The sequence below is a fragment of the Cajanus cajan genome, chromosome 1, assembly GCF_000230855.2.
Source record: "Cajanus cajan strain Asha chromosome 1, NIPB_CcT2T_4, whole genome shotgun sequence".
Classification (NCBI taxonomy): Eukaryota; Viridiplantae; Streptophyta; class Magnoliopsida; order Fabales; family Fabaceae; genus Cajanus; species Cajanus cajan.
In genome coordinates, this window is record NC_138517.1 from 45,936,968 (window position 1) to 46,008,563 (window position 71,596).

A 71,596-nucleotide genomic window follows, 5' to 3' on the forward strand; every position below is an offset into this window, starting at 1 on the left:
AGAACTCTCTGTGTGTTATTTTCTTTGATAGTTGTTGAAAGGAGAAGTAGGCTGTAATAATGTTTTTGGGTTAGTAGGCAATGCAAGGATAAGAATTGATTTTGTTAAGATGTTTTGAGGCATTTTAATGTGGATTGAGAGGTTGTTTAAGATTGTATGATGCTATGTGGTAAGGGTTGTTCATGTACATGCTTATGGATGGTATATTTGAAGGTTTAAAGTAGGTATTCTAATATGATTTAATATGCATGTATGTTGATATGTGGATAGATGATCTTAGGGATCAATTGGTGAATGTCGTGTGGTTAGTGAGATTGATCTTAGGGTGTGATATGATCATATTGTAGTTGAGGGTGGAGATATATTCAAGACGGTTGTATGTTAAGTTATCTAAGTATTACTATTTTATTTTATCTTATTTTATTTTATTTTATTATTTTTTTTATTGTATGAGATAAGTTTTCTAGTTCCTGTAAATTCCAGTTGAGGTAAACATGGATCTGTCTTAGGTAGAAGTTGTGTTTAAGTGGGGAGATATCTAAGCCAGTTAGTGAGATAAGAGTTTTATGAGGTTAGCTTATTATTATTGGAGATTTATTGAAGAAATTTCTAAGATAGCATTGCCCTTAACTGCATTCACTAGGAGAGGAGTATTGTCTTTATGTGGGATAGTAAGTATGAGAGTAATTCCAACTCTTAAGACAATATTGACTAATGTTAATATTATTGGATTTTAGTAAGCCTTTTGTGGTATATAGTAGTACTTATAAGATGAATTTGGATGCATTGTTGATGCAAAAAGGAAAGGTAGTAGCTTATGTTTCTAGGCAATCAAAAATTCATGAGAGGAATTACCTTATCTATGAGTTAGTGATTATGATATTACATTAAGATTTGGAGACACTACCTATATGATTCTAAGCTTGAGGTATTTAGTGATTGTTAGAGTCTTAAATATCTTTTGACCAAAAGAGATAGTTGGAATTTCTTAAGGACTAGGATTTTAATCTCAGTTGCTATCTAGGTAAAGGTAATGTGGTGACAGATGTCTTGAGTAGGATCATCTTTCATCTATCATTTTGATGATTTAAAGGTTAAATTTGATTGAAGAGTTTAGAGATTTAAGCTTGATTTGTGAGCTTACCCTTAGAAGCATTGAATTGAGTATGTCAAAGGTGACTAGTGAATTAATGGATGAGATTAGAGGAGCCTAAGAGTTAGATCCTTTCTTAGTGAACCAAGTGGAGAGGATTGGTAAGGGTATAGATAGCCCTTTTCGAGTGGAAGTTGATGGTGTTTTGTGGTTTCAGGATAGAATCTATGTGTCTAATAATCCCGAATTAAGGAAGATGATCTTAGAAAAAGGCAATAAGAGTACTCTTAGTATTCACTTAGGAGCTATTAGGATGAATTAAGACCTTAGGAGGATGTATGAGAGTGGCGTAGCAGAAGCGTGGTGGTCTAAGGTGAAAAGAGGAGTAGAGGAAGTTGTGGACTCGTGTAGTATTCCAGAAGTCTAAGTTGGAACATTAGAAAGTCAAATGCAGGAGACATATCCATTTTTATTTGCTTCAAGTAATTTCGGGGACGAAATTTTTAAAAGGAGGGGAGAATTGTAACATCCCGAATTTTTCTACTAATACTACGAATAATTATTATTTATTTTTGTATTTATGAAGATTATTTCCTTATAATTATTGTGATTAATTAAATGGGTTTGATTGAAGTTTTAAAGGTTTTTAATAATAATCATTTATGAAAATTATTTTGTATAATATTATTAATTATGATATTTTGTTATAATTATTATTTGAAGAAAATCATCTTTTAAATTGTTTTGATATTTTATTTTAATTTGATATATATATATATATATATATATATATATATATATATATGTTATTTATTTATTCATTAACTAATAATCCTGGATTTTCATAGCTCTGGAACGGGCCGTTCCACTTTAGGAACGGGCCGTTCCAAATCAGGAATGCATGGGTAAAATTTTAACCCAGAATGGGCCGTTCCAATTTGGGAACGGGACGTTTCGGATGTGATTTTAAAAGAACAAAGTTTGACTCAGAACGGGTCGTTCCACAATGAAACGGGTCGTTCCGGAAATCCCAGAACGGGTCGTTCTGGTTTTGGAACGGGCCGTTCTGGGAGAGGCTTTTGTACCTATTCCATCTGCCCAGAACGGGTCGTTCCGGATTCGGAACGGGCCATTCTGGTCGCGGCCTGATGCCTATAAATAAAGCGTTTTGCACTCTTTAAAATTCATTTTCTTCATTTTCTAATTTTTTTCCTCCTTCCTCTCTGAAGACGAAGGTCAACCTAGAGGGGATGACCAGCAAGATTCGGCTCCTGCTTATCGAGGTAAGGGGGAGTGAGAAACCTCGCTCTGGGTGTGGGATTGTATGCTGGGTAGTGGGATTGGCCCTCAATCCTGTATTTGTTGTATGCTTCTTTATGAGGAGTTTCTCCCAATTATATTTGTTTCTTCTATTTGCTCTTTTTATATGTAAATAAATATATGATTTGAGATCTCTGTGGGTTCCTATGGGAAACCCTAAGGGAATGAATTAGTGATTTTAAGAGGAGATTGTTTAAAGAGTAATTATATAAGTAAATTATATTATTTTAAATGTTTATTGTATGAATTAGAGTGCTCTGTGGGTTCTTGTGGGAACCCTATGAGAAACAGGCAAATTTTAAATGTATTCTGTTTTACCTTTTGAATTTTTTGTTGTGTTCTTTAATGTTTATAGAGTGTAAATAAGTGTCTAATTTTGAAAATAAATAAGTTTTGATATGAATTAGTTTGCTCTGTGGGTTCTTGTGGGAACCCTATGAGAAATAGGCATATTTATAATATTTTCTGGTTTACCTTCTGATTGTTCTGTTGTATTCTTTGTTGTACGAGATGTATGAATATATGTTTACCTTTGCAAATATATGAGTTCTGATATGAATAAAAGTGCTCAGTGAAAATTGTGAATATGATGTGATAATGCCAATGTGATGATGAAATGTAATGAGGAGATGTGATGATGAGATGTGTTGAGACATGATAATGTGATATGAGAATGAGACATGATAATGTGATATGAGAACGAGACATGATAATGTGATATGAGAATGTATAGAGTCTTGATTGACATGCATCATTTGCATAAGTGTTTTAAGGGTACGATATGGAATACACCGCCAGAGAAGGCCCCCTAGTGTAAAAACTTTGGGGATTAGTCCTTGGGGATAGCTCGGTTTGGAAGTCCCAATCTCGCCCATTGTGTGCATGGGATGTATCTTGCGCGGCTTAGCTATCCCGACGAGACTCTGGTAGTATATCCTTCTAGTGAGAGTGCGCAGAGGGTGTGACCCGGCATGTACTCCTAGACTACTCTTCGTATATTGCTAACGGCAATATGCCATGTGATGTTTTACTGGCGCCACATGCATGATAATATGTAGTCCGTGTCCATACATGTGCATTTTCAATGTTATATAATTAATTGATATTTTTATGTCTTGGACGAGTGTGATGTTATTATTAATTTATTTATGTTATACTTGTTTTGTTTGTGTTTGGCTATCCGGCGTATATTTCTACACCGTGAGCCAGAGTGAGATGTTTCTCACTCCCTTTTCTCGTGTTGTTTAGTTTTGACTGTTATACAGGTGATCGTCAGCGTGAGGCTAAGATGTTGGTGATGAAGCTTAGGCTTCTTTGTTGGATTTTGCTCTGATAGGACATGTGACATCGGGACATAGATAAGATTAGTTTAAGATGTTCTTATTAAATCATTTTGGAAAATTCAGTTTTATTTCTTTGTAGTTTTACCGACATGTTATTTGGATTAAGTTTATGAATGTGAACTCTTCACCCTTACGTGGTTGGGAATTTGAATTTTATTGATGAAAATTTTTATTTGTTTATAATTATTGTATATGTATGTTGGGGTAGAGGGTGTCACAGCCACCTCCTCCTCTTGAGGCTCGGGGACCTCAATCTCGGTGACGTTGTAGCGCGATTTCAACTCGCACCACTTGTTTTTGCCCATTATACCTACAAGTACAACAATCAGATACGTCAGTAAAAGCAAAAATTCCCAAGCCCTTAACAGCCAAAAAGACAAGATACTCACTCTCTAGGCCCCTTTCCTTGTACACTGAGTTAGCAAGCGACAAAACGAGCTTGCAGTCCAAGGGACGAGGGAGCGCCTCTAGGTCGGCAATGGTAGCAGCCTCCGAGGCTGTCAACTAAAGGTTGCCCGACCCGTGAAACCTGGCTGGAGCTTGCCGCCAATAAAGAGGGAACCTCGGCAGCCCGCCGAAGTAAAATACCCCATCTTCCAGCGAGTTCACTTCCACGAGCCGAACCCGAAAAAACTCTTGCTTGAAATTTTTGTAAGACTGGGAGTAGAGAGAAAATAATCCCCAGCCTTACTGTCGTTCAAAGAAGCCCAACCATAAGGGGGTACACCCAGCTTCAGTTGGTAAAAATGAAGAAAGACAAGGAGAGATACCTTTATCCCTAGGGTCGAGCATAGAACTTGAAAGGCCCTCAAAAAATCCCAACTATTGGGGTGCAAATGGCAAGGAGCCGAGTTGATAAAATTTAAAAAATCACATTCAAGTTGGGTAAAGGGAAGGCATACGCCTAAATCCCTGAAAAAGTATTGGTACATATAGAAGAAAGGAGGGTTAGAGGGACCCCCCATATAGACGCGCTCACCAGGCTGGCACGGTTCCATCCGGATAAGCTTGGAAAGAGAGGATTCATAGATCCTATGCGATTTCCACATTGCATTGATCTCCATAAACGACCTGAAGATGCTCTGAAATTCCCCCACGTCACTCCTAACCCAGTCGTAGCCAAGAATGTCGGGGAGAGGTTCCTTAGGCTGGCTCTCCCCTCCCTTCTTTTCGGCGGCGACCGTCCCGGCAGCCACCGCGTTGTCGCGCGCCTTACCCTTGCCTTTGGCAGGCGCAGAGGGGGCGACATCCTTGTTACCAGCCATCAAGAAAATCAAAAGATTTGAAAAGAAGGAGAAAAGATTTCAGAAGAGGGAGAAGTTTGAAAGAGAGAAGTACCTGGTACTCCTCTGACAAATGAAAAGACAGAAATGAGAGGAGGGAAACTCGGTTGCTGGAGAAGGCGACGGAGGAAAATGGAGATGGCAGAAGCAGGAAGGCAAAGAAAATCGGCATGCTCAAGAAGCCAGAGAGGAAAAAGAACACAAAGAGTAAAGTGGAAGGAGAAGAGGCGCGAGAGCGAGAAAAGGGGTTCTCCAAAATTGAAACGGCCACAATACGTGTCAGCCAAGGGACAAAACTGGCGACACATTTAATGAGCCCCATTATGACGAGCACAAGTCATCATTGCGTAACCGTCACTTCCCACTAATGCGCCGCCCACGCGTTATGGGAACGAGGTGACAGTTTCGACACATGGCAGTATGGCAAGGAAGAGTACGCGAAGAGTCACGGCTCCCCTCCAAGCTTGGCATTAACTCCTCGACCCACGGTCTTCAGAGCTCGGGGGGCTAGTATACTATCCGTACCGCGAAGCCGAGCTCCAAGCTCGGCATCACAGCACAGAATGACCTCGGACACGCGCTGGGAGACCTCGACTAAGACGAGGTCCGTTACCTAAATAGGTCATAACTAATCTCAGGCCCAAGGCCCAACGAAACCATAATTCACACTAAGGTACGTGCATTACTTATACGAGACTCATACACCCACAAACACTAACTTTAGCATCGGAGTCTCTTTTGCAGGTACCACCCCCATCTTGGAACATCAAATGTACCAGTGAAGGAGGCTCGCCGATCTTACCCAGCAGATCGTCCCCTACGACCGATCTCCGGTAAGAATAATATACATTTCAAAATATATTAAAATATGAGCACTTTGATTTCCTTCAAGTTGTTGTTCAATTTTAACAAAATTTGATATAAACATATAAAGTGATATGAACTTTCAATCTAACGGTTGAATTTACAAAATTCACATTTAATATAAAGTTATTGAATAGTGTAATACTTAGTAAAAGTTATACCAGTATTATTATAACCCTTCTCATTTTAAAATATAAAAATTATTATTTAAAATATTAAATTTATAATAGATAATTTAAATTGTATCATAATATTAATTTTAAATAGAAATAAGTAGATTGTTAATTATAAAAATAAGTATATATATAAATAAAGATTAATTAAATATAATATAATTATTATTATTAGTAATATAATTATTATATATATTATTATATATTATAACGGTCTAGACACATTGAAATGAGAAAGATCCAAAGATAGTATAAGTTGAGATTGTATAGTTGAGGATGACTTAAATGAATTAATTTGTGTTACTTATACTAACAACATGCATCTACTTTTCGGTAGCTTATCTCATAAGAACTCCATTGTTTAGCGTGCTTGACTTGGAGTAATATAGGGATGGGTGACTTTCTGGGAAGTTTCCAAAAAATTGTGTAATTAAGGAAAAAACATGCTGAAAAGTGAAGTATTGTGAAATAGAATCCTTGAGAGGCCAAATATGAGTGTTTCGCAGCGACCGAATTTGCGACGTCTATAAAATTTAATAAAATAAAAAATAAATCTTTAGCAACTGATTTATTCGGTCACTAATTTGGTCCCCATACACATCAACGACCAAAATCATTGCAACCATTTTGAGACCAAAATTTTCGGTCGCTAAACAGCGACCAAAATTTTCGGTCGCTAAACCAAAATTTTAAAAAAAATTTGGTCGCTATATAGCTTTGCGACTAGGGTTTTTGCGACTACTTAAATTTGGTTGCTAATTCGGTCTCTAAGATAAATAACGACCGATTTTAACAATTTAGCGACTGATTTTGGTGGTTGCTAAATGCAATTTTTTTTGTAATGAATTAGGATTGACGATAATAATAAAAAGTGACTTCATTAGGATTAAAATCCATAATGTTCACTACAAGCTTCACATTATTTAAACTATTAAGTCATCTATCATTTTGAGCTATAACATGAACATAGTATTTTATATATATAACATTATTACATGATTTAAATTTTTTTTTAAAATTTCTTATTTAATGTTAATTCTAGTTTAAAATTAATAAATAATAATTTTTAATAAAATAATAAAAATTTAGTAAATAACATATATAATTTATCATTTAATATATATACTTTTATATATGCAATAAATATAAACATACAATTCCTTTTATTTCTCATTTCTTTTTTAACTTAATTTTTCTCATTTTTTTAATACATCACTTAAGTTATATTATTTATTTAATAATAAAAAATTATATTATTTATTGTATAAAATATATTAAATAATAAATATACTAATATTGCATTATTTATACTACCCACAATGATTTTACCTGACTCATAATATTATTTCATATGGAAGATACATGTGATCTTTAAGAAAAATCTATTATTTACTTTATCATAATAACTCTTTATCCCTCCTTCTTGCTCACCACTCGTCACAATTATTTCCATTATTATCATTGTCACTAGAATCAATCGATTGTTTGTCATCATTACTACTATTTTGATAATGTCATCGACATCAATTTCACCATCACCATTATTATTATTTGTCATTACAACCTTTATCACAACCTCCTCAATACTTTTGTTGTCATCGTCACCACTCTTATCATCATCATGATTATTAACACTAATACCATCATTATTTTTATTGTCATTGTCACTATCATTGTCATCACACTTATCACAATGGTGATAACTAATAATATGATTATCATCATCATTGTTACAACTATATATATCTTCATATTGTAGCCATTGTTGCTAACATATCATTGTCATCACCTAAACATTATCATCATTGTCACTAACACCTCATTATTGTTACTATTATTATTGTTACGGTCAACATGATTATTACCACTACCATCAAACATTATTTGATCTAAATCAAATAAATAACAAAATAAGACAATAACATTATTTGTTATGCAATAAATATCGGATAAAATTGATATTTATTTTTCTCTTATCCTGATACATTTTTAACTTGCTCTATATGGATAAAAAAAATAATTTTCATCATACCTTTTCATATTTTGACCGTTAAATGAATATTTAATGTACGAAGAATTTTAAAGAGTAAATAATTATTGGTCATGCAAAACATTTAAAAAGCAAGCGCGCAATTACGCGTTTTAGAAATATTTATTTGCTAATTGAAATTCTTATCGTCAACTCTTTACTCCCCTTTCTTTAAGATAACATTTGTTGATTATACATTGGAAGTTTTCCGATCTTCGCGGAGTCAGAATAATCTCTCGTAGAATTCAAAGATATATGTGGAGTAAGAATGACATTTGTTTTTCAAAATGTATTTTTTTTTTAATTAAGAGGAATAAATCATTTCTATCGGTCTACACCCATAAAAATAAAATTATTCTAAATTCTATAAAAAGACTTTCATTCATAATTTTATTTCTAAATCAAGATTAAACCACGATTTCTGATACAAGTAATTCTAACAACTTTTTTTAGTTTTTAATTTTTTTAATGAAAGTCATAATGTTCCAAAACTCACCATCAATAATTAATGTGCGCTCACATGGTATGACTTGTTGGTTAAACATTATTTAAAAAAATATATTTAATATGTAATTCCAAATTATTAAATCAAAATTTAATACAATATTTTGGATAATATATTAAAATTTGAATTATAATAATCACTAATCACTTTATATACAAAAGAAATTATATTTTGATTTCCTATATATATATATATAAGGAGAGATCCTTTTACTTCAGGAGTAAGTCTACCTAGACTTACTTCGTTCAATAACTTATATTCTACATCAAATTTTAACGATCCAATCGTTCAATTTAAAGTTCTTAATGCATAGATCAAATCTACAAGTTTTTAGAAAATTTGAAAATCATTTAATACTTCATTTCATTAATTCAAATTGACGGATAATCATAAAATCATTTTATATATACATTGATTTGAATTAATGAAACTCAGTATCAAATGATTTTCAAATTTTTTAAAAATTTACAAATTTGATCTATGTATTAAAAACTTTAAATTAAACTGTTGGATCGTTAAAATTTGATGTAGAATATGAGTTATTGAACGGAGTAAGTCTAGGTAGACTTATTCCTGGAATAAAAGGATCCCCCCCCTCTCTCTCTCTCTCTCTCTCTCTATATATATATATATATATATATATATATATATATATATATATAATTTAATCAATATATATATTTGCTTTAAAAAGTGTTAATTAAATTCACGTGTTTCATGGATATTCCTTTAGTACTAACTAGCAGCACTAGATTAATTCAACCGAAGTTTATGTTGCTGTCATAAATTCAAGTCAAATTGAGTATACTTATTATTAAAAAGATTATAAAAAATGACGCCTTTTTTTAATTTTATGTTTTTCCACTTAGAAGATTCAAATTGACACCCTTCTTAAAATACTAAAACAAAATTCCCTGTACCACATATAATATATAAACCAACGTACACATGCCTTTAAGCCTTTACACAATTTTCCACATTCACATAAAAATGTGGTAGAACTCAAAACAAGAGAAACATTCCGAATATGAACTCTATTAATTTTTTCTTCTAAATTCGGTCAACTGTGTTCTGTGGTCTGCTTTTTACATCTAGAAATTTCGAACTAAGTGGGATGCTTTCTCTTTTAACGGAGAACCTAAGTGGGTTGTTACTATTCAAATATTTTTAGTCAACTTTGTTTCCTATTTGTCATAATTAGTGGTCAGACTTTGAATGTCAACTCGTATTTGAGGCACTAGAAATTTTGACGGTTTCATGCATGACGATAAAACATTTAAGTCCATAGACGACGGTGTTGCTCTCTTAACGGGTCATACAAGTTATTGGGTCAACTCACGTTGTTACGATGTATAAACTATGCCTCCATCTAGGTCATCTAAATCATATATATACATTTACCTCTTCCAATTTCAAACCCATCAGCAATATCAATTGATGCTTTGCACTTCTTCATCTATATTTATCATACTTATACAACTCAATTTATATAATAGCTAGAGCTATATTCTTACTTATGCAACTGAATTTATCCTAAGGTGAAGCTTTTGGAAGTCTTTGTTTATATTGTGATTACATCAGCTACAAGTAAAATCACAATCGTGATTGCAATACAAAATCTTAATGTTATATATTTTTTCTTTCACGGGTATTTTTTGACCTATTGGATCTTAAATTATCTGTTCACGATATTGTGATTATCGTTGATTAGAAGAGTTTTCGATCGAGGCATTAAAGAAGGTGTGTTACCACTTGAAAGTTATCTTGATCGCACTTGTAGCTGCATTTGTCTATTGTTTCTTGCAATATTAAGGATCATAGCGAAAATCACCTTGACCTCAACCTCAACCTCAAATTGAAACCTTGCTTTTGATTACATGATGGACAAGATGAGTCAATATGTACGTGTGTTCAATCACTTTGATGAGAATGGAGACGGCAAGATATCACCATCGGAGTTGCGGCAATGTGTGGAGGCGGTCGGCGGCGAGTTGTCGTTGGAGGAGGCGGAGGCGGTGGTGGAGCTTCTAGACTCGGACAAGGACGGGTTAGTGGGGTTGGACGATTTTGTGAGGTTTGCGGAGGAAGGGGAGGAGGAAGAGAAAGTGAAAGACCTAAGAGAGGCTTTTAAGATGTATGAAATGGAGGGGTGTGGTTGCATCACGCCAAAGAGTCTCAAGAGGATGCTTGGGAGATTGGGAGAGTGCAAGAGCATAGATGAGTGTAAAGTTATGATCGCTAGATTTGACCTAGATGGGGATGGGGGTACTTAGTTTTGATGAATTTAGGGTCATGATGTTGTAACATTACCTTAATAGTTCATTGCTTCTTTACTAGTTTGCTTTGGCTTTTGGCCATGTGTTAGGATTTAGGAACAACATACGCCATCATGTGTGTGTACCTATATATATAGGGTACCCTTTTGTTGGCAGATTTTATTGGAATTAATTGATACTTGAGGAAGTTGAAAAATTAATGTTTGATCGTCTCTGCATTTTTATTGCCTCCATTTTCCATTTTTTTTCTTCTTATGTGTTATTCATTCTTTAGATCGATGACGCATTTCAAACTTAATCTAGGTTTTATATCCACGATGAATCATTCAATTGTAGGTTTCAGCACTAAAATTCTTGTTCGAAGCTTCAGGTTTGTTGTATAATTGAGTTTTGAAAACGCAACGTCTTGTTAAACGAAGGGGTATTCCAAACTGAGTAAACCTCCACCTTCATTCCCATATATGCCTAACCATGGTTTTAAATTGCGGTTGCAGTCGCAGTTATAGTTACTGCAGTTACGGGTATTGCAAGAATTACAATACGGATTGCAATTGTTGTGGTGTAAAATTATTAATTATTTACACTAAATATAAAAAATTGTAATTATCGATATATATTTTATTTTTAAAGATTTATACATTTTTTTCCTTTTTTTTAAACATTATATTATTTTAATAAATAATTTAATTTATTTTAAAATTAATTTAAAAGCAAGAGAAACACAATAGTGATTAGATTAATTCCCACTTAATATTTGTGTTAGATTTATGAGATTTTTCTTTATTTAAATTTTGAATTTTGAATAAATTTTAGATAAGATATATGTTATTGTTACAGTTTTATGTATTATATTTTATTTTCAGTTATTCAATATAATCTCAACAAGTAAAGTTGTTAGTAGATGAGATTTGTTAGGAATTTTAAATTGATTGTAAGCCTATACATAGGCATCCTCTTCTATGAATTTTAATGGTAATTTAATGATAGTTTTCCATCTTCAATTTTAATTTTAATTTGTCTGCAAGATCCAATTTTTCTATATTTTTTCACAAAATATTTTCAACAAGTGGTACCAAGAGCTTGCTTCTTACGGGCTATGAGGAAAAAGTTTATTGAGCGCTAAACACATTGAGGTTGAGTGCGAACACTAAATTGGGTGATTTATTGTTCAAACAATTTTTGGTGCAAGGATGTCTACTTCCACCAATTCACCAGTAATTCCAATGTTTAATGGTGAAAATTATCATATTTGGGCCGTCAAGATGAAATTTGTTTTAAGATCTTAAGGTTTATGGAATGTTGTAATTTCTGAAGCTGATCCACCACCATTGAGAGAAAATCCAACCATTGCACAAATCGAAGCTTATGAGGAGGAGAAGCTTATGTGGGACAAGATTCAAGATGAATTTGAAGGCAGTAGTAGAGTCAAATCTATTAGGCTTCTCACATTGAAGAGATAATTTGAATTGATGAAGATGAAGCATAATGAATCTGTTAAAGATTATTCTGGCAGATTAACGGATGTTGTGAACCAAATGCGACTTCTTGGTGAAACATCATTTATAGATCAAAAGGTTGTCAAAAAAATCATGGTTTCGGTGCCCGAAAGATTTGAAGCCAAGATTTCTGCAATTGAAGAGTCTTGTGATTTGCAAACTCTCACAATTACTGAATTGACCAGCAAGCTTCACGCACAAGAGCAAAGAGTCTCCATTAGAAGTGATGAAGTTGTTGAAGGTGCCTTTCGAGCAAAGCACAATGGAAGGAATTTTGGAAAGTCACGAACTTTCAATAAGAACAAAGGAAAAGATGAAGGTTCTTCAAAAAAAGGAAATTTTTTGCCCTGCTTTCATTGCCAAAGAACCAACCATTCTAAAGAAGCTTGTTGGTTTAAAGATAAACCACTTTTTCACTATAATTTTTGCAATAAAAATGGTCATAGTAAAATGTATTGCAGATTAAAGAAGAATCAGCTTGAACAACAATTAGAAAAATAAGCAAATGTGATTGAAGAAAAAAATGATGATGAAGATGAGTATTTATTTATGGCATCTCAAGAAATCAATTCACATGAATTGAATACTTGGCTCATTGACAGTGGTTGCACTAGTCACATGACTAAATATTTATCATTTTTTACCTCCATTGACAAATCAATTAAGCCAAAAGTCAAGATGTGGGAAATGGTGAAATTGTACAAGAAAATGGAAAAGGTACAATTTCTATTGCAACCAAGAAAGGTATGATAATTGTTAAAGATGTTCTCTACATTCCAAAATTGGATCAAAATGTTCTTAGTGTTCCACAAATGCTAAGGAATGGTTATGGAGTCTCTTTTAAAGAGAATTATTGTTTTATCATGGATGAACATGGTTTAGAGATTGCAAAAATTGAGATGACCAAAAACAATTTTTATTTGAAATTTGATTTGGTTGAAAATCATGATTTTATTGAAGATCATGATTTTATTGCTAAAATTGATGAGAGTAATGTTTGACATGCAAGATTTGGTCACACTTTTATGCATGATGTATTTGATATGACAAATTCCAACAAATGGTATTCAAAGACAGGAGGAGGAGTTAGATTGAATGACTATGAAGACAATGATTTGGGTCAACAAATTGATGTGCAACAACTTGATGACATGGAATTTCAAAACTCAATTTTTGGAGTTCATGAAACTAAAATTTGTGATGTTCATGGCAAATCTCAAGGAGGAGTGTTAGATTTATGAGATTTTCTATTATTTAAATTTTGAATAAATTTTAGATAAGATATTTGTTATTGTTACAGTTTTATTTATTATATTTTATTTTCAGTTATTCAATATAATCTCAACAAGTAAAGTTGTTAGTAGATGAGATTTGTTAGGAATTTTAAATTGATTGTAAGCCTATACATAGGAATCCTCTTCTATGAATTTTAATGGTAATTTAATGATAGTTTTCCAACTTCAATTTTAATTTTAATTTGTCTGCAAGATCCAATTTTTCTATATTTTTTCACAAAATATTTTCAACAAGTGGTACCAAGAGCTTTCTTCTTACGGGCTATGAGGAAAAAGTTTATTGAGCGCTAAACACATTGAGGTTGAGTGCAAACACTAAATTGGGTGATTTATTGTTCAAACAATTTTTGGTGCAAGGATGTCTACTTCCACCAATTCACCAGTAATTCCAATGTTTAATGGTGAAAATTATCATATTTGGGCCGTCAAGATGAAATTTGTTTTAAGATCTCAAGGTTTATGGAATGTTGTAATTTCTGAAGCTGATCCACCACCATTGAGAGAAAATCCAACTATTGCACAAATCAAAGCTTATGAGGAGGAGAAGCTGAAAAAAGATAAATCTATCACTTGCCTACATGCAGGACTTGCAGATCATATTTTTACTAAAATCATGGACTTAGAAACACCTAAACAGGTGTGGGACAAGATTCAAGATGAATTTGAAGGCAGTAGCAGAGTCAAATCTATTAGGCTTCTCACATTGAAGAGAGAATTTGAATTGATGAAGATGAAGGATAATGAATATGTTAAAGATTATTCTGGCAGATTAATGGATGTTGTGAACCAAATGCGACTTCTTGGTGAAACATCATTTATAGATCAAAAGGTTGTCGAAAAAATCATGGTTTCGGTGCCCGAAAGATTTGAAGCCAAGATTTCTGCAATTGAAGAGTCTTGTGATTTGCAAACTCTCACAATTACTGAATTGACCAGCAAGCTTCACGCACAAGAGCAAAGAGTCTCCATTAGAAGTGATGAAGTTGTTGAAGGTGCCTTTCGAGCAAAGCACAATGGAAGGAATTTTGGAAAGTCACGAACTTTCAATAAGATCAAAGGAAAAGATGAAGGTTCTTCAAAAAAAAGAAATTGTTTGCCCTGCTTTCATTGCCAAAGAACCAACCATTCTAAAGAAGCTTGTTGGTTTAAAGATAAACCACTTTTTCACTATAATTTTTGCAATAAAAATGGTCACAGTGAAAAGTATTGCAGATTAAAGAAGAATCAGCTTGAACAACAATTAGAAAAACAAGCAAATGTGATTGGAGAAAAAAAATGATGATGAAGATGAGTATTTATTTATGGCATCTCAAGAATTCAATTCACATGAATTGAATACTTGGCTCATTGACAGTGGTTGCAGTAGTCACATGACTAAATATTTATCCTTTTTTACCTCCATTGACAAATCAATTAAGCCAAAAGTCAAGATGTGGGAAATGGTAAAATTGTACAAGCCAATGGAAAAGGTACAATTTCTATTGCAACCAAGAAAGGTATGATAATTGTTAAAGATGTTCTGTACATTCCAAAATTGGATCAAAATGTTCTTAGTGTTCCACAAATGCTAAGGAATGGTTATGGAGTCTCTTTTAAAGTGAATTATTGTTTTATCATGGATGAACATGGTTTAGAGATTGCAAAAATTGAGATGACCAAAAACAGTTTTTATTTGAAATTTGATTTGGTTGAAAATCATGATTTTATTGAAGATCATGATTTTATTGCTAAAATTGATGAAAGTAATGTTTGACATGGAAGATTTGGTCACACTTTTATGCATGATGTATTTGATATGACAAATTCCAACAAATGGTATTCAAAGACAGGAGGAGGAGTTAGATTGAATGACTATGAAGACAATGATTTGGGTCAACAAATTGATGTGCAACAACTTGATGACATGACATTTCAAAACTCAATTTTTGGAGTTCATGAAACTAAAATTTGTGATGTTCATGGCAAATCTCAAGGAGGAGTGTTAGATTTATGAGATTTTCCTTTATTTAAATTTTGAATAAATTTTAGATAAGATATTTGTTATTGTTAAAGTTTTATTTATTATATTTTATTTTCAGTTATTCAATATAATCTCAACAAGTAAAGTTGTTAGTAGATGAGATTTGTTAGGAATTTTAAATTGATTGTAAGCCTATACATAGGAATCCTCTTCTATGAATTTTAATGGTAATTTAATGATAGATTTCCATCTTCAATTTTAATTTTAATTTGTCTGCAAGATCCAATTTTTCTATATTTTTTCACAAAATATTTCCAACAAGTGGTATCAAGAGCTTCCTTCTTACGGGCTGTGAGGAAAAAGTTTATTGAGCGCTAAACACATTGAGGTTGAGTGCAAACACTAAATTGGGTGATTTATTGTTCAAACAATTTTTGGTGCAAGGATGTCTACTTCCACCAATTCACCAATAATTCCAATATTTAATGGTGAAAATTATCATATTTGGGCCGTCAAGATGAAATTTGTTTTAAGATCTCAAGGTTTATGGAATGTTGTAATTTCTGAAGCTGATCCACCACCATTGATAGAAAATCCAACCATTGCACAAATCGAAGCTTATGAGGAGGAGAAGCTGAAAAAAGATAATGCTATCACTTGCCTACATGCAGGACTTGCAGATCATATTTTTACTAAAATCATGGACTTAGAAACACCTAAACAGGTGTGGGACAAGATTCAAGATGAATTTGAAGGCAGTAGCAGAGTCAAATCTATTAGGCTTCTCACATTGAAGACAGAATTTGAATTGATGAAGATGAAGGATAATGAATATGTTAAAGATTATTCTGGCAGATTAATGGATGTTGCGAACCAAATGCAACTTCTTGGTGAAACATCATTTGTAGATCAAAAGGTTGTCGAAAAAATCATGGTTTCGGTGCCCGAAAGATTTGAAGCCAAGATTTCTGCAATTGAAGAGTCTTGTGATTTGCAAACTCTCACAATTACTGAATTGACCAGCAAGCTTCACGCACAAGAGCAAAGAGTCTCCATTAGAAGTGATGAAGTTGTTGAAGGTGCCTTTCGAGCAAAGCACAATGGAAGGAATTTTGGAAAGTCACGAACTTTCAATAAGATCAAAGGAAAAGATGAAGGTTCTTCAAAAAAAAGAAATTTTTTGCCCTGCTTTCATTGCCAAAGAACCAACCATTCTAAAGAAGCTTGTTGGTTTAAAGATAAACCACTTTTTCACTATAATTTTTGCAATAAAAATGGTCACAGTGAAAAGTATTGCAGATTAAAGAAGAATCAGCTTGAACAACAATTAGAAAAACAAGCAAATGTGATTGGAGAAAAAAAATGATGATGAAGATGAGTATTTATTTATGGCATCTCAAGAATTCAATTCACATGAATTGAATACTTGGCTCATTGACAGTGGTTGCAGTAGTCACATGACTAAATATTTATCCTTTTTTACCTCCATTGACAAATCAATTAAGCCAAAAGTCAAGATGTGGGAAATGGTAAAATTGTACAAGCCAATGGAAAAGGTACAATTTCTATTGCAACCAAGAAAGGTATGATAATTGTTAAAGATGTTCTGTACAAATCGAAGCTTATGAGGAGGAGAAGCTGAAAAAAGATAATGCTATCACTTGCCTACATGCAGGACTTGCAGATCATATTTTTACTAAAATCATGGACTTAGAAACACCTAAACAGGTGTGGGACAAGATTCAAGATGAATTTGAAGGCAGTAGCAGAGTCAAATCTATTAGGCTTCTCACATTGAAGAGAGAATTTGAATTGATGAAGATGAAGGATAATGAATATGTTAAAGATTATTCTGGCAGATTAATGGATGTTGTGAACCAAATGCAACTTCTTGGTGAAACATCATTTGTAGATCAAAAGGTTGTCGAAAAAATCATGGTTTCGGTGCCCGAAAGATTTGAAGCCAAGATTTTTGCAATTGAAGAGTCTTGTGATTTGCAAACTCTCACAATTACTGAATTGACTAGCAAGCTTCACGCACAAGAGCAAAGAGTCTCCATTAGAAGTGATGAAGTTGTTGAAGGTGCCTTTCGAGCAAAGCACAATGGAAGGAATTTTGGAAAGTCGCGAACTTTCAATAAGAACAAAGGAAAAGATGAAGGTTCTTCAAAAAAAGGAAATTTTTTGCCCTGCTTTCATTGCCAAAGAACCAACAATTCAAAAGAAGCTTGTTGGTTTAAAGATAAACCACTTTTTCACTATAATTTTTGCAATAAAAATGGTCACAGTGAAAAGTATTGCAGATTAAAGAAGAATCAGCTTGAACAACAATTAGAAAAACAAGCAAATGTGATTGAAGAAAAAAAATGATGATGAAGATGAGTATTTATTTATGGCATCTCAAGAATTCAATTCACATGAATTGAATACTTGGCTCATTGACAGTGGTTGCACTAGTCACATGACTAAATATTTATCCTTTTTTACCTCCATTGACAAATCAATTAAGCCAAAAGTCAAGATGTGGGAAATGGTAAAATTTTACAAGCCAATGGAAAAGGTACAATTTCTATTGCAACCAAGAAAGGTATGATAATTGTTAAAGATGTTCTCTACATTCCAAAATTGGATCAAAATGTTCTTAGTGTTCCACAAATGCTAAGGAATGGTTATGGAGTCTCTTTTAAAGAGAATTATTGTTTTATCATGGATGAACGTGGTTTAGAGATTGCATAAATTGAGATGACAAAAAACAGTTTTTATTTGAAATTTGATTTGGTTGAAAATCATGATTTTATTGACGATCATGATTTTATTGCTAAATTTGATGAGAGTAATGTTTGACATGGAAGATTTGGTCACACTTTTATGCATGATGTATTTGATATGACAAATTTCAACAAATGGTATTCAAAGACAGGAGGAGGAGTTAGATTGAATGACTATGAAGACAATGATTTGGGTCAACAAATTGATGTGCAACAACTTGATGACATGACATTTCAAAACTCAATTTTTGGAGTTCATGAAACTAAAATTTGTGATGTTCATGGCAAATCTCAAGGAGGAGTGTTAGATTTATGAGATTTTCCTTTATTTAAATTTTGAATAAATTTTAGATAAGATATTTGTTATTGTTACAGTTTTATTTATTATAATTTATTTTCAGTTATTCAATATAATCTCAACAAGTAAATTTGTTAGTAGATGACATTTGTTAGGAATTTTAAATTGATTGTAAGCCTATACATAGGAATCCTCTTCTATGAATTTTAATGGTAATTTAATGATAGTTTTCCATCTTCAATTTTAATTTTAATTTGTCTGCAAGATCCAATTTTTCTATATTTTTTCACAAAATATTTCCAACAAGTGGTATCAAGGGCTTCCTTCTTACGGGCTGTGAGGAAAAAGTTTATTGAGCGCTAAACACATTGAGGTTGAGTGCAAACACTAAATTGGGTGATTTATTGTTCAAACAATTTTTGGTGCAAGGATGTCTACTTCCACCAATTCACCAGTAATTCCAATGTTTAATGGTGAAAATTATCATATTTGGGCCGTCAAGATGAAATTTGTTTTAAGATCTCAAGGTTTATGGAATGTTGTAATTTCTGAAGCTGATCGACCACCATTGAGAGAAAATCCAACCATTGCACAAATCGAAGCTTATGAGGAGGAGAAGCTAAAAAAAGATAAAGCTATCACTTGCCTACATGCAGGACTTGCAGATCATATTTTTTCTAAAATCGTGGACTTAGAAACACCTAAACAGGTGTGGGACAAGATTCAAGATGAATTTGAAGGCAGTAGCAGAGTCAAATCTATTAGGCTTCTCACATTGAAGAGAGAATTTGAATTGATGAAGATGAAGGATAATGAATATGTTAAAGATTATTCTGGCAGATTAATGGATGTTGTGAACCAAATGCGACTTCTTGGTGAAACATCATTTATAGATCAAAAGGTTGTCGAAAAAATCATGGTTTCGGTGCCCGAAAGATTTGAAGCCAAGATTTCTGCAATTGAAGAGTCTTGTGATTTGCAAACTCTCACAATTACTGAATTGACCAGCAAGCTTCACGCACAAGAGCAAAGAGTCTCCATTAGAAGTGATGAAGTTGTTGAAGGTGCCTTTCGAGCAAAGCACAATGGAAGGAATTTTGGAAAGTCACGAACTTTCAATAAGAACAAAGGAAAACATGAAGGTTCTTCAAAAAAAGGAAATTTTTTGCCCTGCTTTCATTGCCAAAGAACCAACCATTCTAAAGAAGCTTGTTGGTTTAAAGATAAACCACTTTTTCACTATAATTTTTGCAATAAAAATGGTCACAGTGAAAAGTATTGCAGATTAAAGAAGAATCAGCTTGAACAACAATTAGAAAAACAAGCAAATGTGATTGAAGAAAAAAAATGATGATGAAGATGAGTATTTATTTATGGCATCTCAAGAATTCAATTCACATGAATTGAATACTTGGCTCATTGACAGTGGTTGCACTAGTCACATGACTAAATATTTATCCTTTTTTACCTCCATTGACAAATCAATTAAGCCAAAAGTCAAGATGTGGGAAATGGTAAAATTTTACAAGCCAATGGAAAAGGTACAATTTCTATTGCAACCAAGAAAGGTATGATAATTGTTAAAGATGTTCTCTACATTCCAAAATTGGATCAAAATGTTCTTAGTGTTCCACAAATGCTAAGGAATGGTTATGGAGTCTCTTTTAAAGAGAATTATTGTTTTATCATGGATGAACATGGTTTAGAGATTGCATAAATTGAGATGACAAAAAACAGTTTTTATTTGAAATTTGATTTGGTTGAAAATCATGATTTTATTGAAGATCATGATTTTATTGCTAAATTTGATGAGAGTAATGTTTGACATGGAAGATTTGGTCACACTTTTATGCATGATGTATTTGATATGACAAATTTCAACAAATGGTATTCAAAGACAGGAGGAGGAGTTAGATTGAATGACTATGAAGACAATGATTTGGGTCAACAAATTGATGTGCAACAACTTGATGACATGACATTTCAAAACTCAATTTTTGGAGTTCATGAAACTAAAATTTGTGATGTTCATGGCAAATCTCAAGGAGGAGTGTTAGATTTATGAGATTTTCCTTTATTTAAATTTTGAATAAATTTTAGATAAGATATTTGTTATTGTTACAGTTTTATTTATTATAATTTATTTTCAGTTATTCAATATAATCTCAACAAGTAAATTTGTTAGTAGATGACATTTGTTAGGAATTTTAAATTGATTGTAAGCCTATACATAGGAATCCTCTTCTATGAATTTTAATGGTAATTTAATGATAGTTTTCCATCTTCAATTTTAATTTTAATTTGTCTGCAAGATCCAATTTTTCTATATTTTTTCACAAAATATTTCCAACAAGTGGTATCAAGAGCTTCCTTCTTACGGGCTGTGAGGAAAAAGTTTATTGAGCGCTAAACACATTGAGGTTGAGTGCAAACACTAAATTGGGTGATTTATTGTTCAAACAATTTTTGGTGCAAGGATGTCTACTTCCACCAATTCACCAGTAATTCCAATGTTTAATGGTGAAAATTATCATATTTGGGCCGTCAAGATGAAATTTGTTTTAAGATCTCAAGGTTTATGGAATGTTGTAATTTCTGAAGCTGATCGACCACCATTGAGAGAAAATCCAACCATTGCACAAATTGAAGCTTATGAGGAGGAGAAGCTGAAAAAAGATAAAGCTATCACTTGCCTACATGCAGGACTTGCAGATCATATTTTTTCTAAAATCGTGGACTTAGAAACACCTAAACAGGTGTGGGACAAGATTCAAGATGAATTTGAAGGCAGTAGCAGAGTCAAATCTATTAGGCTTCTCACATTGAAGAGAGAATTTGAATTGATGAAGATGAAGGATAATGAATATGTTAAAGATTATTCTGGCAGATTAATGGATGTTGTGAACCAAATGCAACTTCTTGGTGAAACATCATTTATAGATCAAAAGGTTGTCGAAAAAATCATGGTTTCGGTGCCCGAAAGATTTGAAGCCAAGATTTCTGCAATTGAAGAGTCTTGTGATTTGCAAACTCTCACAATTACTGAATTGACTAGCAAGCTTCACGCACAAGAGCAAAGAGTCTCCATTAGAAGTGATGAAGTTGTTGAAGGTGCCTTTCGAGCAAAGCACAATGGAAGGAATTTTGGAAAGTCGCGAACTTTCAATAAGAACAAAGGAAAAGATGAAGGTTCTTCAAAAAAAGGAAATTTTTTGCCTTGCTTTCATTGCCAAAGAACCAACAATTCAAAAGAAGCTTGTTGGTTTAAAGATAAACCACTTTTTCACTATAATTTTTGCAATAAAAATGGTCACAGTGAAAAGTATTGCAGATTAAAGAAGAATCAGCTTGAACAACAATTAGAAAAACAAGCAAATGTGATTGAAGAAAAAAAATGATGATGAAGATGAGTATTTATTTATGGCATCTCAAGAATTCAATTCACATGAATTGAATACTTGGCTCATTGACAGTGGTTGCACTAGTCACATGACTAAATATTTATCCTTTTTTACCTCCATTGACAAATCAATTAAGCCAAAAGTCAAGATGTGGGAAATGGTAAAATTTTACAAGCCAATGGAAAAGGTACAATTTCTATTGCAACCAAGAAAGGTATGATAATTGTTAAAGATGTTCTCTACATTCCAAAATTGGATCAAAATGTTCTTAGTGGTCCACAAATGCTAAGGAATGGTTATGGAGTCTCTTTTAAAGAGAATTATTGTTTTATCATGGATGAACATGGTTTAGAGATTGCATAAATTGAGATGACAAAAAACAGTTTTTATTTGAAATTTGATTTGGTTGAAAATCATGATTTTATTGAAGATCATGATTTTATTGCTAAATTTGATGAGAGTAATGTTTGACATGGAAGATTTGGTCACACTTTTATGCATGATGTATTTGATATGACAAATTTCAACAAATGGTATTCAAAGACAGGAGGAGGAGTTAGATTGAATGACTATGAAGACAATGATTTGGGTCAACAAATTGATGTGCAACAACTTGATGACATGACATTTCAAAACTCAATTTTTGGAGTTCATGAAACTAAAATTTGTGATGTTCATGGCAAATCTCAAGGAGGAGTGTTAGATTTATGAGATTTTCCTTTATTTAAATTTTGAATAAATTTTAGATAAGATATTTGTTATTGTTACAGTTTTATTTATTATAATTTATTTTCAGTTATTCAATATAATCTCAACAAGTAAATTTGTTAATAGATGACATTTGTTAGGAATTTTAAATTGATTGTAAGCCTATACATAGGAATCCTCTTCTATGAATTTTAATGGTAATTTAATGATAGTTTTCCATCTTCAATTTTAATTTTAATTTGTCTGCAAGATCCAATTTTTCTATATTTTTTCACAAAATATTTCCAACAAGTGGTATCAAGAGCTTCCTTCTTACGGGCTGTGAGGAAAAAGTTTATTGAGCGCTAAACACATTGAGGTTGAGTGCAAACACTAAATTGGGTGATTTATTGTTCAAACAATTTTTGGTGCAAGGATGTCTACTTCCACCAATTCACCAGTAATTCCAATGTTTAATGGTGAAAATTATCATATTTGGGCCGTCAAGATGAAATTTGTTTTAAGATCTCAAGGTTTATGGAATGTTGTAATTTCTGAAGCTGATCGACCACCATTGAGAGAAAATCCAACCATTGCACAAATCGAAGCTTATGAGGAGGAGAAGCTGAAAAAAGATAAAGCTATCACTTGCCTACATGCAGGACTTGCAGATCATATTTTTTCTAAAATCGTGGACTTAGAAACACCTAAACAGGTGTGGGACAAGATTCAAGATGAATTTGAAGGCAGTAGCAGAGTCAAATCTATTAGGCTTCTCACATTGAAGAGAGAATTTGAATTGATGAAGATGAAGGATAATGAATATGTTAAAGATTATTCTGGCAGATTAATGGATGTTGTGAACCAAATGCGACTTCTTGGTGAAACATCATTTATAGATCAAAAGGTTGTCGAAAAAATCATGGTTTCGGTGCCCGAAAGATTTGAAGCCAAGATTTCTGCAATTGAAGAGTCTTGTGATTTGCAAACTCTCACAATTACTGAATTGACCAGCAAGCTTCACGCACAAGAGCAAAGAGTCTCCATTAGAAGTGATGAAGTTGTTGAAGGTGCCTTTCGAGCAAAGCACAATGGAAGGAATTTTGGAAAGTCACGAACTTTCAATAAGAACTAAGGAAAAGATGAAGGTTCTTCAAAAAAAGGAAATTTTTTGCCCTGCTTTCATTGCCAAAGAACTAACCATTCTAAAGAAGCTTGTTGGTTTAAAGATAAACCACTTTTTCACTATAATTTTTGCAATAAAAATGGTCACAGTGAAAAGTATTGCAGATTAAAGAAGAATCAGCTTGAACAACAATTAGAAAAACAAGCAAATGTGATTGAAGAAAAAAAATGATGATGAAGATGAGTATTTATTTATGGCATCTCAAGAATTCAATTCACATGAATTGAATACTTGGCTCATTGACAGTGGTTGCACTAGTCACATGACTAAATATTTATCCTTTTTTACCTCCATTGACAAATCAATTAAGCCAAAAGTCAAGATGTGGGAAATGGTAAAATTTTACAAGCCAATGGAAAAGGTACAATTTCTATTGCAACCAAGAAAGGTATGATAATTGTTAAAGATGTTCTCTACATTCCAAAATTGGATCAAAATGTTCTTAGTGTTCCACAAATGCTAAGGAATGGTTATGGAGTCTCTTTTAAAGAGAATTATTGTTTTATCATGGATGAACATGGTTTAGAGATTGCAAAAATTGAGATGACCAAAAACAGTTTTTTTTGAAATTTGATTTGGTTGAAAATCATGATTTTATTGAAGATCATGATTTTATTGCTAAAATTGATGAGAGTAATGTTTGACATGGAAGATTTGGTCACACTTTTATGCATGATGTATTTGATATGACAAATTCCAACAAATGGTATTCAAAGACAGGAGGAGGAGTTAGATTGAATGACTATGAAGACAATGATTTGGGTCAACAAATTGATGTGCAACAACTTGATGACATGGAATTTCAAAACTCAATTTTTGGAGTTCATGAAACTAAAATTTGTGATGTTCATGGCAAATCTCAAGGAGGAGTGTTAGATTTATGAGATTTTCTTTTATTTAAATTTTGAATAAATTTTAGATAAGATATTTGTTATTGTTACAGTTTTATTTATTATATTTTATTTTCAGTTATTCAATATAATCTCAACAAGTAAAGTTGTTAGTAAATGAGATTTGTTAGGAATTTTAAATTCATTGTAAGCCTATACATAGGCATCCTCTTCTATGAATTTTAATGGTAATTTAATGATAGTTTTCCATCTTCAATTTTAATTTTAATTTGTCTGCAAGATCCAATTTTTCTATATTTTTTCACAAAATATTTTCAACAAGTGGTACCATAAGCTTGCTTCTTACGGGCTACGAGGAAAAAGTTTATTGAGCGCTAAACACATTGAGGTTGAGTGCAAACACTAAATTGGGTGATTTATTGTTCAAACAATTTTTGGTGCAAGGATGTCTACTTCCACCAATTCACCAGTAATTCAATTGTTTAACGGTGAAAATTATCATATTTGGGCCGTCAAGATGAAATTTGTTTTAAGATCTCAAGGTTTATGGAATGTTGTAATTTCTGAAGCTGATCCACCACCATTGAGAGAAAATCCAACTATTGCACAAATCAAAGCTTATGAGGAGGAGAAGCTGAAAAAAGATAAATCTATCACTTGCCTACATGCAGGACTTGCAGATCATATTTTTACTAAAATCATGCACTTAGAAACACCTAAACAGGTGTGGAACAAGATTCAAGATGAATTTGAAAGCAGTAGCAGAGTCAAATCTATTAGGCTTCTCACATTGAAGAGAGAATTTGAATTGATGAAGATGAAGGATAATGAATATGTTAAAGATTATTCTGGCAGATTAATGGATGTTGTGAACCAAATGCGACTTCTTGGTGAAACATCATTTATAGATCAAAAGGTTGTCAAAAAAATCATGGTTTCGGTGCCCGAAAGATTTGAAGCCAAGATTTCTGCAATTGAAGAGTCTTGTGATGTGCAAACTCTCACAATTACTGAATTGACCAGCAAGCTTCACGCACAAGAGCAAAGAGTCTCCATTAGAAGTGATGAAGTTGTTGAAGGTGCCTTTCGAGCAAAGCACAATGGAAGGAATTTTGGAAAGTCACGAACTTTCAATAAGAACAAAGGAAAAGATGAAGGTTCTTCAAAAAAAGGAAATTTTTTGCCCTGCTTTCATTGCCAAAGAACCAACCATTCTAAAGAAGCTTGTTGGTTTAAAGATAAACCACTTTTTCACTATAATTTTTGCAATAAAAATGGTCACAGTGAAAAGTATTGCAGATTAAAGAAGAATCAGCTTGAACAACAATTAGAAAAACAAGCAAATGTGATTGAAGAAAAAAAATGATGATGAAGATGAGTATTTATTTATGGCATCTCAAGAATTCAATTCACATGAATTGAATACTTGGCTCATTGACAGTGGTTGCACTAGTCACATGACTAAATATTTATCCTTTTTTACCTCCATTGACAAATCAATTAAGCCAAAAGTCAAGATGTGGGAAATGGTAAAATTTTACAAGCCAATGGAAAAGGTACAATTTCTATTGCAACCAAGAAAGGTATGATAATTGTTAAAGATGTTCTCTACATTCCAAAATTGGATCAAAATGTTCTTAGTGCTCCACAAATGATAAGGAATGGTTATGGAGTCTCTTTTAAAGAGAATTATTGTTTTATCATGGATGAACATGGTTTAGAGATTGCAAAAATTGAGATGACCAAAAACAGTTTTTATTTGAAATTTGATTTGGTTGAAAATCATGATTTTATTGAAGATCATGATTTTATTGCTAAAATTGATGAGAGTAATGTTTGACATGGAAGATTTGGTCACACTTTTATGCATGATGTATTTGATATGACAAATTCCAACAAATGGTATTCAAAGACAGGAGGAGGAGTTAGATTGAATGACTATGAAGACAATGATTTGGGTCAACAAATTGATGTGCAACAACTTGATGACATGACATTTCAAAACTCAATTTTTGGAGTTCATGAAACTAAAATTTGTGATGTTCATGGCAAATCTCAAGGAGCAGTGATAGATTTATGAGATTTTCCTTTATTTAAATTTTGAATAAATTTTAGATAAGATATTTGTTATTGTTACAGTTTTATTTATTATATTTTATTTTCAGTTATTCAATATAATCTCAACAAGTAAATTTGTTAGTAGATGACATTTGTTAGGAATTTTAAATTGATTGTAAGCCTATTCATAGGAATCCTCTTCTATGAATTTTAATGGTAATTTAATGATAGTTTTCCATCTTCAATTTTAATTTTAATTTGTCTGCAAGATCCAATTTTTCTATATTTTTTCACAAAATATTTCCAACAAGTGGTATCAAGAGCTTCCTTCTTACGGGCTGTGAGGAAAAAGTTTATTGAGCGCTAAACACATTGAGGTTGAGTGCAAACACTAAATTGGGTGATTTATTGTTCAAACAATTTTTGGTGCAAGGATGTCTACTTCCACCAATTCACCAGTAATTCCAATGTTTAATGGTGAAAATTATCATATTGGGGCCTTCAAGATGAAATTTGTTTTAAGATCTCAAGGTTTATGGAATGTTGTAATTTCTGAAGCTGATCGACCACCATTGAGAGAAAATCCAACCATTGCACAAATTGAAGCTTATGAGGAGGAGAAGCTGAAAAAAGATAAAGCTATCACTTGCCTACATGCAGGAATTGCAGATCATATTTTTGCTAAAATCATGGACTTAGAAACACCTAAACAGGTGTGGGACAAGATTCAAGATGAATTTGAAGGCAGTAGCAGAGTCAAATCTATTAGGCTTCTCACATTGAAGAGAGAATTTGAATTGATGAAGATGAAGGATAATGAATATGTTAAAGATTATTCTGGCAGATTAATGGATGTTGTGAACCAAATGCGACTTCTTGGTGAAACATCATTTATAGATCAAAAGGTTGTCGAAAAAATCATGGTTTCGGTGCCCGAAAGATTTGAAGCCAAGATTTCTGCAATTGAAGAGTCTTGTGATTTGCAAACTCTCACAATTACTGAATTGACCAGCAAGCTTCATGCACAAGAGCAAAGAGTCTCCATTAGAAGGGATGAAGTTGTTGAAGGTGCCTTTCGAGCAAAGCACAATGGAAGGAATTTTGGAAAGTCACAAACTTTCAATAAGAACAAAGGAAAAGATGAAGGTTCTTCAAAAAAAGGAAATTTTTTGCCCTGCTTTCATTGCCAAAGAACCAACCATTCTAAAGAAGCTTGTTGGTTTAAAGATAAACCACTTTTTCACTATAATTTTTGCAATAAAAATGGTCACAGTGAAAAGTATTGCAGATTAAAGAAGAATCAGCTTGAACAACAATTAGAAAAACAAGCAAATGTGATTGAAGAAAAAAAATGATGATGAAGATGAGTATTTATTTATGGCATCTCAAGAATTCAATTCACATGAATTGAATACTTGGATCAATGACAGTGGTTGTACTAGTCACATGACTAAATATTTATCCTTTTTTACCTCCATTGACAAATCAATTAAGCCAAAAGTCAAGATATGGGAAATGGTAAAATTTTACAAGCCAATGGAAAAGGTACAATTTCTATTGCAACCAAGAAAGGTATGATAATTGTTAAAGATGTTCTCTACATTCCAAAATTGGATCAAAATGTTCTTAGTGTTCCACAAATGCTAAGGAATGGTTATGGAGTCTCTTTTAAAGAGAATTATTGTTTTATCATGGATGAACATGGTTTAGAGATTGCAAAAATTGAGATGACCAAAAACAGTTTTTATTTGAAATTTGATTTGGTTGAAAATCATGATTTTATTGAAGATCATGATTTTATTGCTAAAATTGATGAGAGTAATGTTTGACATGGAAGATTTGGTCACACTTTTATGCATGATGTATTTGATATGACAAATTCCAACAAATGGTATTCAAAGACAGGAGGAGGAGTTAGATTGAATGACTATGAAGACAATGATTTGGGTCAACAAATTGATGTGCAACAACTTGATGACATGACATTTCAAAACTCAATTTTTGGAGTTCATGAAACTAAAATTTGTGATGTTCATGGCAAATCTCAAGGAGGAGTGTTAGATTTATGAGATTTTCCTTTATTTAAATTTTGAATAAATTTTAGATAAGATATTTGTTATTGTTACAGTTTTATTTATTATATTTTATTTTCAGTTATTCAATATAATCTCAACAAGTAAATTTGTTAGTAGATGACATTTGTTAGGAATTTTAAGTTGATTGTAAGCCTATACATAGGAATCCTCTTCTATGAATTTTAATGGTAATTTAATGATAGTTTTCCATCTTCAATTTTAATTTTAATTTGTCTGCAAGATCCAATTTTTCTATATTTTTTCACAAAATATTTCCAACAAGTGGTGTAAAGAGCTTCCTTCTTACAGGCTGTGAGGAAAAAGTTTATTGAGCACTAAACACATTGAGGTTGAGTGCAAACACTAAATTGGGTGATTTATTGTTCAAACAATTTTTGGTGCAAGGATGTCTACTTCCACCAATTCACCAGTAATTCCAATGTTTAATGGTGAAAATTATCATATTTGGGCCGTCAAGATGAAATTTGTTTTAAGATCTCAAGGTTTATGGAATGTTGTAATTTCTGAAGCTGATCGACCACCATTGAGAGAAAATCCAACCATTGCACAAATCGAAGCTTATGAGGAGGAGAAGCTGAAAACAGATAAAGCTATCACTTGCCTACATGCAGGACTTGCAGATCATATTTTTACTAAAATCATGGACTTAGAAACACCTAAACAGGTGTGGGACAAGATTCAAGATGAATTTGAAGGCAGTAGCAGAGTCAAATCTATTAGGCTTCTCACATTGAAGAGAGAATTTGAATTGATGAAGATGAAGGATAATGAATATGTTAAAGATTATTCTGGCAGATTAATGGATGTTGTGAACCAAATGCGACTTCTTGGTGAAACATCATTTATAGATCAAAAGGTTGTCGAAAAAATCATGGTTTCGGTGCCCGAAAGATTTGAAGCCAAGATTTCTGCAATTAAAGAGTCTTGTGATTTGCAAACTCTTACAATTACTGAATTGACCAGCAAGCTTCACGCACAAGAGCAAAGAGTCTCCATTAGAAGTGATGAAGTTGTTGAAGGTGCCTTTCGAGCAAAGCACAATGGAAGGAATTTTGGAAAGTCACGAACTTTCAATAAGAACAAAGGAAAAGATGAAGGTTCTTCAAAAAAAGGAAATTTTTTGCCCTGCTTTCATTGCCAAAGAACCAACCATTCTAAAGAAGCTTGTTGGTTTAAAGATAAACCACTTTTTCACTATAATTTTTGCAATAAAAATGGTCACAGTGAAAAGTATTGCAGATTAAAGAAGAATCAGCTTGAACAACAATTAGAAAAACAAGCAAATGTGATTGAAGAAAAAAAATGATGATGAAGATGAGTATTTATTTATGGCATCTCAAGAATTCAATTCACATGAATTGAATACTTGGCTCATTGACAGTGGTTGCACTAGTCACATGACTAAATATTTATCCTTTTTTACCTCCATTGACAAATCAATTAAGCCAAAAGTCAAGATGTGGGAAATGGTAAAATTTTACAAGCCAATGGAAAAGGTACAATTTCTATTGCAACCAAGAAAGGTATGATAATTGTTAAAGATGTTCTCTACATTCCAAAATTGGATCAAAATGTTCTTAGTGTTCCACAAATGATAAGGAATGGTTATGGAGTCTCTTTTAAAGAGAATTATTGTTTTATCATGGATGAACATGGTTTAGAGATTGCAAAAATTGAGATGACCAAAAACAGTTTTTATTTGAAATTTGATTTGGTTGAAAATCATGATTTTATTGAAGATCATGATTTTATTGCTAAAATTGATGAGAGTAATGTTTGACATGGAAGATTTGGTCACACTTTTATGCATGATGTATTTGATATGACAAATTCCAACAAATGGTATTCAAAGACAGGAGGAGGAGTTAGATTGAATGACTATGAAGACAATGATTTGGGTCAACAAATTGATGTGCAACAACTTGATGACATGACATTTCAAAACTCAATTTTTGGAGTTCATGAAACTAAAATTTGTGATGTTCATGGCAAATCTCAAGGAGGAGTGTTAGATTTATGAGATTTTCCTTTATTTAAATTTTGAATAAATTTTAGATAAGATATTTGTTATTGTTACAGTTTTATTTATTATATTTTATTTTCAGTTATTCAATATAATCTCAACAAGTAAATTTGTTAGTAGATGACATTTGTTAGGAATTTTAAATTGATTGTAAGCCTATACATAGGAATCCTCTTCTATGAATTTTAATGGTAATTTAATGATAGTTTTCCATCTTCAATTTTAATTTTAATTTGTCTGCAAGATCCAATTTTTCTATATTTTTTCACAAAATATTTCCAACAAGTGGTGTCAAGAGCTTCCTTCTTACGGGCTGTGAGGAAAAAGTTTATTGAGCGCTAAACACATTGAGGTTGAGTGCAAACACTAAATTGGGTGATTTATTGTTCAAACAATTTTTGGTGCAAGGATGTCTACTTCCACCAATTCACCAGTAATTCCAATGTTTAATGGTGAAAATTATCATATTTGGGCCGTCAAGATGAAATTTGTTTTAAGATCTCAAGGTTTATGGAATGTTGTAATTTCTGAAGCTGATCGACCACCATTGAGAGAAAATCCAACCATTGCACAAATCGAAGCTTATGAGGAGGAGAAGCTGAAAAAAGATATAGCTATCACTTGCCTACATGCAGGACTTGCAGATCATATTTTTACTAAAATCATGGACTTAGAAACACCTAAACAGGTGTGGGACAAGATTCAAGATGAATTTGAAGGCAGTAGCAGAGTCAAATCTATTAGGCTTCTCACATTGAAGAGAGAATTTGAATTGATGAAGATGAAGGATAATGAATATGTTAAAGATTATTCTGGCAGATTAATGGATGTTGTGAACCAAATGCGACTTCTTGGTGAAACATCATTTATAGATCAAAAGGTTGTCGAAAAAATCATGGTTTCGGTGCCCGAAAGATTTGAAGCCAAGATTTCTACAATTGAAGAGTCTTGTGATTTGCAAACTCTCACAATTACTGAATTGACCAGCAAGCTTCACGCACAAGAGCAAAGAGTCTCCATTAGAAGTGATGAAGTTGTTGAAGGTGCCTTTCGAGCAAAGCACAATGGAAGGAATTTTGGAAAGTCACGAACTTTCAATAAGAACAAAGGAAAAGATGAAGGTTCTTCAAAAAAAGGAAATTTTTTGCCCTGCTTTCATTGCCAAAGACCCAACCATTCTAAAGAAGCTTGTTGGTTTAAAGATAAACCACTTTTTCACTATAATTTTTGCAATAAAAATGGTCACAGTGAAAAGTATTGCAGATTAAAGAAGAATCAGCTTGAACAACAATTAGAAAAACAAGCAAATGTGATTGAAGAAAAAAATTGATGATGAAGATGAGTATTTATTTATGGCATCTGAAGAATTCAATTCACATGAATTGAATACTTGGCTCATTGACAGTGGTTGCACTAGTCACATGATTAAATATTCATCCTTTTTTACCTCCATTGACAAATCAATTAAGCCAAAAGTCAAGATGTGGGAAATGGTAAAATTTTACAAGCCAATGGAAAAGGTACAATTTCTATTGCAACCAAGAAAGGTATGATAATTGTTAAAGATGTTCTCTACATTCCAAAATTGGATCAAAATGTTCTTAGTGTTCCACAAATGCTAAGGAATGGTTATGGAGTCTCTTTTAAAGAGAATTATTGTTTTATCATGGATGAACATGGTTTAGAGATTGCAAAAATTGAGATGACCAAAAACAGTTTTTATTTGAAATTTGATTTGGTTGAAAATCATGATTTTATTGAAGATCATGATTTTATTGCTAAAATTGATGAGAGTAATGTTTGACATGGAAGATTTGGTCACACTTTTATGCATGATGTATTTGATATGACAAATTCCAACAAATGGTATTCAAAGACAGGAGGAGAAGTTAGATTGAATGACTATGAAGACAATGATTTGGGTCAACAAATTGATGTGCAACAACTTGATGACATGACATTTCAAAACTCAATTTTTGGAGTTCATGAAACTAAAATTTGTGATGTTCATGGCAAATCTCAAGGAGGAGTGTTAGATTTATGAGATTTTCCTTTATTTAAATTTTGAATAAATTTTAGATAAGATATTTGTTATTGTTACAGTTTTATTTATTATATTTTATTTTCAGTTATTCAATATAATCTCAACAAGTAAATTTGTTAGTAGATGACATTTGTTAGGAATTTTAAATTGATTGTAAGCCTATACATAGGAATCCTCTTCTATGAATTTTAATGGTAATTTAATGATAGTTTTCCATCTTCAATTTTAATTTTAATTTGTCTGCAAGATCCAATTTTTCTATATTTTTTCACAAAATATTTCCAACAAGTGGTGTCAAGAGCTTCCTTCTTACGGGCTGTGAGGAAAAAGTTTATTGAGCGCTAAACACATTGAGGTTGAGTGCAAACACTAAATTGGGTGATTTATTGTTCAAACAATTTTTGGTGCAAGGATGTCTACTTCCACCAATTCACCAGTAATTCCAATGTTTAATGGTGAAAATTATCATATTTGGGCCGTCAAGATGAAATTTGTTTTAAGATCTCAAGGTTTATGGAATGTTGTAATTTCTGAAGCTGATCGACCACCATTGAGAGAAAATCCAACCATTGCACAAATCGAAGCTTATGAGGAGGAGAAGCTGAAAAAAGATATAGCTATCACTTGCCTACATGCAGGACTTGCAGATCATATTTTTACTAAAATCATGGACTTAGAAACACCTAAACAGGTGTGGGACAAGATTCAAGATGAATTTGAAGGCAGTAGCAGAGTCAAATCTATTAGGCTTCTCACATTGAAGAGAGAATTTGAATTGATGAAGATGAAGGATAATGAATATGTTAAAGATTATTCTGGCAGATTAATGGATGTTGTGAACCAAATGCGACTTCTTGGTGAAACATCATTTATAGATCAAAAGGTTGTCGAAAAAATCATGGTTTCGGTGCCCGAAAGATTTGAAGCCAAGATTTCTACAATTGAAGAGTCTTGTGATTTGCAAACTCTCACAATTACTGAATTGACCAGCAAGCTTCACGCACAAGAGCAAAGAGTCTCCATTAGAAGTGATGAAGTTGTTGAAGGTGCCTTTCGAGCAAAGCACAATGGAAGGAATTTTGGAAAGTCACGAACTTTCAATAAGAACAAAGGAAAAGATGAAGGTTCTTCAAAAAAAGGAAATTTTTTGCCCTGCTTTCATTGCCAAAGACCCAACCATTCTAAAGAAGCTTGTTGGTTTAAAGATAAACCACTTTTTCACTATAATTTTTGCAATAAAAATGGTCACAGTGAAAAGTATTGCAGATTAAAGAAGAATCAGCTTGAACAACAATTAGAAAAACAAGCAAATGTGATTGAAGAAAAAAATTGATGATGAAGATGAGTATTTATTTATGGCATCTGAAGAATTCAATTCACATGAATTGAATACTTGGCTCATTGACAGTGGTTGCACTAGTCACATGATTAAATATTCATCCTTTTTTACCTCCATTGACAAATCAATTAAGCCAAAAGTCAAGATGTGGGAAATGGTAAAATTTTACAAGCCAATGGAAAAGGTACAATTTCTATTGCAACCAAGAAAGGTATGATAATTGTTAAAGATGTTCTCTACATTCCAAAATTGGATCAAAATGTTCTTAGTGTTCCACAAATGCTAAGGAATGGTTATGGAGTCTCTTTTAAAGAGAATTATTGTTTTATCATGGATGAACATGGTTTAGAGATTGCAAAAATTGAGATGACCAAAAACAGTTTTTATTTGAAATTTGATTTGGTTGAAAATCATGATTTTATTGAAGATCATGATTTTATTGCTAAAATTGATGAGAGTAATGTTTGACATGGAAGATTTGGTCACACTTTTATGCATGATGTATTTGATATGACAAATTCCAACAAATGGTATTCAAAGACAGGAGGAGAAGTTAGATTGAATGACTATGAAGACAATGATTTGGGTCAACAAATTGATGTGCAACAACTTGATGACATGACATTTCAAAACTCAATTTTTGGAGTTCATGAAACTAAAATTTGTGATGTTCATGGCAAATCTCAAGGAGGAGTGTTAGATTTATGAGATTTTCCTTTATTTAAATTTTGAATAAATTTTAGATAAGATATTTGTTATTGTTACAGTTTTATTTATTATATTTTATTTTCAGTTATTCAATATAATCTCAACAAGTAAATTTGTTAGTAGATGACATTTGTTAGGAATTTTAAATTGATTGTAAGCCTATACATAGGAATCCTCTTCTATGAATTTTAATGGTAATTTAATGATAGTTTTCCATCTTCAATTTTAATTTTAATTTGTCTGCAAGATCCAATTTTTCTATATTTTTTCACAAAATATTTCCAACAAGTGGTATCAAGAGCTTCCTTCTTACGGGCTGTGAGGAAAAAGTTTATTGAGCGCTAAACACATTGAGGTTGAGTGCAAACACTAAATTGGGTGATTTATTGTTCAAACAATTTTTGGTGCAAGGATGTCTACTTCCACCAATTCACCAGTAATTCCAATGTTTAATGGTGAAAATTATCATATTTGGGCCGTCAAGATGAAATTTGTTTTAAGATCTCAAGGTTTATGGAATGTTGTAATTTCTGAAGCTGATCGACCACCATTGAGAGAAAATCCAACCATTGCACAAATCGAAGCTTATGAGGAGGAGAAGCTGAAAAAAGATAAAGCTATCACTTGCCTACATGCAAGACTTGCAGATCATATTTTTACTAAAATCATGGACTTAGAAACACCTAAACAGGTGTGGGACAAGATTCAAGATGAATTTGAAGGCAGTAGCAGAGTCAAATCTATTAGGCTTCTCACATTGAAGAGAGAATTTGAATTGATGAAGATGAAGGATAATGAATATGTTAAAGATTATTCTGGCAGATTAATGGATGTTGTGAACCAAATGCGACTTCTTGGTGAAACATCATTTATAGATCAAAAGGTTGTCGAAAAAATCATGGTTTCGGTGCCCGAAAGATTTGAAGCCAAGATTTCTGCAATTGAAGAGTCTTGTGATTTGCAAACTCTCACAATTACTGAATTGACCAGCAAGCTTCACGCACAAGAGGAAAGAGTCTCCATTAGAAGTGATGAAGTTGTTGAAGGTGCCTTTCGAGCAAAGCACAATGGAAGGAATTTTGGAAAGTCACGAACTTTCAATAAGAACAAAGGAAAAGATGAAGGTTCTTCAAAAAAAGGAAATTTTTTGCCCTGCTTTCATTGCCAAAGAACCAACCATTCTAAAGAAGCTTTTTGGTTTAAAGATAAACCACTTTTTCACTATAATTTTTGCAATAAAAATGGTCACAGTGAAAAGTATTGCAGATTAAAAAAGAATCAGCTTGAACAACAATTAGAAAAACAAGCAAATGTGATTGAAGAAAAAAATGATGATGAACATGAGTATTTATTTATGGCATCTGAAGAATTCAATTCACATAAATTGAATAATTGGCTCATTGACAATGGTTGCACTAGTCACATGACTAAATATTTATCATTTTTTACCTCCATTGACAAATCAATTAAGCCAAAAGTCAAGATGCATGGGAAATGTTGAAATTGTACAAGCCAATGGAAAAGGTACAATTTCTATTGCAACCAAGAAAGGTATGATAATTGTTAAAGATGTTCTCTACATTCCAAAATTGGATCAAAATGTTCTTAGTGTTCCACAAATTCTAAAGAATGGTTATGGAGTCTCTTTTAAGGAGAAATATTGTTTTATCATGGATGAACATGGTTTAAAAATTGCAAAAATTGAGATGACCAAAAACAGTTTTTATTTGAAATTTGATTTGGTTGAAAATCATGATTTTATTGAAGATCATGATTTTATTGCTAAAATTGATGAGAGTAATGTTTGACATGGAAGATTTGGTCACACTTTTATGCATGATGTATTTGATATGACAAATTCCAACAAATGGTATTCAAAGACATGAGGAGGAGTTAGATTGAATGACTATGAAGACAATGATTTGGGTCAACAAATTGATGTGCAACAACTTGATGACATGGCATTTCAAAACTCAATTTTTGGAGTTCATGAAACTAAAATTTGTGATGTTCATGGCAAATCTCAAGGAGGAGTGTTAGATTTATGAGATTTTCCTTTATTTAAATTTTGAATAAATTTTAGATAAGATATTTGTTATTGTTACAGTTTTATTTATTATATTTTATTTTCAGTTATTCAGTATAATCTCAACAAGTAAAGTTGTTAGTAGATGAGATTTGTTAGGAATTTTAAATTGATTGTAATCCTATACATAAGCATCCTCTTCTATGAATTTTAATGGTAATTTAATGATAGTTTTCCATCTTCAATTTTAATTTTAATTTGTCTGCAAGATCCAATTTTTCTATATTTTTTCACAAAATATTTCCAACAATTTGTCATAATTTTTCAAAAGTAGGTTGTCTCATTGACACAAATAAAAAACTTAAAAGTACACATATTTAGACAAATTTCAAATAGACAAACACTACAAGAAAATGACGATTTTGCAACGGTTATATGGCCTACATTGCGACGGTTAGAACTGCCGCAAAGACAACATTGCGACGATTTGGGAATCGTCGCAGAATTGTCCGTCACAAGAGAATTTTGCGACGGTTATCAGAACCGTTGCACAAACCGTCTTAAACTTGGAATTGCGACCCTTTCATCAACTGTCGCACCAACTGCCTCTAAATTAATATTACGACTCTTTTTTTACCTGTCAAAAATTATAATTTTTTTTAATTTTAATAAATTTATTAATGTAACAATCCTCATATTTGGCCTCTCAAGGGTTCTATTTCACAATATTTCACTATTTAGCGTGTTTTATCCTTACTTGTGCAATTTCTGGGATACTTCCCAGAAGGTCACCCATCCCTGTACTACTCCAGATCAAGCACGCTTAACTGTGAAGTTCTGATGAATAGGCTACCGAAATGTATATGTATGTTGGCAGTATAACTTATACAAATTAATTCATTTAAGTTATCCTCAAATATACAATCTCATATTTGTACTATAATAATAATATATAATAATTTTATATTATGAATGATAATAATAATAGTAATAATAATAATAATAATAATAATATATTTAGTTATTCTTTATTTATATGTACTTACTTTTATAATTAACATCTACTTATTTCTATTTAAAATTATAACTTAAATTATTTAATTTTATAATTTATAATGATAATATAATTTATAAAATTATAAATATGTATTTATTACATACTTATAAATAAAATTTTAATATTTTAAATAATTATTAATTAATTTAATATATTTATTTACCTTAAATCAGACATATAAAATTCAAAAAAAATGTATTTATCCTTGTTTTATTTTCTAAATATCAACTATTAATAAAATACTAACTTAAAATCTTATCTAATTATATATAATATTTTCATATCAAATTTAAAAGCAGATATTAGTTATACAAAAATATTAAGATCATATAGTAAATTGTCAATAAGATTTTAGTTAAATAATTTAAAATAATTAATGTTTCAATTATATTGTTAATTAGCAAATAATTTATTCCAAAACTAATTAAATTTTTTATATTAATTATTAGTAAAATTTAATAACTTTTAAATTAACAATTAATTGGATCGATGAAATTCAACACACACCATGAGTTATTGAGCGGAATAAAATACTAACTTAAAATCTTATCTAATTAAACATATAATATTCAAAAAATATATTTATCCTTGTTTTATTTTTTAATTATCAACCATTAATAAAATACTAACTTAAAATCTTATCTAATTATATCATAATATTTTCATATCAAATTTAAAACCAGTTCTTACATTTTCGACAAATATAAACTTTTCTGAAATATTCCATCAATAATATAGCTTTTCCTACAAAAATTTTCTCATCGGAAATATAAATTTTCCGACAGATTGAATTTAATTTTATAAGAAATCATCTTCGATTAATATAACATTTTGTATATATGATTTAAGAGTAAAAGATTTTCAATTTAACGGTTGAATTTACAAAATTCACATTTAATATAAAGTTATTGAGCGGTGTAACACTTAGGGGGATGTATTGGATTAGGATTTTAAAGGACTTTTTTAGTATAAAAAAATCCTGCGGATTTTAAAAGACTTTGCAGGATTTTCATGACTTTTAAGATTTTGCAGGATTCTACAAGATTTAAAATCAGGATTTTAATGGATTCTATAAGACTTTTAAATCAAGATTTTAATGGATTTTGTAGGATTTTATAGAGTTTTGACATTTGATAAGATTTAAAAAAAAATTCATACATTCAAATTTAAAAAGAGTCAAAGATAAAAATAATTAAAAAAACAATAATGTCTCGATAAATAATAATAATAATTCTCCATAATATTCTATCATCTTTTTATAGCATTCACTATCAATTGTAACAATTCATTGAAATCCTCCTTGGTCCAAGCTTCATAGTTTTCTTTCTCTTTTCCTTTTTCTTTATCATTTCCATGTGAATCTCCCATTTGAATTACTAAAACAATATATGTTGAAAACTAGTTATATAAATAATTATGGATAAGAGACAAAATCAATAAAATTATATTATTATTTTTAGAAGCACACCAATTATACAATATCGAATATATCTTGGCTATCTAAATGGATCAAATATCTCAATCATTATAAAAAAAATGTAAAAACGAAAATATAGAAACAAAAGATAATTTTTTATATAAAAAAAATCAATATATTCGATACTGAGAAAATATTTAGATATATAATCTTTTTATATAAACGGAAGTATTTAGATATAGAGAATATATATATATATATATATATATATATATATATATTTTAATTTTAGTTATATATTATATGATAATTTTTAACGATATTTATAAATGTAAATTATTCTAACAAATATTTTAACAATATTTCATTTTTTTAAAAATAAGCTAATGAAGGCATAAATCCTAAACCCTAAAAAATTAGATACTGCAATGTCTTATGTTAATTTTCTTTTTTTTAAAATATAAAAAAAATCTTAATTTCACAATATAAAAATAAAAAGAAAAATTCATAGTAAAAAAAATAAAATAATTGTTGAGTCATAAAAGGAGGGATAAGAGTAACAAATTCAAGGGAATGAGAGAGTTCGCAGTTTTTATGCTGAGAGGGTTCTTCCTCCAACTAAGATCCATTTTCATCTTTCACCTTTTTCTTTTCTTGACGTGTTTTATAAAAAAATTACCACTTTTTTTTTTTTGAAGGGAACAAAACTAATTCATTTCTTTCATAATAAGAGAAGTAATACATGGTGGAATAAAATCAAAAGTGTGGGGACTAGCGTATGATCTTGCTGCCCTTGTTAGGGAATGAGCAACATGATTTGCTTGTCTCCTAATAAACCTAACCGAGAGGTTTTTATGAGAGGCTAAGATAGATCGTCCTTTTTGGATCAGAAGACCATATTCAGATAAGAGTTGATTAGATCCATGTAGGTCATCAACCACTGTTTTACAGTCAAGTTCAATTAGGACGTTCTCATAAGAAGAGTTTGTGAGCCAAGACATAGCCTCAATACAAGCTATAGCTTCTGCTTCATGTCGAGGTGAGAGTCCATGATACCATCCCGTGGTTGATGCTTTGAACCTTCCATGGTTATCTCGAAGGCAAAAAGCGAAGCTATAACTGTTTGTGTCTTTGAAAATTGCAGCATCAGTGTTGCACTTCATGAAACCTGGTTGTGGCTTGACCCAGTAGTTAGGTTCAGTAACCCGTGGTGATGGGGCTAGGTTAGTTGTTCTTGCGGCTAACCATTCTTCCAGACGTTGTCTTGCGAGGAAAATGGATACTCCTATAGGGCTGGAAACATCATTCCAGAGCTTATCATTTCTTCTACGCCAGATGCACCATAGTAGTGCTAATAGTACTGTTGCTTCCTTTGTATCCAAATGATTTAGGAGCTGAAAAACGGTGTCTGTGGTGCCTTCACCCTGCTCTACAATATTTTTTATCTCATCCCACATACCCGAAGATGTCCATATGTCTTTTGCAGCTGCACATGTGAAAAATACGTGCCACTCATTCTCTAGTTCTGAGTTGCACGAGACACAAAAAAAAAATTACCACTTAAAACTTGAAATTTCAAACATTTTTTTTGTTATATAAAGAAACAAATTCAACTACATAGAATAAAATAAAGCAAGACAATTAAAAAGAACGAACAGAAAAATAGAGCAAGTCAATGACACTATCATTTACATATCAGAGTTTCACAAAATAGGAGAATGGGATGAGAACAGTACTACAATATTATGTATGAGCAATGAACAATAGAAAAATCACTTCAAACAATCCTTCAAAATCCGTTGGGTTTGGATGGGATTGTTTTATGAATCTGGTATTTATAGATAACACTAGAAAGTCCTTCAAAATCCCTCTCACACAACAATCCTTTAAAATCCTTATATTTTTGAATACCAATAGATTGTTTTTAAGTTGTAAAAAATCTCAAATGAATACCAGTGGATTTTAATGGACTCTTTAAAAAATCTTGAAAATCCATATTGAATACCACTGGATTGTTTTTAAGTGACATAAAATCCTGATTGAATACCAATAGACTTTTTTACTCAAGAAAAGTCTTTTAAAATCCTACGAAATCCTAAACCAATACACCCCCCTTAGTAAAATTTACACCGATGTAATTATAACCCCCTCATATATATATATATATATATATATATATATATATATATATATATATATATATATATATATATATTAAATGTGACTTTTGCTAAGTATTACACCGCTCAATAACTTTATATTAAATGTAAATTTGGTAAATCCAACTGTTAGATTGAAAGTTCATATCTCTCATAGATTATATATACAAAACTTTATATTAATCCAAGATGATTTGATACTTCATTTTTATAAAACAAAATTGATGTAATATATTCATTTCAAAATACACTAAAATATAAACACTTTGATTACCTTCCAGTTGTTCAATTTTAACAAAATTTGATATACACTTATAAAGTGATATGAACTTTCAATTTAACGGTTGAATTTACAAAATTCACATTTAATATAAAGTTATTGAGCGTCATAATACTTAGTGAAAGTTACACCGGTATAATTACAACCCCCTATATTATATATATATATATATATATATATATATATGGACGGATGCACGTTTGAATAGTGGGGCACTTGCCTCCACTACTATTTGACATATACATAATTTTTTATCTAAAAAATAATATATTTTAAAAAATAAAAATTATATTCTAATAAAATAAAATATAGATTCTGAAAAAAATATTTATTTATTTGATATCTGTCAAATTTTTGAAAGAAATTAATTCTCATGTGATAAAAAAAATTTCTTAATAATGAATTAATTTTTAAAAAGTTTAATTATAATATATATATTGATATATATATATATATATATGTGTGTGTGTGTTAATATTCACATATATAATGTAATATATTAAAATAAATAATTTTTTGATAAAATAAAATTTGTCCATGCATGTTTATCTTTTATGTTTTTTATTTATTGTATACGTTGATTGAAAAAATCAAAATAGTAAAATTGTATATATTAATTAAAAAAATCAAAATAAGAAAAATCTGAAGATTTATGTTCCACTTAGAATTGTTATTATAAGATATATTTTAAAATAAATTATCATCTAAAAATATATATTAGATATTAAAAACATATTTATATCATAAATAAATTAAACTGGATTTTTATAAAATTTAACATATTTATTTTTATATTTTTAATAGTGTTATAAAGATGGAATTTAAAATAAAATTTATAAAATTTAACATTGTAAATTATTCAATAATATGTGATCTCATAACTCAAAAATTAAGTTATAAAATGATAATTATATTTATTTATATACTCTAACACATCTTACATACAAGATAAATTCATAAGTTTGTTGAAAGATAAATTTATATTCTAGTCACGATTTTGAAATTATATAAAGAAAAATAAATCGTGTACCTCATGTTAAAGGAAGTATATATAAAATTGTTAATAAAATATAAGTTTATTAACATAATATACATAATACTTAAAAAAAATTAATTTTAATAAAAAAAATTGTCTTGTAGATTGCGACGGTTTATGATTAACTGTCGCAATCTTCAACAAATTTTGCGACGGTTTATGATAAACCGTCGCAATGTTCTACAAATTTTGCGACAGTTTACGATAAACCGTCGCAATGTTGAACAATTTTGCGACGGTTTTGAAAAACTGTCATATGAAGGGTCGCAATATCAAAGCGACGACGGTTTCTAGATAACCGTCGCAATTTATCATTTTTCTTGTAGTGAAAAAGAAAAAAGGAAATGGCTTGACATAAAATAATATGATTGCCCACAAGTTTTATTGTCATCAATTATCTGAGAAGCAATGCCACCCTTCAAAGATGTATTTCACTACAAGGAAAAAATATGAATTTTTTTTATTAATATTGTAAAACTATAAAAAAAAGCATGATTTTTTTTCACAAGTAAAAAATGAGTTAATCATTCATACACTGTTGGTATAAAGTTTTTTACACTAGCAACCAATCATATCTTTTAAATTATTTTTATTTCATTAAATAAGTAACTGACATATCACTATTAAAAGATATGATTGGTTACTAGTGTAAAAAAACTTTACACTGACAGTGTATAGGTGATTAACTCGTAAAAAAATATATATAATAAATTTTTAACTCACATGATACTTATTACCACATAGTAGAGTGACGAGGATAATCATAGCCTCCACTCTTGCTTTGGCTATCCCCTTGTGTGGCTCCTTGTCCAAAAACATAATAAAAAAATCCACCACTTTGTTGTTGATAATAAAGATAATTATAATTCATTGATGGTTGGTGGTATGAGGGAACTTGGTCACTTGCATATTGATTGTATGCATTACAATAAGGATGTTGATAAACTGATGGTGAATAGTACCTTGACTACTTTCTGAAGAATCATCAATATTGAAGTCACTAAAACTTTGTTCAATATGAGAAGATGAAGAATCTTCACATGACACATTTTGTTTATTTTTCCTCTTCTAACTTCTGTCACGCCTATTATATGGAATCTCTTAATATGGATCATTTTGTCTTTGTTCATTCTCACCATCATTTCCTTCACCTTCAATATCAACACCATCATCACCACTATTATTACTTGGTGGGCTTAGGTCACCACCATCATTATCACTATCTCCACCTTCCACATCTTCATCATTTGTATCAATTCGAGGCAACCACTCTGAATTTTAAACTCTATCTAAAAGTGGATTTTCTCTTTCTTCTATCCATGGAGATAATGGATCATCTTCTCGAAATATATAATCAAGATTAATTTGATTGAAACTTGCTTCAATTTCTTCTTCACTTTTTCTCATTTGATGCCTCATTTTTAATTTCATGTTGTAATGTGTAAAGACAAGTTTTTGCAACTTTCTGTACTTAAGCCTATTCCTTGTCTTTGTAATATAGCTAAACTTACTCCAGTTTCTTTCACAATTTGTGGTTGAAGTTGTTTGACTTAAAACTTTAATAGCCACACGTTGAAGTTCAGGAAAGCATGAACCAAACATCAACCACCATTCAGCTTTTTAAGAGATCAAGCAAAAAAAAATTATTATTTATAAAAAATACATTTATTTATTGAGAAAGGAAGAAACTATATTTACCTAGATTCATTCTAGACCAAGCTCTTTGAGCTTAAGGTGTAGCAAATGTTTCACCCATGTCTTTAAACAATACCAACTATATAACATTATATTATATATGACAGCAATACATAGTTATATAACAATAATTTTAAAAAAACAAAATATAATTATTTATTACTAACCGAGATCAAAGCTTTAATTTGATCATCCATGCTTCTCTCCAATTTCATAATGACCTTTTTGGTCCCTTCAAATGTCTCTCGATATAAATCAGATCCATGTTCAACTCCATATTGAAATTGTGGATTAAGAAAATAACCTAGAAATAAATAGCTAACCAATATGTATCTATAATTGTATTAATGTATTACTTTATATAATAAAAGTAAAATTATAATGACATACTAGCAGAATGAAGATCAAAATGCATGAATATCCAACTCTTGTCAATTATTTCTTGGTATTGAGAATAATAACGAGAACTTTTTTGAATTGATTGTTTTGCTCGATCAATTGCCTCATATATAAAACCCATTATTGGTTTCTCGTCACCATCAACTAGCCTCAAAACTTTTACTAAAGGCTCAAATACCTTCAATATATCATTAGCCTTGCTCCAAAAACCATTGCTAATAACAATTTGTCTTGGTTCAAATGTCAATCCATTTTTGTCTCTTCCAAATTTAGATCGTCTAAATTCTTCAGAGTTAAACATGTTCCTCAAGCCTTGTTTTTGTTGCACAATTTCTTGAAGTTGTAAGACTTGTGTTCACTAGTAGAAAATAAGTATATTACGTCACCCCTTTTACGTCGGAAATACGAAAATCCGACGTAAAAAAAATGCGGTGGCATTTTTGTAATTTTTGCGAACTTTTTTACGTCGCACCTGGTAAGGTCCGACGTAAAAAGTCCAATCTACGTCGCACCTGGGAAGGTCTGACGTAAAAAGTCCAATTTACGTCGCACCCTACCAGGTCCGACGTAAAAAAGACGCAAATTTGAATAAGAGAGCGCGAGGCACACCGCGCGCATTCACTTTTCATCACTTTTCATTTTTTTCTCTGTAAACCCTCTCCCTCTTCGTTGTGTAAATCCCTCCGCCTCCTACTCCTTCGGTCCTTCCTTCCTTATAATTTTTCTATCATTCAGTCTCCGTTCATACGACAAAAACAAGCAGTTTGCGTTCATACGACTATGAGGTTCTATGACGTAAATGATGTTTTTTTCATCTGTTTGTTTCAAGTTTTTGAAGCTGGAGATGGAGAAGGAAGTGACCAAGTCTACCTGAGAACGCGCTCTTGGGTCTCTCAAGCAGAACGGCCCGTTCTGCTTGCAGAACGGCCCGTACTCCATGGAGAACGGGCCGTTGTTCAAACAGAACGGGCCGTTCTCCAAGCAGTACGGCCCGTTCTGCTTGGAGAACGGCCCGTTCTCCAAGCAGAACGGGCCGTTCTGCTGCACTTGTTTTCTTTTTTTTTTTAAATTTTTTATGACTTTTTACGTCGGACCTTCACATGTCCGACGTAAATTTGCGTCGGTTTTCGCGCCCCGACGTAAATTTACGTCTCCCGCTTCTACGTCGGACATTTTTCTGACGTAAAAACCCCTAAACTAACCGACGTAAAATGTGTATTATGTACTAGTGGTTGTAGAACGGGTAACACCAGGACGAACAATTTCTCTACCTCCAGTGTATTTTTTCATGAGATTTACAATCCATGTGATTGTAGATAAAAGTTGTTACTACTTTTGCATCACTTAATAACTTTTGCACATTCTTTTTTCCCTATATCCTCCAAACAAAGATCCAAACAAATGCTGCACATGCAGTCCAATATAAATGTTGTCTCTTTTCCATCAACTTTTGACCAACTCCTTTAAGTGCTTTTTCAGTATCTATAACAACTTGAATTACAAATTCTTCTCCCACTTCGTCCACAACCTTATCCAATAAATGAAAGTAGTAATCAGTATTTCTAGTGTCAACACTAGAAGCATCAATAGATTTCAAGAAAATCATTCCCTTGCTACAATACACTAGAAAATTCATAATATGTGTATGATTTACACTATCTATCCAACCATCACACATTATTGTTACTCTTTTTTCCTTCCATGTAGTTTTCAACTTGCTTATCCATTCTTGCATGCTTTTATATTCAACTTCTAAATAAATAGAAACTTCATAAGGTGTAAGGCATTTAACTGATGGACCTACCTCAGCTGCTGCAATAATCAAATTATGCAACCATGGAGAATTTGATAAATTCATAGGTAAGCGTTCATAAATTATAAACTTGCTTACCGCTTCTCCGAGCTTTTTCTTTAATGTTTTCATAAGACCTCCACCTATTTTTGGTTGTTTCATACTTTTACTTCTCACAAGATCCACATTAGTAGATCTTAAAGCAAAAGTACCATCTTCTTGTCTTGAAGTTTGACTAACACTCATGCGAGAGCTTCCACCTGATTCATAGATGTTATTAGATCCCCCTGTTTGTTGTCTGAATCGTTGTCTATCTTCCCACTCACGTTGTGATCTAATGCTTTGTTGCGAAGCTATCCTCATCTCCTCATCACTATCTTCTTCATCATCTTCTCTTAATTGAGATTCAAATTCTTTTTTTTTTTCTAAAGTCATTTTTTTTTTCTTTTTTATCTTTGAGAAGTTTCATTATATTCTTCCTAACAAATGACGTGACTCTTCGACAACCTGCTATTTGACCTTTATCATGTGCTATGTGTTGCTTCAATCTTGTCATGCCACCCCTTATTATTTTTTGACAAAGTTTACATTGGACATCGTTGCGATTTCCTGCCATAGGTACTCTAAAATTCCATTTAATATCGTTGCTTGGAGCACCTTCTAGTCTTCCTATAAGAAATTCTTCACTTGATGTCATTGTATATATATATATCTGTATAAAATTTTGAAAATATAATATTAATCAATAATTAAATTATATTTCAAACTTCAAAACAATGACTAATAAATTAACATAAAAATTAAAATAAATATAATCAAGTTAATATTGATATACATATAATTAGGCTAAACATATTATTATATATAAAAATATCACAAAATATTCTAATAATCATTCACATGTATTATAAAAATAATAATAATCTAATATAAAATTAAAATATTAATAATTTATCTTTATTAATATTATAATTAATATTAATCATTTTCACATATTTTAAATATAAAAATATTGACATAATGATTCTAATATAAGTATTTATAAATATTAATTATTTACATATATTATAAATAAAGATAAATTTCAAATTTCAAATTCAAACCACAATCAAAATTCTAATTATTTAATCTAAATTTCAAATTTCAAATTTCTAATCTTTGCCAGAGCCCAACACAATACTGGAGATTCATGTTATTAGGCCCATGACCCACCATTTGAAATTCTAAATTAGAAACTTTGCCAACAGGCCATACAATACGAAGATTCATGTCTAATTGTGTAGGGAAAATTAATATGAAGATTTCTCATTAAAGGCCACAAGGCCCTGTCGCCACCGGCCCGAAACGGGCTTTCGGCATTCGCGAAGGATGGTTGGACTCGTTTATTTGTTTGAAAAATGTGGATTGCTAGAATGACTTATTCTCAAACTGAGACCTCGTCAAACGAGCAATTTTATTAAAAGGCTCACTAATCCATATTAATCCCAAGCGGGACCCTCCATGGATTAGTGGTTTTCATAAAGGAGGGTTCGTGGAGTCGCCACCAATGTTTTACTCAAAACATTGGAAAAAGGGATAAGGCAATTGATTTAAAAATCAACTTTGGCCACTACAACCAGAGTTGGGTAAGGGAGTCGGTTACGCGTGGGGAAGGTGTTAGCACCCCACAGCGCCCCTTTCGGGTTCCCTATGACAGATTATTTTTAACAGAACAGTATAAAATTACTAAATTACCCCTATTTATTCTAAGCAATTATAAATTGACTATCTACATGATGACAGTTTAAATATTCACACAGAAAGCAGTAAAAGGAAGGATTGAAGGGAAACCTCTTGAAGCGTGCTTTTATAAAAATGAACTGGGAAGCGTTTTGGCGTTCCCTCGCTCTACAAGCCCGCTCCTCGCTCTCCTAGAACAAAATTTTAACTAAGGGAATCAAAGAGATTTCCCCTCGACTAGGTTCGGATCTCCAAGCTAAGTGCTCGGAATTCCAGAACTTCGTCGGATCGACTCCCAGAGAGATTTCTAGGGCAGAACACTGCTCAAAAACCCCAGAATACTCAAGGAGGGAGTCAAAACTGAGTGAAAAAGTGTGGAATGACGTCCAATTGACGTCATATTTATAGGGAATAGGCGCAATACGGCCTACGGGAGCAATACGGCCGTATTGAAATTTTTGAACTTCAATACGGTCGTATTGAGTTCAATACGGCCGTATTGAAGTTCAGAAATTTCAATGCGCCCGTATTGAGTTCACAGCGGCTGCATTGAAGTGTCAATACGGGCGTATTGATTTCAGTACGGCCGTATTGAAGTTTCAGAAACTTCAATACGCCGTATTGAGTCCGCTGCGGCCGTATTGAAGCTTCAATACGGCCGTATTGAATGCAGTACGGCCGTATTGGGCTTTTTCCCTCCACTTCGTTATTTTGAGCTATTCTAAGACCTCTAGACCTACAGAGAACCCTCCTAGGGCCTTCCAGGAGTCCTTCTGGCTGATCTTCCTTCAGTCTTCGAGAGTCTTCAAGCTTTATTTCCGACCCGGACAATTTTAGGGGTCTACAGCTGCCCCCCCTTTACTTAGTCGGACGGCCTCTTGGTGTATCGGCTGACAAGTAAAGGAGTTGACCCAATTGTCCGGGTATTGTGCCGACCTTCTGACTTGTAGCGTCTTCCGGTAGGAAAATGTTGAGTAGCCTCTCCAGGTGGGTGCATACCTCGGCGCTTCTGACATCCTCGGTAGCTGAGTTTACCTTCTCCAAGGTCAACTTCACTCGACGCTCGAGCTGGAAGTTGGACATCAACGCGCCTCTGATGACGCTGATGGTTGAGTACCGCCTCTCCAGGCTTAGCTTCACTCTTTGTTCGAGCCGGAAGCTAAACACCTTTGTGACGACGGTGAGCAGTATGAGTTTTGCCTCTCCAGGCCTTGCTTTGCTTGTTGCCCAAGCTGGAAGCTGTAAGTACCGTCTCTCCGGGCTTAGCTTCACTCTTTGTTCGAGCCGGAAGCTAAACACCTTGTGACGACGGTGAGCAGTATGAGTTTTGCCTCTCCAGGCCTTGCTTTGCTTGTTGCCCAAGCTGGAAGCTGTAAGTACCGTCTCTCCGGGCTTAGCTTCACTCTTTGTTCGAGCCGGAAGCTAAACACCTTGTGACGACGGTGAGCAGTATGAGTTTTGCCTCTCCAGGCCTTGCTTTGCTTGTTGCCCAAGCTGGAAGCTGTGAGTACCGTCTCTCCAGGCTTAGCTTCACTCTTTGTTCGAGCCGGAAGCTAAACACCTTGTGACGACGGTGAGCAGTATGAGTTTTGCCTCTCCAGGCCTTGCTTTGCTTGTTGCCCAAGCTGGAAGCTGTGAGTACCGTCTCTCCAGGCTTAGCTTCACTCTTTGTTCGAGCCGGAAGCTAAGTACCTTTATGACAACGGTAGGCGGTGAGTACCCTCTTTCCAGAGATAGCTTCGCTCATTGTCCGAGCCGGAAGCTGCACACCTCCGTGTTTGTGACGACGGGGTAGCGTGAATATCTCCTTTCCAGGGATTCGTGATGATTTTGTCTCCACAGTCCACGATGCTGCTTCGACGGTTGTTTTTTGACTTTGTGCCACTAAGGGCTGGATAACGCAGGGATCCGTCTAGGGGATGTGCAGTTACTCATAGGTTCTTGTGTCCCAACTTTCCATTGCGTAGTTGGTTCCCACTGGGGAATTTCTGATTCCTTTGGGTGCAGACACAAAGATGCTCTTTCTGATGTGAGCGGTGCCTTATGATTGGCTGACGTCCTTTCGACGTTGGTGGAGTATCCCGGTTATCCTTGTTCGGGTGTCTCTTTTGGTTTTTTGATTTTGCTGCCTCTGTGTAGGCTGTTATCCACTGGGGATTTTGTCGTTGATTTTGATTAGCCTCTTCTGTTAGGCGTATCAGCTTGACGTTCAATGATTGGCTGAGCCAGATTCCACTTGGGGAATGATTATTGATTTTTATTTTCTTCTCCTTCTGCAGGGATGCCTCTTGAGTAGGCGACTGGGGATTTATGTATCCCAGAGTATTATTTAGGAAGCCTCTACAGGCTTAGCCTCACTCGACACTTGAGTTGGAGAGCTATCTTCACTGAGGAAGTTTAAGTCCTTTGACTTGGATATTCTGCTTGGGAGATCGTACTTCCATTGAGGATGTCGTCGATCTTGCTTTGATAGCTCTTGTTGGGGATTTTGAGTCCAAGAGCGTGAGTTGAGGTTTCTTTGGGGAGTATTATTTCTGCGAGCCTCTCCAGGCTCAGTTATTCTGCATACTGTGGAGGATGTGGAGTATTATTTTGGTAAGCCTCCTCAGGCTCAGTTATTCTGTACAAACTGTTTGTTGGATTTTCTGTATCCTTGCCTTTTTTATTTTTTGGCTTTTTCTGTATTTTGCCTTTTTATTTTTTGGCTTTTTCTGTATTTTGCCTTTTTATGCTTTTGGCTTTTGCTGTACAGAATTTAAATTACTAGAGAATTTTGAATTCAAAAGCGGCAAATTTCATTACTAAAATATGAATTTGTACAAGAAAATTTTGAGAAATGGGGCCAAGCCCAACCAAACTAATACATGAAAAAGCAGTAAAGCAGGAGCCAGTCTTCACTCCTCTGCTGGCGGGTCCTGTGGCGAGTCCGGGAAGCGGCGATGCATCCAGACGGAGAGGTTGTCGAACCCTTGCACCAGGGTATCTAGTCGGGCATCTGTACTCTGCTGCCATGTGCCGATGCTATGCTGAAAAGCATCGAATCGAGTATCGATGCTTTGCTGTAAAGCGTCAAAGCGGGCATCAAAGTAGGCCCTATCCGACTGCGAAGTGCCGGTCTCTGGTTGTGGGCTGCCATCGCCCTCAAAGTCGAGGTCATTGAGGATGTCAGCATAGGCATCGGGGCCATCTACTCGTACAAACCCTCCGGCTGATCTAGTAATGACCCTCATACTAATCAAAGTGGTAGCACCGATCGGCTTTGGCGCCAGCGCCCTTGGCTCTTCACCGTCGGGGCATCCCCATGTCTCCGCTAGCTGTGAAAGGAGTGGGGCGACCAGGATATACCCCTGTCTAGATTCTCCTCCCTCTCGCGCCCCCAGCTTCTTCACATGCTCGAGGAAGAAATATCCCGGGTTGGCCTTCCGTCCGGTGGCCATGCAATATAATGCCAGCAGGTCCGGACGAGTAATCGACTCGGGGCTCTTGGACCTGCCGTGGATAGTACTAGTAAGGATCTTGTGGCAGATCCGAAGAGCGGTTGGAAGCCGGGAGCCCTTTACCCCTGAATGGTAATCCTCTCGGCCAGTGAGCAATCTCCACATGTCAACCGGGGTCCACTGATCAGGCCACTCGCATATGGCATCACGAAATTCCAGCTGATCAGTGCGGCTGAAAAATCCCGCCTGGACATTGAACTCGTCCAAAGTCAAGGAGCGGTACCCCTGATTCATCCAGAAATCAACCGAGCAGACGTCTTCCCCATAACTGTTCGTCGACTCAGTAATACCGACGGAGGCCAGGAACTCCTTCGTGGCTGTCAAGTACAGCTGAGAAGGGGGATCAAGGAGAAATCCCCATCCTATGCTGCCGAAGTAACCCCTGACGTCATCCTCCAAGCCCACTGCTCGGAGAAGGTCAAAGTCAAGCACCCTTGACGGCTCGAAGTTGAACGTCTCTATGAGATCCAGCCGTTGCCTGTGTCGGTCTGTCATCTCACGTCGAGCTGGGGCTCTCTGTCTTTTCCGGGATGACTCTGCCATTTCTGAGAAGCTATCTAGGGTGCACTCACAAACAAAATATGCAGGGAATGAAGATTGGTATGCAAAAATGAGAGGGGGGAAGGCTTATTTATAGAAAAGTTTTCGCCAGTACGGCCGTATTGAATATAATACGGCCGTATTGGCTTTACCGTTACTGCACAAATGTGGAAATCAATACGGCCTGTATTGAATGGAATACGGCCGTATTGAGCGTCAATACGCCCGTATTGTGTTTAATACGCCGTATTGAATACGAAACGTTGCTTCAGCGTTTACCTTGATACGCCCGTATTAAACTCAATACGGGCGCATTGATTTTCATTTTTTTTTTTTTTTTTTTTTTTTTTTTTTTTTTTTTTTTTTTTTTTTTTTATAAACAGAGAATAAGTGATCTTCCAGTACACCTATCATCTGTATGCATGTATGCAGTATATGATGCACCTAATTCTATTTGATTCATTTTTCAAAAGAATTAATCGATGCGTTCTTCTGTTTGGATTTTTGCCATTCCTCTAGACGAGCTGTGTTCTGCCGATTTCTGTAACCGAGGAATGATGCGTATTTGATTTTGGGATTTGGCGTCATCGACCAAATAATCCTTCCCTTCCTTTAGAAGATGTGTCAACCCTCCTATTGACCACTATATCTCCATGTTTCCACTAGATTATTCAAAAATCGTTGGGACAAGAGAGAAAAGAAGGAAAAGATATATTTTTCAAAAGTTTGTGTTTTAGAGGGGATTGTTTTATTTTTGAAAAATTGTTTTTGTAAGAATGGCTGGCCATTGGTAGGCTTATTGTGTTTAGGTTTGTTTGATTAAACACTTATGAAGTTAAGCACATCTTTGTTATTAATGATTGTGCTTTGACAACTTGGATAGCTTTTCTTGAGCCCCTTGTTGAATTCATTTGATGGTACCATCATGGATTTATTTTGTTTTTCTGTTTGTCCTTATTTTTGCCTAAAACCCCCTTTTGTGGCGTTTTAGCGGACCTTTGTTTTTTGTTCATTTTTGTAACCCTAATTTTTGCCTAGGTCACCCTTTTGTGGGATTCCTAGCGGGTCTTTTGCTCTTGTTTTTGCGCAGTCCCCTTTTTGGGTTTCCTGCCGAGCTTATTATCTTTAGGATTTCTTTTATCCATGATGGCACTTATTGATGCCAAGAAAAGGTGCTCCAGGCTATCATGCACACTTCCACATAAAAATGATGCGGGTTTATTGTTATCAAGATGATTTTAACCTCATTTATGCTTATTCAAACAGGGTTAAAATAATGTGATCTAGAATTTTATTGCAAGCGAGAAAAGAAGCAATAAGAAATAATGAAGAATGATTTTATTATAATCATGATGGAAACATGTGCCCTATTGAGGCTCGGGGGTCGGGCTGTCCCCGAGGAGTGATCTCTAATAGTCACTGAATTTACACATCCCTATTAGAAGGAAAAGGACACTTGATGACGACAGCTGGCCTTGACGTTTGTGAACCAGCCTTCCTAAAGATCTGGCTTAAAGAACGTCGAGAAGGATCTTGATTCCTCTTCGTCCTTTGATCCTTAACAGGGTTGTATCCTAACCCTTGTTTCCCCGGATTGTCCTTGATAATGGGTAGCTCCGGGATTCCTTGGGAGTTCTTGCCTAATCCTTGTCCTGGCAAGTATCCGTTCTTTGTGAGCATATGGGCTACCTTCTTCATTTCTCGGGGAAACGTTTCAACATTGGCGATTTCCAATGCTTGGAAGGCGGTTTCCAAAGCTTCCTCTGCTGCATCCACATAAGGTATGTTGGATGGCTTACTGATGAGTATATCGTCTTCAGCTTGCACGGTCACCAGTTTGTCACCCACAATGAATTTGACTTTTTGGTGGAGCGTAGAGGGCACAGCTTTCGCATCATGAATCCAAGGTCGGCCTAGGAGACAGCTGTATGCAGGAGTAATATCCATCACTTGGAATTCGACGTTGAAGATGGTAGGTCCAATTTGGATCGGAAGATTGACTTCTCCCACCACTTCTCTCTTAGAACCGTCGAAAGCTCGAACGATCATGTTGCTCGGGCGCATTTGGACTCCCTTGATTGCCACTTGATCAAGAGTTCTTTTGGGCATCACATTCAAGGAAGATCCGTTATCCACCAAGACTTTTGCGATGTGGTACTCCTTGCACTTTACAGAGATGTGCAAGGGTTTGTTGTGATTAGGTCCCTCGGCGGGGATTTCTTCATCGGTGAAAGTGAGGTGGTCATTAGCCGTGATGTGGCTAACAATTCCCTCAAACTTGTCTTGGGAGATGGTATGCGACACATATGCCTCGTTCAAGACCTTCAACAGAGCTTGCCGATGCGGTTCGGAGCTTAGGATCAATGACAACAAAGTGACCTTTGCTGGTGTCTTGTGAAGTTGATCCACAATGGAGTACTCGCTTTGTTTGATGAATTTTAACAGCTCATCAGTCTCCTCCTCGGATTCTCTATCTTCCTCGGTTTTCTCCTTTTCTTTTCCTTTATTCTTGGGAGCTTTATCGTACAGATCTTCGGGAGTGTAGATCCTGCCACTCCTAGTCATGCCCCCAAGTCCAGCGATGTTGGAGATATCACTGCCGGTAGAAGTATGGATATCGTATATCCATGGCACAGCCTTATTTGATTCGTAAGGGAAAGGTCTTGGAGCGACAATCCTTAACGGCGTGGGGCCTTCCCCTTTTTCTATCTTGACTACCAACAACGGCGTCGTCGTGTGTTCGCTTTGCATAGTTGTTGGTTTGCATTTTATCACAAATGGCGTGCGATCCATTCTGAACATACACATCGATTAATTCTTTCTTTTTATTAATCTTTATTATTAATTACTAGGAGAGATAAATGCAAAATGAATGACTAATGAGATGCAAAGGCGATAAATCTCAAGAATTCGATTTTATTCATTGAAGAAAGTGCACAACTTTTTATACAATGCTTTGAAGCAATTTTTTACAAAAAGAGAAAAGCCGGTAGAAACCCACAGGCGGGTTCATACGTCGTTGCCATTCTTCTTCGGCTTCCTCAACATGGCGTGCCATTGCTTCAACTTGCAAGTGGACGGCTTGGCTCATATCATCACAAGTCTTCTGAGCCTCCTTCGCTTTCTGAGTGTGATAGTTGATCATGGCCTGCAGCTCGTTCAGCTCGTCTTCGGCTCGATCTTTCTCCTCTTGGAGTTTAGCCATTCGTGCCAATCCTTCCCTTTCCTTTTTGCGGAGGTCGGAAAGGTTTGCGGCTTGTCGTTGAGCGACCTCCCGCCATTTCTGTGCGTCGGATCGAGTCGATAGCAAGTCCTCTTGCATGTCCCTGATCAACTGTGCCTGCTTTGCACGTTCGGCTTCCAGATGCGCTATCTTTGCGTTGACTTCTTGGAGTTGACTACTCGGTTCAATTTTTTGCATTTTGGATGCCCGAGTAGTTTCCTCATTGAGGTTAGCACACTCATCCTTGAGCCGCTCTATCTCGTGGTCTTTCTTCTTGCATTGCCTTTGAAGACCGTCAATAGTAAAACTGGATTCTTCATTTTTCTCTTCAAGAACTCTCATTTGAGCTCCCATAATTTCCAGCTTTTTGGTCAAGGCGTCGACTTGTTCTTGCAATGCCTTCCTTGTTGCTGTGGTTGCACAAGAAGTGGATGGTTGAGGCACCCCCCTCTTGCTCCTCCATTCCTCATAATCAATGGAGACGGATACCCGAGGCTTTCCAAGTTCGAGATCTCCCTCATAGATTGGTCTCTCCCATGCTCTTATGACGGAGTGCATATCCCTTTGATGTTCGGAATCATAGGAGAAACACGACCCTCCAAGCTCCTCTTTAGTAGGAATAATTTGGGTCCTCATTAGCTGTCTCATAACCAATTTAGGCGAGTAGGCTATGCAACCTCTGAGGCCCATCAATGGTATGCTTGGATAACTGCCGCATCTCGTCAATATATGGCTCGGATGGAACCAAGGGCAAACCCATGTGAAGTGATTAATGTTCCACTGTTCCATTTCTTCCTTCCACTCGGAAGCATATCGGCGGCGTACGGGGATCTTGGAGAAACTCCTCAATGGATCGGGCAAGGTCCCCATATGACTAGAAGCATAGAAGTGTGTAATGCCCCATACATACAGCAAGGAGGTGCAGCATCGAATGGTTTTCCCTTGCTTCTGTTGAGACAAATGAACCGAGAGCAAGGTGTCGGCAAGAATGGCAGGCACGGGACTCTTCATGTGTACATCCCAAGCGAAGAAAGCGTCCATTGCAGCATGGTCCACTGTGTTAGCGTAGAAGGGGAAAAGGATCATCCCAAATACAGCTAATGCTAGAGTCTTGTTGAAAGCTAACCAATCTCTCTCACCAGCCAGGGAAGAAAGGTGGTCTTCAATCATAGCAAGCTTCCAACCTTTAACATTGCCGTTCCCCACTAAGGCAGCTGATCGTGACGGTAATTTGACCTGAGTGGCAACTCTCTCCATGGCCACATGGTTATCATGAAAGATATAGACCCCAGCTGATTTGGGCCATCGTAGCATGAGCTCGTATTCCTCGAGAGTAGGAACTAGGTCAAACTGGGGGAACTCGAAACAATGTAGATCGAGACTCCAAAAGTGGACCAATGCTCTCAGAAAGGATGGATCTACACAAATCTTCATCAAGTCGAGAACTCGTCCATAGGATTTTTCAAATTCCAAACGAGCCTCTCGTGGCATCAAGGTACAGAGGTGATCCAATCTCTCAGCACGGTATAATAAGAAGTCCACTTTCTTCAATTGCCCTTGCACTCCCCTAGATCCCTCCATGATCTACGGTAAAATGCATGATATGAGATGATGGAGATGAATATGCATGCATAGTGTTTATTTAACTAGGCATTATCATGTTTCTTGGGATTTTCCTAACATGATGCATGATATTGCTTGGTTTGGGTAAATATTATTTTTTGTATTTTGTATATTTTTTTTGGGTGAAAAGGGAAACTGTCTACATGAATGTGATGAGGGTAGATGTCAACACCATGCACTAGAAGATCCTTATTTCTATTTATTTTTATTTTACTAGGAATGTTATATGTTTAAAGAATGCAAATGTATGCTCATACAATGTCACATAGTCAATGCACAGACAATTCACTCATCCACGAACAGTCACGAGCAAATTACGAGGTAGGGGTCTCCTGCAGAAAAGTGCATATTCAAGGAGGATCTAACTGTTCTCACTTGGTCAAAGGCCCCCAAGGTGCCCCCATTATAGGGACCCAATTCCTCTTGTCGTAGGTCGATGGAAAGCTCCAACGCACCGTCGGACTCAAGTTCATGGTTATCACCTTGAGTGATGCTTTTCGACAACGGTCTCATAGGCTCCTATAAACCCATCAACCGGCCGTACTAACATCCACTCCCTATGGATTACCACTCATGCCCCCGGGTATAGAGGGAACTGTTGTGTGCAAAGGTTTGTGTGCAGTTTTTATTTCAAACAATTGCGGAATTTAAGCATACAACAGTTATTTAAAGCCATATAATAAAACATGTTATCATACAAGTGAGGGGTAATAAAGTAATTTTAACTATTATTTGTTAAAAATAATCTATCACTAAATGGGACTGACTCTCGAGGCTTCCCCAGTGGAGTCGCCATCTGTCGCCACCGGCCCGAAACGGGCTTTCGGCATTCGCGAAGGATGGTTGGACTCGTTTATTTGTTTGAAAAATGTGGATTGCTAGAATGACTTATTCTCAAACTGAGACCTCGTCAAACGAGCAATTTTATTAAAAGGCTCACTAATCCATATTAATCCCAAGCGGGACCCTCCATGGATTAGTGGTTTTCATAAAGGAGGGTTCGTGGAGTCGCCACCAATGTTTTACTCAAAACATTGGAAAAAGGGATAAGGCAATTGATTTAAAAATCAACTTTGGCCACTACAACCAGAGTTGGGTAAGGGAGTCGGTTACGCGTGGGGAAGGTGTTAGCACCCCACAGCGCCCCTTTCGGGTTCCCTATGACAGATTATTTTTAACAGAACAGTATAAAATTACTAAATTACCCCTATTTATTCTAAGCAATTATAAATTGACTATCTACATGATGACAGTTTAAATATTCACACAGAAAGCAGTAAAAGGAAGGATTGAAGGGAAACCTCTTGAAGCGTGCTTTTATAAAAATGAACTGGGAAGCGTTTTGGCGTTCCCTCGCTCTACAAGCCCGCTCCTCGCTCTCCTAGAACAAAATTTTAACTAAGGGAATCAAAGAGATTTCCCCTCGACTAGGTTCGGATCTCCAAGCTAAGTGCTCGGAATTCCAGAACTTCGTCGGATCGACTCCCAGAGAGATTTCTAGGGCAGAACACTGCTCAAAAACCCCAGAATACTCAAGGAGGGAGTCAAAACTGAGTGAAAAAGTGTGGAATGACGTCCAATTGACGTCATATTTATAGGGAATAGGCGCAATACGGCCTACGGGAGCAATACGGCCGTATTGAAATTTTTGAACTTCAATACGGTCGTATTGAGTTCAATACGGCCGTATTGAAGTTCAGAAATTTCAATGCGCCCGTATTGAGTTCACAGCGGCTGCATTGAAGTGTCAATACGGGCGTATTGATTTCAGTACGGCCGTATTGAAGTTTCAGAAACTTCAATACGCCGTATTGAGTCCGCTGCGGCCGTATTGAAGCTTCAATACGGCCGTATTGAATGCAGTACGGCCGTATTGGGCTTTTTCCCTCCACTTCGTTATTTTGAGCTATTCTAAGACCTCTAGACCTACAGAGAACCCTCCTAGGGCCTTCCAGGAGTCCTTCTGGCTGATCTTCCTTCAGTCTTCGAGAGTCTTCAAGCTTTATTTCCGACCCGGACAATTTTAGGGGTCTACAGGCCCAAAGGCTCCAAAACATGCCAAATCCACATTTCATTCTAATCTTTTTTCATGCCACGTTACCGTTGCAGGTTTGCAGCACTCCTTAAAAAATTATATTAAAATAATTGGCTAGGTCTCCATTCGTATGGGTTGATGGCGCCGTTAACCCCAAATTCCGGATTAACCAAAGCGACACAACCAAAATCAAGCGATTCAAGCCAAAATCACATATTCATCATCATTCACCGCAAAACTAGTGGATTTTAGAGTGCGGCACCAGCAACAACACCAGCAAGGCGACATCAACGACAACAACAAAAAAAGAGAAACAGAGGTAAGAGGAAAAAAACTTTCAATTAACAAGCAAGCTTCCTCTACTTGGTTCAGATACAAATAATTATCCGTATTCCAGAGTTTCAAATGAAAGTGAGTCACTGACTTTCCAACCTTCTAAGTTTTATGTTATTGTTTTTCACCTTTTAAGTCATTTTAAAGTTTCAACCAACATTATTGATCTAAATTCTGAAACGATTCTCTGTTTTTTTTTTAAATGATTCCCCAAAGTTACTTTTTTTTTTTTTTTAAAGTTACTTTTTTAAAATGATTCTCTATTCTACCCTTCAATTTGTCGTATTGCGGATTCATAACGGAGGTGTTGCAAAAGCAACATCGTTACGTTATAGAAAAATTTGTGATTTACGGTCTCAACGCAATTGCGGTCTAATGCAATTGTGGACAAGGCCACAACTGCAATGTGTGATGCGGTCTGCAATTTAAAACCCTGTGTGTAAGTAATTTTAATTCCTAATTTTATAATTTTTTTTCTTTTAATTCTTGATTTTGCAATTTTTTAAACATACATTTTTACTGTTATCATAAAATAAAGTAAATAATATATATATATATATATATATATATATATATATATATATATATATATTAATTCTTTGCATTAGTTGCCCCCCACTGTTGTTACGTCGCGAGTGTATTTGATTACGTATTTTAAGGTGAATACCTTAAGATACATACGTGTAGTTGGATACTTGGATTACTTTGAACATAGTTTGTTTAACTCATTTATAACAATTTTTTTTTCTGAATTTTAAAAATGTTTTTGTGCTATATCAATGTAGTATATATATATAACAATTATCTTAAAATTAGATAATTATAGATAATTATTTACTTTTAGAGTGAACTTTCAAGAATAACTAAAAAATATCTTTTAAATTATAATTGAAAAGAAGTATATAAATATTAATGTAAAATAAATTTTTTAAGACGTAAAAAAAATATTTATTAGCCTCATGTTTAGGCTGATGATTATTGGTGAATTCAATTTTGGGTTTTATGGAAAGATATATCAAATCAACGTGTTCTATGTAAAATAGATGTCTAGGTGTTTGTAGTTTCAAACTAGGTGTTTGGTAACTTCTAATTAGGTGTTGGTAGTTTTGAGTTAGGTGTTTGATAGCTTTGAGTTAGGTATTAATAGCTCTGAACTAGGTGTTTGGTAGTTTTGAGCTGTTTGTTGGTAGCTCTAAGTTAGGTGTTTGGTAGCTCTGAACTAGGTGTTGGTAGCTTCTGATGGAATCATGCCTACGAAGGCAAGGGGTGACACACTAAAGGAACCAAGAGGAATGGGTTAGACATGAAGGCTTGGGCTAGTCAAGGCCCAATGGGCCCGATAGGCTTGGAAGGCCCAAGTTGAACTTCTCATGGGTCATATCTTGTTTTAGCTATGTTCCTTATGTCTTGTATATATCATGTTAGTATAGGTTTCCTATACTTTGGGTCTTGTATTTTGGACCATTTAGGATAACATTTTAGGCTATAGGCTTATTGAGCCTAATTTTGGGCTTCATGGGCTTTTGGGCTTTTAGTACCCAATATTAGGCTCATTTCAATTCTTGTAAAAAAATTTCCATGGTATTTGCTTGGCTATTGTATTTAGGCCATTAGATTATGATTATACAAGAATTACTTAAATAGGAAAATTAGTCTAAACTAGGTTTAATTTGGAAGTCATTTAAGTTACATTTGAGTCACATGTTTATCACCACTAGTGGCTGAACATGTGCCACTCAAATTAATCCTAAATGGCGCCTAAATTAAACTTAGATGCATCATAGCACCTAAACTCACGACCAAGCACATGGGAGCCAAAAATTGAATTCAAATTTCAAGTTTGAATTCAAATTTAGGCGCCAACATGTGAGGTTTGATTTAGGCGCCAATGAGTGCAAATTCGGAGCCTATTTAAATGATTCTCTTCATAACTTGTAGTCACTTTTGATGAATAAGAATTCTAAAAACTTTTCAGCCAATTCTTCTCAAGAGTCACCGAGAGCTTTCTTCTAGAATTAGGGAACCCTACTTGTTTTCCTACCATTGAAGTGAGCTTTCCTTTGTGTCTTAAGCTAGGGTACTTCCTTCTCTAGTCTAGGCACTTTCAATCCGTCTTCTTCATCCTTTTAAGCTTCATTCAATCAGTGCAACATTCAAAGAAGGAGATCCTACGTTTGGTGAAGGAACTTAGAAGCAAATCAACCACTTCTACATGAACTTCACCATCATTTTTGGTATCTAGAGCACGGTTTCTTCTTTCAAGATAAGTACATTTTTTGACCGATTGTTTTCTTGTGTTCTTGTGTTCTTTGATGTCACAATTTGAGTTTCTTCTTGGATCTATCATTTTTGAAATCAAATTTTTCCATAGATCCAATTATTGATTGCACTTTGATTTTCAATCCGCAATCAATGAAACTAGGATTCAACTTGTGCTATTGTTTTGTTTTGATTTGAGTCTCTCATCTTTTGCTTAATTGTTTCGGTCTTTTGGAGTCATATGCATGTGTGGTCTTTGATTTTTGAATCTCAAGTTTTGTCTAGTCATGTATCAATTGCTTAAAATGTCAAAATCATTCAAGATGTGCTTGTAGTATGTGCTGAAAAATTTGAATTCAAATTTTGTTAAGTTTTGGCCGAGACTTATTTCTTCCAATTGTGCTTTGCTTGTGTGCTTTTACTTTATATATTTGAGTTCATGTTCACTAGTAGATCATTGGTGAATTCCTAGTGTTAGGTTTCCATTGTGTCTAGAGTTTTCAAATTTTCAAATTCTATTTCAAATCTTGTTGCCGAAATTGCTACTTGAACTTTTGTGATAAACCTAATTCTTGGATCCAAAATCTGGAAAATTGATTGATAAAAACAGAGGAAAATACAGAGAAAATACTTCAAAATAGTTTTAAAAAAAATAATAAAAAACAAAGTGCAAAAGGATCCAAAATTTTTCACTAAAACTAGTGCACTAGAATTTGAGTTGTTGCTTGAAAGTGATTCAATTCTAGTAGATCCGAATTGTGTTCAATCATTTTTTAGGAATTTTGGTGTAAAAGGAAATTCAATTTCTCTGGAAAAACATTTAAAATCCAGAAAGATTAAAAGATTAAAAAAAAAGAGAGAGAAAAACAAAAACAAAAAGGAAAAGCCGAGAATTGAAAACCAAAAGTTTTGGAAAGATCTACTAGCTTTGACCTAAATTCTTTGATGCTTGTTTCCATTTCCTTTTAGTTTTGTTAATCAATTCTAGTGCCTATCTAGGAACTTCTCTTTGAGTGCTAGCCTTCTTTGGAGTCTTAATTTTCAGTTTTAATCCTTGGCTTTCTTTAAGTCTTGTCTTAAACACTTAATTCTTCAATTTTTGGTATAAGCTTTCTAAATTGTGTTTTTGTTACTTGTCTAAGTTTTTTTTGATTAAAATTCTGTGCTGGAAGTGGCCTCAAATCCTAGCTTAAGAACCAAACATGACTCAACAATAGTAGGAAAGGAGTTTGAAACAAAAGGACTTAAAACTTTGACCTAATTTGGTGACCGAAAAACTCCTAAACTTACCATCACAAGAGTGATCCTTCCATCCACCTTGTGAGCAGCCTAAAATCATCTATTGTTTGTGTTGTCTGTGCAGGTTCAAGGAGCATCAAGGAGCAGGATTAGTGGCGGATTAAAGCACTTAAAAAAGTGCTGGAAAATTTGGACAAACAAATCCGTCACTAAAGTGGTCACTAAAACCGTCACAACTTCGTTTTAGGATTAGTTTAAATTTTTGCAATTTTTCTTTAAATTTAAATCAATTTGTAAAGCTTGGAGGGAGTATTAAGAAGCTGGTCAGGTATATCTAACCCTTGGTAGTCACTCATGTGTAGTACTAGTGGAAGTGGCTTAGAAATTTCATATGTTTCAAGCTTCCACATAGGGCAAAACGACTAGTTGCTTGATATTGCTTCCTTTGAATTGTTGTTTTTAGTTTGTGTACTTTGCTTCATTAATTCAACTAGCATGTGTAGAAGTTAATTTGCTCACGTCTAGTTATCAACAAAACAATTGTGAAAATCATCCAACATCAAGAATTTGTGAAAATTTTTGTGGAATTGAGAATACCACAAGGAAGTTTAGTGATTTCCACTTGAAAAGGCTTAGTTATTAAGTGACTCTTAGTAGCTCACCTCCCTTGATAGTGCAATTTGTACACTTAGACTTCCAAGTGTTACTCTTGTTCTTAGAAAAGACCAAAAATATTTTGTTTTTTGCATAGCATTTAAATTCTTTTTGCTTAATCATGAGTATCCCTTCTCAAAGTGATAGTGAAATGGAATCTCCTAAAAGTTTTTCTCAAATTGTTAAGGAGGTTGAAGCACTAAAACTATGGAGACAACAAGAAGAACTTCAAAAAGAAAAAGAAAAGATTGAAAGAGTAGTACAACTTGTTGCTCTTGAGGAGGAAATACACAAAATTAAGCAACAAGAAGCAAAACTTTTGGAAAAACTTAAAAAGAAAAAAAGTCATAAGAGTTCCAATGGCTCCACAAGCCAAGAGGATGTAGGTAGTTTGCATGTGGATGAATACTATCAACCTACACCTAGAAGAGTCATTAAGGAACCAAAGGTTAGGGAATCAAGAGTTGATCTCCCTCCATTTCATGGAAAAGAAGATGTAGATGCCTACTTGGACTGGGAAATGAAAGTGGAGCAAATCTTCACTTGTCATCAAGTAGGTGAGGAAAGAAAAGTTCCCTTGGCCACCTTAGCTTTTCAAGGACAAGCTATGTATTGGTGAACAACCTTGGTAAGAGAAAGGCGACTTCATAATGACCCTCCTATAGCCTATTGGAATGATTTGAGGAGTGCTATGAGAAGAAGGCATATACCTTCTTATTATAGTAGGGAGCTTATGGATAAGCTCCAAAGACTCCAACAAAAAAACATGAGTGTGGAGGAGTATAGACAAAGAATGGAGTTGTATTTAATGAGGGTTGGCATAAGGGAGGAAGAAAGATTGACCATTGCAAGATTCTTGAGTGGTCTTAACTTTGATATAAGAGATAGAGTTGAGTTACTCCCTTATAGGGACCTTGATGACTTGGTCCAACTATGTATAAGGGTTGAGCAAAAATTTCTTAGAAAATATTTTAAAAATACCAACTCTAAATCTTATCACAAAGAAGAGCACAAGAGGGAGGGAAGTTCATTTAAAAATGCTAAAAAAAACCCTCTAAAACTCAAGAAATTGACAAAAATGTGGAAAAGAAAAAGGTCACCTCATACACTAGTTCAAAGACGAGTGAGATCAAATGTTTTAAGTGTCTAGGGAGAGGCCACATTGCCTCTCAATGCCCCAGTAAAAAGGCCATGATCTTAAGGGGTAAAGACATTTATAGTGAAGAATCCTCATCATCTTCCTCTTCTAGTCAGAGTGAAGAAACTAGTGACCATGAAACCGAAAAGCTTTATCTTGTTGGTGGTGATCTTCTTATGGTCAAAAGGCTTCTTGGAAGCCAACCTTGTCCCACTTCATTATCACAAAGAGAGAACATCTTTCACACAAGATGTTTAGTTTCTAAAAGACCTTGTTCTCTCATTGTTGATAGTGGATCATGTTCTAATTGTTGTAGTACAAGGTTGGTTAATAAGTTAGCTCTTACCACCATTCCTCACCCTCAACCTTATAAACTTAATTGGCTTAATGAAGGTGAGGAATTGGAGGTAAATCAACAAGTGAAGGTCAAGTTTTCTATAGGGGATTATAAAGATAAAGTTTTATGTGATGTGATCCCTATGGAAGCTTGTCATATTTTGTTAGGTAGGCCATGACAATTTGACAAACATACTATACATGATGGCCTTACTAACAAAATATCCTTCACTCATAAAGATAAAGAAATTTTTTTTAATCCTTTAACACCACCCCAAGTGTTTGAGGATCAAAAACAAATGAAAAGAAAAAGAAAGAAAGGAAGAAAAGAAAATAAATTATTAGGAAAGAGTGAGGATAAATGGGTCTCCTCTCAAGAATTTGTGACCAAAGAGATTTATTTTATCACCAAACAGGCATTGAAAAGTACTCTCTTTATTCATAAAAGTCTTAACTTTTATCCTAATGCTGCCACTAATCTTGAAGTTGAGAATGAGGAAAAACACAATTTTCAAACAAAAAATTTTCAACTTCAAAATATAGTGAAGAAGGAGTGGACTAGTTCTAGTTGTACTTCTTATACTACTTCCTTGGAAGTGCACAAGGAAGAAAGTAATTTTGTTTTTAAGAATATTCCTTCTTTATTGGTTTTAATAAAGCACCCAATTTTTGGGTTACATTGTTTGGTGGATACAACTTGTAATGCTCTATATTCTATGTTTGCTCCTATGGGAAGTTCTTACTCCTGTGAACTTAATTTGATTTCTTCCCTACAAGACAAATATAGTTTATATGATTATGAGTATCTAACAAACAATCAAGTCCAAAAATGTTTAGGAAGTTTTCTAGTAGCCTTTTCTTTATATTCTAAGAAAAGCCTAGGTTACCATTTAGGGTACTTTAGGCAAGATGTTTTAATTTTTAAGAATCATTCTTTCCATTGTATTAGTCATAGTGTTACTACATTTTTAGGATTTCATTATAGGTTATGCTTAGAAGAGGATCCTATTTCTACTTTTAGGGAGTTTAATTTCACTAGTTTAGTTGTCTTTGTTAGACTAGATAGAAGGATTCCTCTTAGGATCCACAATCCATTTTCTTCACATGAACATTTCACCTTATACATGGTATGTTGTGCATGTAGGTGATGATTCTTATCATATGGATCCTCGTGATTTGAGGACAAATCCTTTTCAAGAGGGAAGGGATGATGGAATCATACCTAGGAAGGCAAGGGGTGACACACTAAAGGAACCAAGAGGAATGGGCTAGACATGAAGGCTTGGGCCAGTCAAGGCCCAATGGGCCCGATGGGCTTGGAAGGCCCAAGTTGAACTTCTCATGGGCCATATCTTGTTTTAGCTATGTTCCTTATGTCTTATATATATCATGTTATTATAGGTTTCCTATACTTTGGGTCTTGTATTTTGGACCATTTAGGATAGCATTTTAGGCTATAGGCTTATTTGGCCTAGTTTTGGGCTTCATGGGCTTTTGGGCTTTTGGTACCCAATATTGGGCTCATTTCAATTCTTGTAATTTTTCTTTTCCATTGTATTTGCTTGGCCATTGTATTTTGGCCATTAGATTAGGATTGTACAAGAATTACTTAAAATAGGCAAATTAGTCTAAACTAGGTTTATATTGGAAGTCATTTAAGTTACATTTGAGTCACATGTTTATCACCACTAGTGGCTGAACATGTGTCACTCAAATTAACCCTAAATGGCGCCTAAATTAAACTTAGATGCATCATAGCACCTAAAATCACGGCCAAGCACATGGGAGCCAAAATTTGAATTCAAATTTCAAGTTTGAATTCAAATTTAGGCGCCAACATGTGAGGTTTGATTTAGACGCCAATGAGTGCAAATCCGGAGCCTATTTAAATGATTCTCTTCATAACTTGTAGTCACTTTTGATGAATAAGAATTCTAAAAACTTTTCAGCCAATTCTTCTCAAGAGTCACCGAGAGCTTTCTTCTAGAATTAGGGAACCCTACTTGTTTTCCTACCATTGAAGTGAGCTTTCCTTTGTGTCTTAAGCTAGGGTACTTCCTTCTCTAGTATAGGCACTTTCAATCCGTCTTCTTCATCCTTTTAAGCTTCATTCAATCGGTGCAACATTCAAAGAAGGAGATCCTACGTTTGGTGAAGGAATTGGATATTGGTAGCTCCAAGCTAAGTGTTGGTAGCTCGAAACTAAGTATTTGGTAGTTTCAAGTTAGGTGTTGATAGCTTTAAACTAGGTGTTTGGTAGCTTCGAGCTATCTATTGGTAGCTATGAGCTAAGTATTTGGTAACTCTAAGCTAGATGCTGGTAGCTTTGAGCTAGGTGTTGGGTAGCTCTAAGTTATGTGTTGATAGCTCCAAATTAGGTGTTTGGTAGCTTCGAGCTAGTTGTTGGTAGCTCTGAGCTAAGTATGTGATAGCTTTGAACTAGTTTTTAGTAGCCTTGGGGCACTTTAAGCACCTATTTTTCCATTCTTCCTTGTAATCTTCATATATCTTATTGTGTTGGTTGTTTCAAAATGGTGTATGATGATGATTGTAAGGGGTGTTTTATATATTGAATTATGATAATGTATATTAATGATTTAACTATTGATAGTTGAATGTGATAGAATGATGTCAATTCTATATAAATTGATCTGGGATGATATATGTATTTGTATGGGTGAAAATGGTGATGGACATTGATATGCTATAGTTGTCAAGTTGGAGTGTTGTATAGGCATTGATATGCCTTACTTAATTTGCATGATATACTTGTATGGTTGAACTCTTGATAGTCACTGATATGGTATTCTTGGATGAGTTGCTTAGCATTGGTATGCTACGTATGATTGATATGCTATAGTTGCATGGTTGGAGTATTGAATAAACATTGGTATGTTGTAGTTGATTGAGGTGTTGAGCACTATTATGTTATTCTTGGATTAGTTGTTTAACATTGGTATGCTAGTATAATTGGTGTGATTTGATCTCTATATTCATTAACCTGAGGTAATGTATGTTGAAATGTTGATGTTGAGGATGTTGTAGGCATTAAAGTATGATTGATTGACTTAAGACTAGAGGAAAAAATTTTGTTTTGAAAGTTGAAGATCCCATATAGAAAATATTGTTTTGGTGCTTTAGGAGGCCAATGGTTGAAAATTCTCCTTGAGTATGTGTAAAACTCTTGGGGTGGATTTTGTGACACCCTCTACCCCACATACCATAACAAATAATAGAAGCTAAATAACATAATTCTTTACAAATAAAATAAATGTGTTTGGATAGAAAGCATCACATTCATAACTTAAACAAAATAACATCATCAACTGAAATTACAAGAAAATAAAACTAATGTTTTTCCAAAATAATTCAATAGAACAACATCCTAATCTAATTCTAACTACGCTCTGATGTCACATGTCCTATTAGAGCAAAATCCAACACTAAAGCCTCATCACCAATATCTTCAACTTCATGTTGATGATCACTTGTGTACCAACCAAGGAAAACAACACAAAGCAAAGAGTGTGAGAAACATCTCACTCTAGCTCACGGTACATGAACAAAAATCAGATAGCTAAACACAAACAAACACACAAGATATAGAATACCCAGACAAATATTATAGTCATGGTCATTCAGTCATAGCATAATAAACAATAATAGATAGGTTATAATGCATTATACAATGGACACAACCTACATGTAATCATGCATGTGACACTAGTAAAAACATCACACATTTGCATTACCGCCAACAATACACATATAGCAGTCTAGGAATACATGTCGAGTCACACCTTTTGCGTACTCTCACTAAAAGGATTTACTATTAAGGTTTGGGTTGGATAGTTAAGCCACACAAGATATATCTCATGCTCACGAGGGTAGGGTTGAGATTTCCAAATCGAGCTATCCTCAAGGATTGATCTCAAGTGTAACATGCTAATTTTTGTAACTATTTATCTATATAATTTCTATGAATTATTATATATTTTATTGTGATAAATATGTATTAAGAATTATGTAAGTTATCGTGAATGAAATATTTGTAGTATTATCTAGCAAGATTTTTTGAATTCAGTGACATATATTTTATTTTCTAATTTGATTGTTTCTTAGATAGTCTTGTGACCACGCTGTAAAATGTGAGAAACTCAATTTAAGAAAATTTAAGTAATTTTTAACCTAAATGATAGTTTATTGAAAGTAGATTAAGAATAAATATGGTTAACACATAAAATCTCTAAATTAAAATTTATAGAAATTTTCTAAGGATTTAACTTGAGAAAATCATTCTACTAAAATAATAAGCCAGAAAATTATGTAAAAATGTTCAATAGGATCTAAAGAATTTTATCATAATTATAGTATGCTTAAAATAATTAATAAAAATGTCTAGTTATTAAACTAAAATACAAGTCTCAACCAATCAAATTATGATACATAGTAAATTCTAATTAATTAAATTAATATTAATTAGCATAATTAAGATAATCAAGAGACCAAATTTTATGTTTTTAATGGTGAAGATTCTAATGATGATATTAGTTTCTTAAAATTATAATTAATTTGTAAGATACTTTAATAATTCTACAATGTTCTAGAAAGTTCTATAAAACTTTTCAAAGTAGATACCTAATCACCAAATAATTAAATGGGTTGGAAGCATAACTATTAAGATACTTAAATAATTCTAGAAAGTTCTATAAAATTTTACAAAATGGAAATCTAGAATAGATTGGAAGCTTAATCATTAAGATATTTAAATAACTCTACAAAATTCTAGGATGTTTTATAAAATTCTACAAAAAAAAGGACACTTAATCACCATGTGATTAAAATGAATTGAAAGATTAACCATTAAGATAACTAAATAACTCTACAAAATTCTAGAAAGTGAACACCTCATCACATGTGATTAAATAGAATGGAAGCTTAACCATTAAGATACTTAAATAATTGAAAAATAAATAAATTTTAGAAAGTCCTATAAATATATACAACGTGGACACCTAATCACCATGCGATGAACATATCTTAAGAAATATAAAAAAAATATCTAAAAATCTAGAAGATTTGAGAATGGAGGTGGATAGTAGTATAAATAGGAGAAACCACACTAAAAAGTTTACCAACAACCCTTAATAACAAGACATAAATCAAGCCAAAGAAACACCCAAAAATACTCCATCTTTGTCATAACCAAGGAAGAAAACAAGTAAAATTTCAAGAAGAAAGGAAGAAAGGAAGAAGATAGGAGGAAGAAAAAGAAGTAGGGAAAGAAGAAATCAAGAAAATTAGTAAGCTTGGAGAAATAGGTATGGGCTAGATGTTTAATTTTATTCATGTCTTTATAAATGTAATATTTTAAGGTTGAATCTTGAAGTGGTTGATTGTTTATGATTGGATGTTACAATTGAAATTTTTCGAATTGTATTTGAAAAGTTTGATTGAGAATGATTTTTGAAGTAATAGATTAGTAGTAATGCATGTTGCATATTGCATAATTTGGTTTTTAAGTCAAAATATTTTTTAGGGGAAAAGAAGAGGATCCATGAAAATATTTGAGAAATGACTTTTATATCAAGGATAATTGATAGAAAAAGAATTAGTTTTAAAATTTTGAAATGATGCTTTTTTTTCTGAAATTATTTTTTTATGTTTACTATCCAAGACAATGGTAGCAAGAGATTAATTATGATAATAGGTAATGTCAAGGATAGTTTGCAGTACAAGATGAAAATAAAAAATATATATATAAAGTGAAAAAAAGCTTGATATGGTTGTGAAAGTTTGACTAAGGTATTTGTTTTATGTTACTAATATTAGAAAATAGTAAATGGAGTTTGAGTAGAATAGGTAATACGGGACCTCTAATTTTGGGGTAAACCTTTGGTCTAAGGAATGTTTGGGCATGTGTAATCCCACAAATAATGGCCATTCTTTATTTAATTTTGTGTCATGGTAGCCTATTGGATACATTGACACTCTAACTACTATTTACTTGTTCATGTTTAATGGGACATTGATGAATCATTGG

General features: G+C 33.8%; 9 protein-coding genes across 9 annotated transcripts; all 9 read left to right on the forward strand.

Annotated features, from left to right (window-relative positions):
• Positions 1-9,922: 9,922 nt before the first annotated feature.
• On the forward strand, positions 9,923-11,110 carry LOC109793136 (putative calcium-binding protein CML19). The gene has a single exon (XM_020352604.3). It carries the CDS (start codon positions 10,488-10,490, stop codon positions 10,881-10,883), a length of 396 nt encoding a protein of 131 aa, XP_020208193.2. The 5' UTR covers positions 9,923-10,487; the 3' UTR covers positions 10,884-11,110.
• A 2,925-nt stretch (positions 11,111-14,035) lies between these two features.
• LOC145954597 (uncharacterized) lies at positions 14,036-15,670 on the forward strand. Its single transcript, XM_083069224.1, has 3 exons — positions 14,036-14,747; positions 15,096-15,419; positions 15,507-15,670. The coding sequence occupies exons 1-3, from the start codon at positions 14,036-14,038 to the stop codon at positions 15,668-15,670; spliced, it is 1,200 nt and encodes a 399-aa protein (XP_082925350.1).
• A 7,557-nt stretch (positions 15,671-23,227) lies between these two features.
• Positions 23,228-24,861, forward strand: LOC145954598 (uncharacterized). The gene is made up of 2 exons (XM_083069225.1): positions 23,228-23,901; positions 24,630-24,861. The coding sequence occupies exons 1-2, from the start codon at positions 23,228-23,230 to the stop codon at positions 24,859-24,861; spliced, it is 906 nt and encodes a 301-aa protein (XP_082925351.1).
• A 412-nt stretch (positions 24,862-25,273) lies between these two features.
• Positions 25,274-26,908, forward strand: LOC145954599 (uncharacterized). Its single transcript, XM_083069228.1, has 3 exons — positions 25,274-25,985; positions 26,334-26,657; positions 26,745-26,908. Exons 1-3 carry the CDS (start codon positions 25,274-25,276, stop codon positions 26,906-26,908), a joined length of 1,200 nt encoding a protein of 399 aa, XP_082925354.1.
• Positions 26,909-27,320: 412 nt separating this feature from the next.
• Positions 27,321-28,241, forward strand: LOC145954600 (uncharacterized). The gene has a single exon (XM_083069233.1). It carries the CDS (start codon positions 27,321-27,323, stop codon positions 28,239-28,241), a length of 921 nt encoding a protein of 306 aa, XP_082925359.1.
• A 1,126-nt stretch (positions 28,242-29,367) lies between these two features.
• Positions 29,368-31,002, forward strand: LOC145954601 (uncharacterized). Its single transcript, XM_083069237.1, has 3 exons — positions 29,368-30,079; positions 30,428-30,751; positions 30,839-31,002. The coding sequence occupies exons 1-3, from the start codon at positions 29,368-29,370 to the stop codon at positions 31,000-31,002; spliced, it is 1,200 nt and encodes a 399-aa protein (XP_082925363.1).
• A 412-nt stretch (positions 31,003-31,414) lies between these two features.
• Positions 31,415-33,049, forward strand: LOC145954602 (uncharacterized). Its single transcript, XM_083069239.1, has 3 exons — positions 31,415-32,126; positions 32,475-32,798; positions 32,886-33,049. The coding sequence occupies exons 1-3, from the start codon at positions 31,415-31,417 to the stop codon at positions 33,047-33,049; spliced, it is 1,200 nt and encodes a 399-aa protein (XP_082925365.1).
• Positions 33,050-33,461: 412 nt separating this feature from the next.
• Positions 33,462-35,096, forward strand: LOC145954606 (uncharacterized). The gene is made up of 3 exons (XM_083069245.1): positions 33,462-34,173; positions 34,522-34,845; positions 34,933-35,096. Exons 1-3 carry the CDS (start codon positions 33,462-33,464, stop codon positions 35,094-35,096), a joined length of 1,200 nt encoding a protein of 399 aa, XP_082925371.1.
• Positions 35,097-35,508: 412 nt separating this feature from the next.
• On the forward strand, positions 35,509-36,597 carry LOC145954608 (uncharacterized). The gene has a single exon (XM_083069247.1). It carries the CDS (start codon positions 35,509-35,511, stop codon positions 36,595-36,597), a length of 1,089 nt encoding a protein of 362 aa, XP_082925373.1.
• Positions 36,598-71,596: the final 34,999 nt, after the last annotated feature.

Bases quoted from the DNA above. Each gene is read 5' to 3' on its own strand.
- LOC109793136 (XM_020352604.3), top strand. From the start codon at position 10,488: ATGATGGACAAGATGAGTCAATATGTACGTGTGTTCAATCACTTTGAT.
- LOC145954597 (XM_083069224.1), top strand. From the start codon at position 14,036: ATGTCTACTTCCACCAATTCACCAGTAATTCCAATGTTTAATGGTGAA. The intron at 14,748-15,095 runs GTTCTTCAAAAA...AAATCAATTAAG, and splicing joins GATCAAAGGAAAAGATGAAG to CCAAAAGTCAAGATGTGGGA. The intron at 15,420-15,506 runs GTAATGTTTGAC...ATTCAAAGACAG, and splicing joins TATTGCTAAAATTGATGAAA to GAGGAGGAGTTAGATTGAAT.
- LOC145954598 (XM_083069225.1), top strand. From the start codon at position 23,228: ATGTCTACTTCCACCAATTCACCAGTAATTCCAATGTTTAATGGTGAA. The intron at 23,902-24,629 runs GTCACGAACTTT...TTGACATGGAAG, and splicing joins AATGGAAGGAATTTTGGAAA to ATTTGGTCACACTTTTATGC.
- LOC145954599 (XM_083069228.1), top strand. From the start codon at position 25,274: ATGTCTACTTCCACCAATTCACCAGTAATTCAATTGTTTAACGGTGAA. The intron at 25,986-26,333 runs GTTCTTCAAAAA...AAATCAATTAAG, and splicing joins GAACAAAGGAAAAGATGAAG to CCAAAAGTCAAGATGTGGGA. The intron at 26,658-26,744 runs GTAATGTTTGAC...ATTCAAAGACAG, and splicing joins TATTGCTAAAATTGATGAGA to GAGGAGGAGTTAGATTGAAT.
- LOC145954600 (XM_083069233.1), top strand. From the start codon at position 27,321: ATGTCTACTTCCACCAATTCACCAGTAATTCCAATGTTTAATGGTGAA.
- LOC145954601 (XM_083069237.1), top strand. From the start codon at position 29,368: ATGTCTACTTCCACCAATTCACCAGTAATTCCAATGTTTAATGGTGAA. The intron at 30,080-30,427 runs GTTCTTCAAAAA...AAATCAATTAAG, and splicing joins GAACAAAGGAAAAGATGAAG to CCAAAAGTCAAGATGTGGGA. The intron at 30,752-30,838 runs GTAATGTTTGAC...ATTCAAAGACAG, and splicing joins TATTGCTAAAATTGATGAGA to GAGGAGGAGTTAGATTGAAT.
- LOC145954602 (XM_083069239.1), top strand. From the start codon at position 31,415: ATGTCTACTTCCACCAATTCACCAGTAATTCCAATGTTTAATGGTGAA. The intron at 32,127-32,474 runs GTTCTTCAAAAA...AAATCAATTAAG, and splicing joins GAACAAAGGAAAAGATGAAG to CCAAAAGTCAAGATGTGGGA. The intron at 32,799-32,885 runs GTAATGTTTGAC...ATTCAAAGACAG, and splicing joins TATTGCTAAAATTGATGAGA to GAGGAGAAGTTAGATTGAAT.
- LOC145954606 (XM_083069245.1), top strand. From the start codon at position 33,462: ATGTCTACTTCCACCAATTCACCAGTAATTCCAATGTTTAATGGTGAA. The intron at 34,174-34,521 runs GTTCTTCAAAAA...AAATCAATTAAG, and splicing joins GAACAAAGGAAAAGATGAAG to CCAAAAGTCAAGATGTGGGA. The intron at 34,846-34,932 runs GTAATGTTTGAC...ATTCAAAGACAG, and splicing joins TATTGCTAAAATTGATGAGA to GAGGAGAAGTTAGATTGAAT.
- LOC145954608 (XM_083069247.1), top strand. From the start codon at position 35,509: ATGTCTACTTCCACCAATTCACCAGTAATTCCAATGTTTAATGGTGAA.